Consider the following 60,948-nt stretch of genomic DNA (forward strand, 5'->3'; position numbering starts at 1 on the left):
CACAGATCCTACATCAACACCTAACCCTTGTTTGTCTTTTTAAAGAGCTCTCTCTCTCTCTCTCTCTCTCTCTCTCTCTCTCTCTGTCCGTCTTTCTCCTTAGTGGAAATGGCATAGAAAGAATTTGTTGACTTTCTGATAGGTGCTACTTTGCGGTTTTTTCTCCTCTGAATGTGGGAACCCTTACCTTATCTCATCATGCTGTGTGGATAGGGGCTGCCGCTGCTGAAGCTTCAGTGGTGAGAAGTATGCACTGTCAGGGCTTTTGCAGCGAGCTCACAGATCTCTGCTTTAGTGCTGAAAAACACCAGCCACCCCTCTCTCTCTCTCTCTCTCTCTCTCTCTCTCTCTCTCTCTCTCTCTTTCTTTCTTTGTTTTATTTCTCTAAAATATTCAATGCTCCACTCAAACATGTATTCTAGGACAGTGGAATCAAGAGTCTAGACGCTCTCCAAAGCCAAGCTCTTCCTATTAAACTACACAGAGACACTTCTCTTTTTTGGGCTTCTTTTATGACCTCTGTAAGTCCAACATGCTTTATGCCATATTGTAGTAGCATCACAAAAAACATTGCCTTTTTATAGGAAATCTGGTATGCCTGTACTGCAAGAATGATTTCAGACCAAGCAGTAAAACAGACGGCTGTTCAATAGACCACAGCTGCTAAGAGAAAGAAAAATGATTTATACAGTCAAGGCCAGGAGAGCATATTGTTGCTATTGTATCTATGTTTTTTATCATTTTCTTCAAATGATTTGAAAAGCTGCCCTTTACATAGCGTGCAAATGTCAGGTGTCAAAGTTACTAGTATTAAATTTTTATCCTGATAGCAACTTTATTCAACACAATCATATATATAGGCAGTTCAAACTGTCAAATCACCAAAAAAAAGCCTTCTTTAAAGGATTATTGTCTCATTTCGCAAATGGTCATAATTAAAATATTCAACCTGTCCTTAACCCTAAGGCTTATGTCTGGATCAGACTACGTGACGTTCACTATGGCAGATTGGCACTATGAATTCATGCCGTGTCTTTGGTCGTGAGACTGGCAACATTACACTTTTGACACGGACCATTATTCGTTCTCATCATCACGTGAGTTCAGAGTTTCTCATGGAGGTGGGTCTTGAGACTGTCAATCATGGTTACAGAAGTGTTGTGTGTACTGCTGGCGGGTTTGTGCTCCAAAAACAAGAAGAAAACACAACTGTGGACCCGTTCCTGTGTTTTCTAGGAGGAGAGAAAAGACTGTCTGTCCTGCAAAGAGAACTTGAGGTAATATGTTAACATGTCAAGAGCATTGCCTCAGTTTTGTTTTTCCACATGCAGTAGGATATGTCAGACTAGACAAAAAGATCCAAACAAAATTCTAACATGCTAGATTTTTTGGCATGGTGTCGTGGGACGTCCAGACGCCACATCGCTGATCTTTGTTTATGTCTTTGACTGTTACTCGCCCCCGACACTCATATTTGGTTCTGACACTGGAAATTTGTCAGATACGACAAAATCGGGCTGAACTCAGGTAGTCTAATCCCAGTATTACAGGTTATAACTGCCCCTTTATATGTAAACAATCTCTACTCTGATTGGCTGCTTCTTTAAAAAAGCAGCCTTTAACATCTTACCTATTAAAATCTTTTAATACACAATTTAACAAAATGATTTTATAAAATGCAATAAAAAACAAGAATTTGTAATTTCACTGTGTTTACTGGCAGTGTACGCCCAGGTACTCCCTCTGTGTGGATATATTTATCACAGAAGCATGACGGTTTCGTTTGCACTGCTGTCTGAGGGCTCAAAGATCATCCATATTCCACAGTGGTTTCCATCTTTGTCTTACACAGAGAGAGATTTCTCAGACTCCTGTGAAACCTAACCTTTTGTATGGTAGATGGTGATCTGAGAAATGCTCCATTTGAACTCTTTAATAATCCTCTCACTGTTAATCTTTTATGGAAAGAAATATATAGTTAAACACATTTGAATCAAGATGTAAGTAATGGATTTTTTAAATGGATTTTTCCTTGGAGCCTCAGAAAATCTTGCACAGTAAAAAGTAATAATGTCATGCATTGTTTAACAGCACTTCCTGTGGAAATGTATTGTTGTTGACTAACAAGGAAATTCTGTTTAACTGAAACTTGGACCAGATCTCCAGCACCATAACTAACCACACACAGGACAGGAACTTCAGGTTAGGTGTCAGTCAGGCTAATGCTGCTGCTACGATGAAAGAGAAATTAGCAGTTATGCGATCGCTTGAACATTGTGATGAAAGAGAAGAAAATCAAAGTGAGATAAAGTGTGCTCACATAATGCTTTTTCAAAAGGGGATTATTCATTTTGAGCCGTTTAGACAGCTGGCCTCGCAATGACATGTTTGTCTCTAAAAACTTCCCATAGAAAAGAATCAGCAAGAAGGAGATCTCATTAATATAGCTACAGTTTGCTTCAGAAAGGGATTAGAGGGAAAGTAAATGGAGGCAATCCAACCCTTTCACATCAAAGACTAAAAACCTTAATTTTGGAGCTGTAAATAACTATTAGCATATTTTACCTGTTCCAGAAGCATGTCTCATTTTTTGACTAATGTTAGTTCACCTAATGAAGTTTAGAAGATTCATCTGGGCCATCAAGGAACAATATTTGAGCAATAAACGTCCCCTCTGGAGTGAATTAATATTTGAGCCTGTTTACACCTAGAAGTAACATATGTTTCATATCCAGATTGTATCTGGATATACTTTGGCCACATTCCATTCCAGAGGAGATCTGATCTTACTTTGCCGTGTAAAAAAAACAGTAACACACACAATGGTTTTCTTTCTCATGGGCTATTACCAGTGTATTATATACTGTCAAATATGGACAGAAACCCTCTACAACATGCAATGAAATATCTGCTTTGGCACAGGAGAAGCCTTGGTTGGCAGTTGCTGTAAATTCTGCAGTGGTCAGCACTACTACTGTCCAGAGAACGCTTTGGATGTTAGAGAGAATTCAGGACTAGCAGGGGATATTTGTAGCTGGTTTCACATCATTAGAATACCTGTCATTTTTTTGCGTATAATGGCAGATATTCAGCTTAATTTGTGGGAAAGTGCATCCACTGATCTACAAAAAAAATAAAATAAAAAAGGACTCCCCTCACCCCGTGTTTGGTCATACAGGTGGAAAAGAGATTTGAACTCTGTGGTTTCTTGTGGCATTTCAACTTGCGTAATTCTATGTGAATGCAGAAGGCACATTCCCTTTGCTCTTGAATTAAACGTCATTAAGATTTATCTCTAACCACCTCTGAATGTGGTTTGGGAGATCTGATCATACTGTATCCTGCATAGACTCAGTCCTGGCTTTACATCTGGTCAAGTGAAATCCAAATATATAATATCATATGACCAAAAATGTTTTACAGCCATATCCTAACAGAAAAAAATGTACTCCATGACATATTCAATATATACTTAAACAACTGTGCAGTTTAGTAGTATTAAAAGCCCCCTTGACAGTGGCATCAGCCTAACCAATGCAAGGTAAACAATGCAGCGATGAATCTAGTGAGTATCTTGGGGGAGCTTTGTCTGGGTTTGGGCAACCAACCATACAGTGGATGGGAAATGAGAGGTGGCTGGCAATGAAAGTAGATAATACACACTGTGCCCTTGTGATATTTTACTGGGGACCGTGTTCTACACTGCTCCAGTTCACCAAATGCTGGGCAGAAAGTATTGTCACCAGCTGAAAGAAACGTATTAGCCATGGGCAGTGAGAGCCAGGACGCTGCTTCTACAGGAAGGGGCAGAGGCAAGGACAGCAGGGTATGAAAAACAATGGTGAGTACAAATGTATGAACATGAGTGGACAGTGACTTTAATACAAGGTGCAAACAGGCATGCTGACCTGCTGTATATGTCATATGACTATATTTTTGATATAGCTTTACCCCCTAACACTTCTCCCCATGTGGATCTTCATGATTTGCTTTCTCTCCTGTTTGTCTGTGTCGATCAATATTATTTTTCTGCAGGGTAAAAATAATTGTTGGAGTGTTAGAGTGTGCTTTCACGCCATTAGCTCTGCCTCCTCTTCCTGCTGCTGGCCGCTCTCTTTTCCTCACACTGGGGATTGATGGATGGGGAGCTTTTCTCGCAGTTGATTCTGTCATCTCAGAAGCATGAGGCGCTGGAGGTTTTTCTGTTGGGCTTTTTATAAGCCAGCTGTGGGGGGCTTGCAGGGGCCTCCCCACACTTTGACCAATTCGGTATAAATCAAGTATTATACATTACTGTTTTTTCAATACGGAACTTGAACTTGAGATTTGGCCAACATTACTCAGCGCTCTCAGTACGGCTCATAAGAAAAGGAACAGCATGAATGAGATATCATTAATATTTCTGTACTTTCTTCTGGAAACAAGGTTAGGTAGGAAAACAACACTCATCTGCAACTGAACTATGAGGAAGAATCTCAACCGTAAGATTAATCAAAACTCAAGACTTAACGTGAGCCTAAACGTGATCCTTAAGAGGCTATTAAACAGTTTGAATCTTCATCTCATATGAGTTGCCCACTATAGAAAGTAAATATAAATATAATAAAACACCCCTTTAATAAATATTGTTTGTTATTTTTTGATGACAAAATGGATTTATTGCTTCTTTAAGGTTCCAACACTCTGGAAGACATTACGGAAAGGGGTTTATGTCATAAAACAAGAGCCAGCCGTGAATCACATTAAGGCTACGATGCAGAATTTTCAAGTTTTACCAAGCTTCAGTGCAGAGATCAACAGGCCTTTTAAAATTGCTAATACACATACGCACATAGATGATTCCTGAGATGATTCATGTTTAAATGACGGGTGGGTTGGGGGTGCTGCAGACTCATGGAAGAATCTTCTCCTGGATTAGACCAGGAAGGCTTCCAGACAAGATCAATACATAGTGAGACGTTATGGGCAGGAGCGAGATTTCATTATGTTGCATCTACACATTCGCAGCTATGGATGTGTGCATTAATGGCTTCACAGCAAAGGCTTTATGTGTGATAGTTACATAAGACGTTTAACTGATTGTAATGTGTAGAGGAAAAAATAACTGGGGAAATAGTTTGTCTCTGAAACCTTCAAAGCAGATTAAAACCTCAAATGCTGACAGAAAAAGAGAGGCAGAAGGACAGAGAGAAAAACAGAAAAAAAAAATAAAAATAAACCCTGACAATAACAGCAGGAGCTCCACAAAAGGGACATTCCTCCCCAACCATATGTCTGTTTGTGGCTGTAGTCCCATGTATGATCTTCCATTGAAGGATCTTCCTCTCTCTTCTCAATGGGCCTTTTGTACAGAGACCTCCAGTTACAGTTTGAGGAAGAGCCTGCCCCCAAAACCTGTGTTACGCTCACTCAAATCCCTCAGGTTCCAAAAGCTCCAAAATTTGGTATACAATATATAAAGGAGGAGGAGTGTCTACAGAGGCTCGCAGGTCTGATTTCAAAACCTCTAACACCTGTGAAGTCAGGCATAATGACCTGGTGCTGTTGCCTGTGTCCTCAGATGTCATACCTTAATGAAAGCAGCCTCCAATACATGCCCCATCAGAGTCCTGGAGAAATGGGCAATCAAAGGTAAATATGGATATATATAAAAGAAGTTCCTCTTCCCACTTAGACTTGAGAAGGAGAAGAGCTGCCATGCCTCCAACGCTGCAGAGTAGAAACAAGTCCAGCCTCTTATATCCAGTGATGCCAGGGAAAGAGAAAACATATCCCTGCCCAGACCCATGTATCCTGCAGTGTGCTGGAGATCACAGCCGTGTAGACTGTAACACAATAGGCACTGCACAGCCTGCAAGCGCAAGCCTGCCACTCTGGCTCGGATATCTATCAGGCCTTGTCCACCTTCCTGCAAGGGGAGGGGTGGCGCCCTCAACCAGTCCTGTCCATTCCTGCAAAAGGCCACCAGCATTAGTAAGTTCATTAATTAGTCCTTTGGTGGACTGAGCACAGTCAACCTGACACAGACGTTCTTCACTGAGCCCAGTCCTTGACTTAATTCAGTCCCTAAACATCTTCAAACCTGTCCACCCCCACTGTAGACCACTCCCAAGTGGTGGCAGTGGTAAGTTCCTACAATTAAAACGACACCATTGATCTTCAGGTTTACTCCGGTTTAACTTTGAGGGCAAGGCCTGTTCATAAACGTTTAAAGAAACTTTTAAAGATGGAACGTCTTGCTCTCTACATATTACTACAGTAATACCATCAGCAATGAGCAGACAGTTTGTAAAGAAACCGCTCTAACATGCAACCCCAGAAGCTTAGTTGTCAGCAAAACAGGAAAGGCTAAACAGCAAAGGAATATAGCTGCCCTGAAAATGGGCACTCTTGCCTAAATGTCTAATGGTCTGTGCACAAGATATGTAGTGAGAGAGAGAGAGAGAGAGAGAGAGAGAGACAGAGAGAGAGAGAAAGAACATGAAAGGTTGACAGAGAGAGAGAGATAAATGAAGGTGAATGAGCTAAAAATGGAGGAAAGAAAGGGAACAGTGAGAGAGAGAGACAGACAGAAATGGAGAGATTTGTTTCTTTTGGCAGAGTGAGCAGAAATGATTTAATCTTGGAGAGATGCAACGTTCTCTGTCAATGTGGAAAACATTCCACAGTCTCGCTCGCCCCTTGTGGGTTAATTGGCGGTGGAGGCAAAGCATTTTCTTTTCTTTTTCCAGGGAGCAGTCATCTCTCATCATCAAGGTGAAGGAGGAAAGTAATGAGCAGTGTTTAGTCTGCTCTCCTCTCTGCCTCCCAGAGCCATGACGACACACAGCAGGAAGTCAGTCCTTCATAGAAGTCCTGAGGGTGAAGAAGGTCATCATTAATAACCATGTGTTTATTTAATGTTTATTAGTTTAGCCAAAGTCCTCCCTGTTCACTTCACAAACAGGGAAATCTCCAGCTCTGTTTGGGACAGACTTTTCAACAGAAGTGTGCAGCGATCCAGTGCTGTCAGGACCAAAAATTTAAAAAAGTTATTAAATAATAATAGTAGTTTAAATGTGTTTTGAGTCAATACATTTTCTATGTTTTAACTAAGTACAAGGGAAAAGGAACTGTTGTCTGTGAAATATATGCATCATATTTGGTAAAAAGCCATTAGTTTTGAAATGTTAATATGTTCGTCCTTGTGTGTGTGTGTGTGTGTGTGTGTGTGTGTGTGTGTGTGTGTGTGTGTGCCTTGATCTTGCTTTCTTTGACCACCAGGAGCCCACTCCATCACCCTTGTCCTGGGGGCACCTCCGTTGCAATGGAAATGATCATGTAAACAGTGGATCAGGAGCATGTGCCAGGAGAGGGTTTGCTGGTGGGGGAGGAGAGGGCAGAATGCTGGGAGGTAGGGTAGATGTGTGTGTGTGTGTGTGTGGGTTGGAGTCTGTGTGTGTGTGTGTGTCTTGTGGGTGGGGGGTAACCATTCCTTCTCTGGCCTCAGTTTATTTCAATCCAAGGTCAGAGGCATTTACAACCCAAAGAGTGTGGTCGGGACTTGTTACAATGAGACCACTTTGCTTCAGGTCATTCAGGCCCAGGAAAATTTTGTTCTCAAAGTATTTCTTAAGTTTGCAACATTCACACCTACCTCTTCATTAATAGCGTTTGGCAGACGCTCTTATGCAGGGAGACTTGGAGAAGTAGGCAAATGTAGGTTTAGGAATGTTGCCCAAGGACTCCGAATCTGAGCTGGGAATGGATCCCTGGTCTGCCATGTGTGACTATTTAACTTTCTCCATCTTTCCCATAACCATTTTATACATAACTGATCTTTTAGTGTGATTTGGTTCTTAGATTCGTTTGCTGGTTTGTTCCAAAACATGTTTCAGAGTTGTTTTTCCAGGGCACTCATATTCTTATCACACCTTTCCCTTCAGTTTCTCTCCAGTATCCCCCCAACCCCGAAACATCACCTTCCCCCCATGCCACAAAATCCACTGCAGCTGGAAGCGAACAGATCGGGTTTCTGTCTGAATCTGTGGAGGGCCAAGAGCTGCTGTTTTTCATTACATGTGCCTCGGGAAATGTGGTCACTCACCAGCAGAAGGAGCACTTAGGTCACCAGGTAGCTCCCTCTCTGCAAATACCTAATCCACACAAGTTTCACAAGACAGATAAACCATAGGTTAAGAATTCATAGGCACACATACATCTAAAATGGATTGCTGGAAAATTGGCCACATGCCTCAGAAACATAAACATCTCCAAAAAATAGTAACTTTACAGGAGAATGAAAAAACCTTCTTATCTTTCAATGGAAGTCAATGTAAATGTAATTGTATTCCTAGTCATTTGGAGCATTTCTATTGATCATTGCACCTTAATTTCTGCTGGGGTTAAGTCATGTAGTAAAACTGAAAAAGTAGATACATGTTTTTTCTTTGGACAATGATGATTTGGAAAATAGTGCCATGAAACCACCCTTCATTTATTTCATCTGTTTCATTTTTTTAGAAAAAGCCTTCAAGTACAAGCTTTTCTATTATAGAGTCTGAAGAACAGCAGAAACACTTCTCGTTTAAACAATCTGCTGAGAAATGTTCCCACACTGTTCAAAGTTTAAGTTGGATACTCTGCTTCTCAGAATCGAAGTAATCACCCACACATTCAGATGTTGAAGACTGGTCTGTCGTGGCCAGACCATTGTTTTGCAATTTCTTTGTTTGATTTGCAATTATGTGTCTCCTCACAGTGGAAAGGATGGTGGTCTACCAAGCTTTGCCTTTTTTTAAAATCTTTTTTTTATAAAATAAATTCCTTTCACTCCGGGTTTGGAAACTTTTCTTTTGATGGTCTGCTTCTTCAGCTCTATGATCTGACAGCTCCAAAAAAAATGAATAAATGGAAATTAATGGCCAATTTGGTTTGAAACTACACCATGAAAGGAGGTTTGATGTAAGTTTGTGGAAGTATATATATATATAAATATATATATATATATATATATATATATATATATATATATATATATATATATATATATATGTGTGTGTGTGTGTGTGTGTGTGTGTGTGTGTGTCAAAATCTACATGGACTTCTTTATAATGATATGATTTCACTAATTGGCAAACAGCTGGCCATAGTTACCCTTTCTCTATATGCTTCATAACTTTAATGACTTTTAAGTTTTTTTCAAAACCTAATTAATACCACAAATAAACACATTTTAATGCATTTATAAACCCTAATTGTTATCTTATTCTTAAGTGGCGCCCAAACATTAATATTTCAGCCCTATGCTGTATGATCAGATGCCCATAGCATGGTCTTTTAGCTACATTAACTGGTGGGTAAATTAATCTTCTGAATCTCTGGAGGCTTGGTGCATTGTTTAAAATTGCTTTGTTGTTATTATATAAGCTTCACATTATAGAACAATGAGGTGGTTTTTTAAAATTATGACCACAGGTTAAAGTGGTCACAGGCTACGTGATATGTCCTGGATGACTGATATGTCTGCTGATGCTGGGCTCATAATGATATGAGGAACCAGGTCATTACTCTTCCAATCAAGTAAATTACTGCAATTAGTCAGGTCACTCCTTGAAGCACAATGGATGCCACAACATCCAGAGAACCAGAGTGGGGTTTTCTCACACCTTATCTGGACTGCACCCAACAAAGGGCATTTTTTACCTTTGTGTGAGGCAACCCTAGAGCTATACCTGAGGATTCTCTTCCCTCACTTCATCTCCCCACCCCACCCCACCCCCACCGTGGGTGCTGAAATCAGATCCGTAGAATCTCAACAAATTCGAGTCCATCAGCGCTTAGGAGCAGTGGAGGAAATGACCCCATCAAAACTTCCTGTTGTTGACAGACAAATGAGCTTACCCTCCATCAGTAGTCCAGGCCAATGTGGAGCTCCTCTGTGACAATGATTCTGGGAAAGGTCTGGCTCTTACTGATGTGGAGATCTTTTGATTGTCAACAGTGATGTACAGGAGACCTCTGTCTGTGAGGGTTAATTGATTTGTCCACACAAATTTTGCCATTCTACTGTCGGCAGGTTAACTTTCACAATGCTGACAAAAGCCAAACTGAGAAATAGTGAAGAAGACTGCAGGATCTAGTAAAAAATATGTAGAAAACATTATTTCTGAAAACTATTAATTAGTATGTTTTCTATGAGCTTATATAAGAATCAAATTGCTTTGTAGTACTTTAATAAAAATGTTTCTGCTCCAGAGACAGGGCTCCTTACATGAGGCCGGCCATGTTTAAAATGTTTTTTTATAGGCTCTGTGATACATCCAGGACACTAGGTGGCAGATTTTATATAACATAACAATAATAAGTCATGAGAATATTGCTCCTTTGAAGAGTAACTGTACCCTGCTGCTTTAATGCAACCTGAGTTCAAATGTGAAAAGTTCCCTAAATGAGAAAGGCACTTTGGGAGGAACTGACCACAGTAAAAATATTATTTTGAAAAATTGGATAAATGTGTTCAGATTATAAGCAGAGCATGTATATTCTATTATTACAGTGTAATGCATATCAGCTGTTAAGAAATAGTTTTATACAAATCAAAATTTTGGCAAATGCACAAACAGTTGTTTTGGAAAAAGTGGTGAGTTACAGCGCATTCTACCTAAGAACTAGGCCTTTATTTTCCTTTAGCTCACAATTATGATTATATCTTGTATTTCAAAGGTTTTAGGACATGTTGCATTGTTTCTACAATGGTACCATGTGAGAAGAGTCGTACACTTAGGACAGAACAGGTTTTGGGCGTTTTGGCCTGAATAATTGAGCTATAAGTAGTGTACTTGTACAGCCTTGACTTCACTGGTATAGCTCAAGGCCACATATTGTCTTGGTATCTGTTTTCGCTGTAATGTTGATATATATATGGCAAGTACAATGGTTAAAACTACGCAGGCAATTTCCAGTAATTTCAGCCATGCTACAGTAACTAGATATGTGTTTAATTGTTTAATAGCTAGCAGCGCTAAAAAAGTTGAAGCCTCCAGATTGCTTGATGTATCAGCAAAACCTTTACGCTTAAAAACAAATGTCAAACAATCTTGTTGATTTCATTTGTGGTGTAAAATGGCATAATATTAATTAGTACTATGTGGCTGAGTGTAGCTGGCAGCCGTTTTATAAACTGATTGTGCCAAATTAACTTACACACAATGTTACTGTTTATTTAGCATTTTTAAACTTAAGATAATTATTTATAAATATATATGGCTTAAATATGCTGGAGGGCTTTATATCTATTTTGCCAATTATAAGGCATTTGGCATGGTGACATTACAGTCATATGCAGCTGCTCTAGGTTATCCCATTTCCTTTCAGTACAATAGTAACAAAAATGAAGAGCTCTCTTTGGTTGTGCTAGCTCAGAGAAATTTTAGGCATTTATTTATTGAATAGAACTGAGTGAGTTTTTGAAATCTTGCATTAGCCTCATAGCTTAGGTGCTTAAGTAAAGAAGGAAATAATTGGGCAGTTAAAAGGAACGTCCATGATTCTGGAGAACAACAGTTCACTTTGCTTTGTTTACATTCAGAAGCTCAGCTTTAAGGTGAAACCATGTGTTTGAGAGGGGAAAAAAACATGGCTGTTGTCTGATATGACTGAAGTTTAATTCAAAATATGACCACAAAAACTCATTTGTAACGTGAGTTTAGTTTTGTAGCACTGTCTGCCAGTGTTTACTTACATGCAGTTAGTTAGTTTCCTCTACAGCAAAAATAAGTCAATAATACCCACCTATGAAGCAGGAATAGAGAAATATTCTCATCTCAGATTATGCTTTTCAACGTTTGGAGGTCTCTTCGTTTTCTAAAAACCTGAGCAGAGAGCAAGAAAGCCTGGCATACCATACTGAGACACTATTTTTTCACCCATTTACAGACACTGAGGCTTCGTAAACACATTAGGCTTGTTTCAAACATGCCGACAGCCTGGAGAGCAGCAAATGGTGAATAAACATTCTCAGAATTTTATTTAAAAAAGGAGTTTTTTTAATCAAATCAGGAATGTCTTAACTTAGCTGGTGAGCTATATCAAACGTAAGCAGAAAATTGTGCAAAGCACAGGTACAACAAATAAATTATTCAGCCTACCCTAAACATTGGTAACCATGTGAAATGGTTTCTCTTTTGGTTTAATTATTTTGCCACCTTTCTGGAAAAGTTGTCAGATCACGCAACAGTGTCTATTAAAAATAGTGTGTGGGCAGAGCTTGGATAGGTAAAATAGACCACGCCAACACATCAGTGCAACACAGTCAGTGGCTTGAGCTATTTTGGTGTCTGTGGGGACAGCTCATTCATGCACGTATCTCCATAATTTAATGCTGTCAAATAATTGTCCATAAGAGTTCAGACAACTCCATGCTGGTTCACACATACATATTGAGGCCTGTAAGTAAAGCCCTGTGTGGAATGCTGGGGGGTGTTTTAGGGAGGTGAGAGGAGGGGAGGGGTGATTAGTAGGGGCAGCTGAGATCTGTCCCCCAGCTGTAATGACAGATTACCCAGCAGGTGTGCCACTCATCCTTCACACAGCAACACAGCCAGCCCCCTGGCCCAATACTGCCTCTACTAAAGCCTTTGCCTCCACCCCTTACCCCCCCTTCAGCACCCACACACCTCAGTTATGAGGGCCAGCATGCTCAGAGGCCTGAAATGTTGGACTGTACAAGCCAAAATGTCTGGGTGAGTTATGGCGTGCACAGCTGGATCAGCACCTACTACTGCAAAATGCCTTTTCTGTAAAGCAGCATAAATATACCACAGCAAAGGGAATAATAAAAGGATATTTAAAATTGAATCAGTATGAGATAACAAAAGAATGTGAAAGGAAATCTTTAAAAAGAGATTGGTTGTTTTTGCCTGGTCATCTAAAAGCGCGCACACACAGATTTTCATACAGACTCTTATAGAGATATGACAAAAAGATTAGTTAGAGCTAATTTACAAAGATCACATTTACAAAGACAGAGCTGTTTTATAAAAATCACATTTAAAGACACAGGACCAAAGTCAGCCTGTTTAACTGTAAGAAATAGAGTTGTGTTCACTGCACTGTTTGATTGCACTGTTGTGTAATGACAAGAAAAACATGTTTCATTTAATTTTGTTTTGTTTTGTGCCATTTCCTTTGCTCCATTTATCACTAGATGTTCACAAAAGGCAAACGTTTTAAACACAGTGACAGTACACTGTACTGTTTGCACAAATCCTGACTTGTTGTTTATGTATTAATGCACATGTACAGTGGTTGGATATAATGTCCTCCAGATGGATGTGCAGGATAATGGAGCACACAGACAGCAGATGACAGCAGTTGCTGTGGTGGTTGTTAATGGAAGGGTCTGCTGTAGAGCCAGACTTCACCAGACTGGACAGTCTTTCTCTCTCTCTCTCTCTCTCTCTCTCTCTCTCTCTCTCTCTCTCTCTGTCTCTCTCTCTCTCTGTGCAGTGAGGCTTTATCTAAATGAGCAAGCTGTGCTTGTTGCAGACAGCTTTGGCCATTTGTAGGGCCTGCATGAATGAGAATAAGTTGCCTGCTGGTTTTACACAAACACCTTGACTAATTACTTTGGGCAATCACAAAAGGCAGGTCAGCCGGGAGGACTTCAGACTTTTCTGAATTTTTTTTTTACTCCTTTAGTAGTAGAGAGAGAGAGAGAGAGAGAGAGAGAGAGAGAGAGAGAGAGAGAGAGAGAGAGAGAGAGAGAGAGAGAGAGAGAGAGAGAGAGAGGAGAGAGAGTAAAAAAGACAAACTTTATGCTCTACTTTATGTCTACACATACCTTTTTTTGTGTGTACCTGTGTTTGTTTTCATATATATCCTGGACAGAAGAGTCCATACATTGTGGGGGGAAATGGCCAATAAACAAATCGACAAAACGTCAAGACCAGCAGTGTTCTTGACTTTTTAAAGCACTTTTTTTGAAAGTTTTGTTTGATTATTTGAAATGCAGCAATATTTCCTCAGTCCAGGTTTTCCCAGTTACAATATTAAAGTAATCACATAAAACCATTGACACAATTCAAACATTAGTCCAATTAAAATTGTTACACACGCAATTTGTTTGACCATTCTATGATGCTGGAAGAAGTTTTGTTATGAGAGTGACAGTATGGGATACAGATGACCCCTTGTCCTAACAAGTTATAAAAACAAGCCTGTGTATGTGTGTGTCTGGAGTCAACCCACCTCTCAACCATATACCCATTACAGGCCCTTCAGTCTGTCACACTTTCGTTTGATGGCTCTTTACAGCAGGGCAGGTCCGGCTGCAGGGGGGAACTGAGCCTTTGATTGCCTTTATGCAGAACACATGTGGGAGAAGACCTGCAGTCGCCCTGCTGAGAGCACCTCTTTCTCTCTCTCCCCCAGAATCACCCCTCTGTCTTGCTCAGAGCCTCACTTTCACTCCCAAAGCTTCCTCTCGGTCTCCCTCAGAGCCCCTCTCTCTCCCAAAGCTTCTCCTCTGTTTCCCTCAGAACCTCACTCTGTCTCTCTCCCAAAGCTTCTCCTCTGTCTCCTTCAGAGACTCACTCTCCCAAAGCTTCTCCTCTGTCTCCGTCAGAGCCCCCCTCTCTCTCTCCCAAAGCTTCCTCTATCTCCCTCAGAACCTCACTCTCTCTCTCCCAAATCTTCTCCTCTGTCTCCCTCAGAGTCCCTCTCTCTCCCCCAAAGCTTCTTCTGTCTCCATCATAGCCTCAATCTCGCTCTCCCAAAGCTTCTCCTCTGTCTCACTCAGAACCTCACTTTCTCTCTCTGAAAGCTACCATCTCAAAGACTTACTTTCTACTAAAACTACATCTCTCTCTCTCTCTCTCTCTCTCTCTCTCTCTCTCTTTCTCTCTCTCTCTCTCTCTCTCTCTCTCTCTCTCTCTCTCTCTCTCTCTTTTCAACACTAATGCCTCCAACACACCTTCTCCACCAGCACCATCTTATTCTTTCTCACACACATATTTCTCCAGCCCCTTCTTCCCCCATTTAAAATGTCCTTCGGAAACACCTACATTCCTCAGAATATTTGTTTTTGTTAAATGGTGTGCCGTGGCCCTAAAGCCTATACTTTATTTTCCTGCGCTGGACGTATGTTCTCAGTTTTGAGATGTTGATTGAGTGAGTAAGGACCACAAATGACCTTCTTTAGAAACACCCTGCTGTGTGGCAGGAGCATGTGAATAGCTGAGAGGGAATGCATACAATGGAACTGCACCGATCAGTATCTTCATCATGGCCCTAATTGGTTTCAGAGCAGAGCTCTTTAGTACACACTTCTCTCAGAGTTAGGTGAGGGAATCCTGCATATAGTCCATTGGAAGAAACCAGACATGAGAGACATGGAGTTTATACCCTGGTGAAATGGAATCACCACATCTAAAGTATGTTGACCCAGGTTTTTTATAGTGTAGCTAATAAACAAATCACATATATGCCACAAAATCCCAATTCTGGCACGGTGGCACAGCAGGTAGTGTCACAGTCACACAGCTCTAGGGACCTGGAGGTTGTGGGTTCAGTTCCTGCTCCGGGTGACTGTCTGTGAGGAGTTGGTGTGTTCTCCCTGTGTAAAATAAAGCATTTTTTTTTTAGAAATAAATACTTTAATCAATGATTTCATGATCACAGTATACTATTTTGGAATGGGTCTTCAGTGCACATTTAGTCCCTGTTTAAGTAATGCCTACAATCCCCCTTAATCTTTTACCTGATTGAACTCTTTATACACATTAAAGAGGAGTTTGTGATTGTTTTCTTCATGCCAGATTCTTTAGAAATCAATCAGGAAAAATAATCCACCATCATCCCCTTTGCCAGTGAGTATTTATTATTCATCACTGAATATCACTTTCATCCACTCATCTATACTGTATGTTTGCTTCTCTTTAGCCCACTGGAACCTTGTGTTCTTCTGTTTATTTGTGAGGATTTAGGATATTTAAGAATTAGTTTTTTTTACATATATACAGTCTATTACATTTTATTCAGCTGACTTCTCTGAGTAATGTGTCAAACGTTTCTTTGCTTTGTTGTGTATTTTATATTCACAAGGTATTTCTTTGATGACACTTTGATGTCTTCCTTGGTGTAGCTTTGGTTTTCCTTTTATAACTACCCATTTTATTCATACTTGCACCGACTTGTTAAGTTCTGTAAGCTCTTTTTTTTCACCTCAGACTAATTTGCATCTTTAGACTTGCTGTTTTTGTTTCAGAAATACAGATGACAAAGTCAATTTTTTTCCTCAACATCGATTGATTCCACATTTTTAAAATCTGTTGTTTCTGAAAAAAAATTGTGTTCAGCTATTTGAGATAAATTATGAGTCATGTCAGTGATTTGTTTGTTTCAAAAAAGCTGGATGAACATCCTCTCAGTGTAGTGATTGCAGATTGTTTTGCCAGGGGTAGTGTATAGGTTTCTAACTGAAATTGCCTGGTACAAACAGACAGTTCAACAAACTATTACAACTGAACTTTGGAGGGGCAGAAAACAACCATTACCATTGAAAAGAAGAGAATCTTCAAGTAAGGTTTGATTTTATATTCAGTTGCTAAAGCTTCGGTGTCCATTTCTGATCAGCTTTTGTCAAAAAGACTGAAATACAAACATATACATTTTGTATTGGAAACAAATGAAGAGTGGTCTCTGCTTTTACAGAGTGCTGTAGTCTGTTTATAAGCTACGTCTATAGTGTACTATTCAAATAATGTGAGATCCACGATTTCACTCATTTTAAACAACTTTTAGACCCATTCATCATCAAAAGTTTTCTTTTTAAACTGAGGCTCTTTGGCGAAGAATTTTCGGTGGTTTTCACTTGTTGTTTTTATTAGCATCTGTTTACAAGCCATGTCCTCATGCTGTTATCTGTACGCAGGTCAGTTTCAAGTGTATCACGTACCCACTGACGGTCTCTCTGTTTTGCTAGTCATAATGAGCTTGACACGCTGCCTAAATTCTCTCTCCTCTAGCGCCCTCTGTTGTTGTCAGAGCTGTCCACTGCTCCAGCTCTCCAGCTGCCCTGTATTTATCCAATAACAAAGCCCTGTTTGAGGGCCCAGATCGAGTTGCAGCTAATGCTTTAGCAAGGGCCTGCTGCTGAAAGATGTTGCTATTTGAAGCGGCTTGGGTTTCAAGGTGGCTAACAAAGCAGAGCACAGCCTGGGCAAAGGAAATGAGATGGAGGGAGAGATGGAGAAAGAAAGAAATAAAGATAGAAAAGAAGAAAGGGAGGGTGGAGAAAAAAAGAGAGAATGGCGAGAAAAGGAAGGGGACGGATGGGGAAGAGGGAGAGAGGTTGGGGAGGGAAGGAAATAAAAGGAGAAGCGAGAGATGAAATGATTGCCAATGGGAGGGAGTGTGGGAAGGACAGGGAAAGGTGAACAGAAAGCAGTGCGAATTGACCGCAGAGACCAGGACAAGCCTCTGTAGATGGGAAAGTGGCCATAGCAGCATGTTGCTTGGGTTAGCACAGGTTTTATTTGGCCGTATGGGGATAGGGGATGGGCACTGGGCTGGCAGGCTGCTGAATAAGCATACAAACCCTGACAGTGTGGTAACTAGAAAAATGTGACCATTATTTATAATAGACATGGAATTTTCCTTTCACTCTCTCACTCATTCTTTTGCCTGCACAGAAGCATACACACACATAAGTGTGTACACAGGAACATGTTTGTTTTTATACTAAGATATAGGGGCATCAACACAGTGCTGTCCAAATCTCTGAGACCATACAACATTTAGAGGCAGAAGAAATGCAGAAAAAAATATATTACACAGGATATTTTTCAGTTTTCTGTGTGACAACCCTTTTTCTTTAACACAGCCTCTAATTTCTAGCAGCACGTACCAAACTTATATGCAAGTCATACCTCAAACCCAGTCACAAGTTTTGCTTCTTCAGATTTAAATATTAAATAAAGTCAGGGCTATTTTCTTAACCCTGATTTTTCTTTGTTTTTCTTACAAAGTCAGAACATTTTGTCCTGAAATGCGCAAAAACAATTACACGCCCACTCAGACTCTCTCTCTCTCTCTCACACACACATTTGGTTCTTCAGGGGCCCCTGGTGGTGTTTGGTTACAGCTCTCCATTTTCTGGAAGGAATGACCGCACTGGTTGCCTAGGGGATCAAACCAGGAAGGACAGCCGCCGGAGCTGGACTCAAAATAGCCCTGAGCAATATCCCAGCAAATCAATACTCTGCTGCTCTCTCACAGATGGAATAAAGCGATCCGAGATGTAAAGTTTTGGTGCTCCTGTATGAAACTCTACTGCACTTGATGGGTGTAAGGGCATCAGCAGGGTTGCTTTGGGGCCTGAGGAATTCCCGTCAGCCACTCTGTAGACCCTCAGAGAAGCTGAGGGTTGTTGTCATAAGGAAGAGGAAGTATTAGTGTGATTTGGGGTCAGGGGTCAGCTGTTCAGCTGTTATTGCGGTGTCTGGTTTTGGGTATGTAAACCCTTCAGCTTAAGGTAAATCATGTGGGGTCCAGTGATTGGGGGGCAAAATGCTTCAAGCAGTGACCATTTCAAATGTTCATATTGAAACTGAACACTCGACATCTTTATACGGCTTTAAGTCACATTCCTTCCCGCTGTGCATTTTTTAATTTTATAGCCAGGATCTTATTTCTAATATGACTTTAAGTCTTGTGCCAGAGTGGTGGAAAGAAAAGCACTTCTCAAGAGACAATTAGCAATTTGGTAAATGATCTGTCTTGTAGTTAAACATCCATTTATTCATTCATAGTCTGTAACCGCTTATTCAGTTCAGGGTCGTGGAGCCTACCCAGAATCACTGGGCGAACACAGGGGAACACATCCTGGAGGGGGCGCCTGTCCTTCGCAGGGCGATACACGCAAATATTCACTCACACCTGTGGACACTTTTGTGTAGCCAATCCACCTACCAACGTGTGTTTTTGGACCATGGGAGGAAACCTATTCAGACATGGGGAGAACACACCAAACTCCTCACAGACAGTCACCCGGAACCGACAACCCCAAGACCCTGGAGCTGTGTGACAGCGACACATTGACAACATGCCGCACCATAGTTAAACATGCATATCCTATATACTTTGCTCATATTAAACACTGAATAATGTATAGGTCATTTCATTACCATAACCATAAGCTGGGTTAATAAGTAGTGAGGCCGGTATTGTTAGTTTGATTCAGGTTACTGCAGCAGACAGTGAGGTCGCTGTTATCTTCCAGGAGTATCCTCAAAGCATGGACTGTTTCAGTGAGTGAAATGCAGAATGGTTTTTACTTTGCTCAACAAGCTAGCTTCCGGTGCAGAGCAGCACTAGCCCTACATTAATACACTTCAGGACCAGATTCCCCAATACTGGTTTTAAGTTTATTTTGATAAATGTTGTAAGCCTCTTCTCCAGGAAAAGGCTTAATGATTTATTTGCAGAGTACAATTTAGTTTGCAATTTCCCCTAAAAAGCATTTCTTCAGTCTTTTTGTTTGCTTGTCTGACTGGGAATAATTGACCAATGTTTATTGGCTCTGAAATGTTTATTAAACTTCAGCGATTCCCCTCTCATCAGTTTTCTCTGTTTTCTGTCATCTTTCTGACAGCTCCTCATTTATTTTCCATATTTTGGAATGGATATAAGAAATGTTAAAGAGAGGCAGGGTGTACAGGCCAGAAACCTTTCTCCAGGACACTGCTGGTGTGGAAATCTGACATATTCAATCTGCAGGCTTTTTATACTACGATGGCTCAAAATGATTCACCTTTCCTTATGCAAATAGAACAAAGAGCAAGGAAACACTATTAGACCATTTTAGTAACACTGTGAACTGGAAGTGAAAGTTAAAGTTACTGTACAGTGTACCTCTGTATCTGTGCCTAATGGTAAACAGTGTCCACATTCCTGTGTGTGTACAGTAATAAAGCAATGCAGCAGTGACAGAGTGTGAGACACTGAGAACCAGCGCAGCCTCTCTGCATGGTGCCAACTCCATTTACGCTGTGCCACGCTGTTCTCATCTTACCCTTGTGGCCCTGGCACATCAGCAATTTCTACACACCTCCCCCCTCCCCCTCTCCTTTTCCCCATTCCAGTGTCCTTCAGAAGGGCATCTGTGTGGTAGTTCCCTTTACCTCCCCCTCTCAGTCATCTAAACTTCTAAAGGGCAATCCTCACAAACGTACAGTTCATTACTCTCAACAAGCGTAGCCCCCCACTTCAAAATAGCCATTGCTAAGACCCCCCTCCCTATGGACCATACACACACGCTGCACATCTATCTGTCAGCATGTTCTCCAGCAAAGTCTCCAAATGCTAGTGATACCTTTTTCATTTCGTAACTTCATCTTTATCGATCTAAACCTGCTCCAAGAATCTGACCAATGTTTAACCCTTTAATCTCCTTTGGCGGTCCAAGGACTGAGGCTGGTGATGAAGTAACTACACTCCTAAAAATAAAAGAGTTCAGTTAAAAAGAGTCCTAAAAATAATAGAGATGTGTTTTTAATGACAAGGATATTATTAAAGGGAATATAACATGGAAGTCTGACATCCCCTCAATTTTAGTACATAACATTAAGTAAACATGAATGTCTTTAATGTATTTATGTATTGTTTAAGTTCATAAATATGAAATTTACTTGATTCAATGATTCATCACCTCTTGATGTCCTAAATTCCTTTCCTAAATGCTCACACACACATACGTATTATATATATATATATATATATATATATATATATAGTACTGTGCAGAAGTCTTAGGCCTTCCCTTAATGCCTTCTCAGTAAGTGTGGTGCTTGTATAAAGTTATATATAATAACAGTAAATACAAAAAAATAATAATATAAACAAAAAAGTAATAAAAGATAATGTTTTTTCTATAAAGTAGTAGGTGTGAGTGAGTTTGAAGAACAATGTTTTGATCACATTCTTCTTGATTGCATCATGATTTATTAACTGCTAAAACTAGGTATTGGATGATAACCTCAAATTATACGGACTCCACGAGGAGAGATTTGGATAAAGTTAAACCAACACATTCACACACAGAGTATCACACTCACTGGAGTAATGTTATTTGGTTTTATTCTAATAACTAGCTTTTTGTTGTTTGTTTGTATTTTAGCAAACAAACACTTACTATTCTGATAAATAAATCTCAATCTCTGGTGCGTAAAACTTTTGGACAGTACTGTGTGTGTGTATATATATATATAAATTCTGAAAAAATAAATATTTCTGCTCAAGCTGAATTTTGAATTTGGAAACAATAGAGGTCAATCAATCAGAGCCAAGCTCATTTACATATCATCACTCTAAGTAAAAACCTTAAACACTTTACCTCTGGACAGGACTCAGTGAAAAGGTTTACATTCACATACTTTTAGACTGCTTTTAACCCAAAGAGCAGCTGACATTTTCAAATTACGTCAACGTGAAACTTTAACATTCAAGGTTTTGTTCCGACAGTGAATTTAAATCAGTCTGAAGTACAGAAGCATAAAACTTCTGCTAAACTCTGGAAGACTGAAAGTAGTAATTCAGCACTTAAAACCACATGAAATAAAACACAAAATGAAGAATACTGTTGGCTGTTACTAGAGTGAGAAACTGATATCTGTAAATGCTAAGGAGCAACCTCACAGTATAACTGGTTTATATCAAAACTCTAACAAATGGCGTATCACAACAAATGGAATTTCTTTTCCAGACACGGTGATGTCCTTCAGGGCTTCAGAACAGGATGAAAGCTCATCGATCCTCTGCACAGTCTACAGGTTCATCTCAACCACAGCAAAGTCCAAGGGTGAGCTTTATACTTTTCTGCTGAGTTCACAACAGAATGAGGTCACCTGGACGCAGAGCATCAAAGACCTGACCTTACAGGACATAATGAGACACAGCAATATCCTGAAGCTTTGGTGGCTCTGAGGGGTCAAAGAAAACAGTGAGGAAAAGGAAAAGGGGAAAAAAATCCATGTTTAGTTACTACACAAGCTTTTCCTCAAAGTCAATTCCATAGAGGTGCTGAAAGAGGGAGAAAAAAGCTCTGCATTTAGTTATTCTGTGGTCATCAGAATTTATAATATGATTCATTCGCTGACTAACAGAAAAACAAAATACTGAGCCTTGCAAATCCTGGAGCCGAGAGGGCAGGATAGCCTATTGTTCTGCACGGTGAGTGAGCTTTACTAGACCTTAACTCTGCTCCACTACTGTCACTGCTACTACTGAGCATTCACTGAGCTGTAAATACAGCGATACAGTGTGCACAATGCACAATTAAATAATGAGAGGTCTGCAGTAGATAACAGCATAATCAGCACATCCTAAGACCCACATCCTCCACAGTGCAGCTCACAGTCCTCATTCCTCCAATGCCAGCCCTGTCCAGTGCGGCTCATGCCAGGCAGAGCAGGTGCTGTGTCCTGTCCGGATCTGTCCAGTTAGAGGAGGATCACTGAGCCATTCCAAGCCCCATCAGGCAGGACAGCTGCAGGAGGCCCGGACCCTCGCGTGGTCACACAGCTGTCACCCTGTCCTGGGTAAAGAAAGCCTTTACTAACCAGCATTACAATCAGTCCAGTATGTTCTGGACTGCTTTACCACAAGCCGGATTATTTACAGTTTCAATATAGGTTTAGAAAAAATAATTTGAATATAATTTTCCTGATTATAGGGTGGTATGTGTGCGCATAATATAAAATATACAAAATATACCATATACTGGACAGGTCCATACAGAAACGAAGCTGCAAAAGTCCAGCAGTAAAGTTGTACACTGTTGTACTTTCTTTCTTACTTTTTTTTTTTAAGTTGTACTTTCTGAATGAGGCATAGAAGATGACAGCCAATAAGAACCAGGGTAATTTACATATATTACTCTTAATAAGGTTGGAAAACAGGAATGGGGCTAAAATATAACTCTGAAGGACAATGATCACACTTTTGTGGTGTTAAGTAGGTGAAAGACTAGAGTTACAGCAACGGAGGAGTCATAGCCACTAGCTGGGACCTAGTGCTGAGCAAACTTGGGAAGGACTTTTTTTGTGTGTGTGTTTTTAAAAATCTTACATTATAAATTGCAAACCAAAGCTGGGAGGACTTCCAGGATTTCCAGAGATCTATCTCAGCAGTCATTCCTCTCTTGGGCCTGCTAATACCTCATGCTAAATATGAACATTATGCAGTTCATTGCTTTGCATTTATCCCCCCACCAGGACTTTGAGTGCAGTAGGGAGAGCCCTACCCTGGAGCAGAGGAGGGAGGAAACCTCACACAGTGGAATTCTCAAGCCTCACTTCCCTGCCCTGAGGGACCACATCATTAGCCCAGGTAATCCTCTACAGCCTTAGTGCACAGCCCTAGCTAACCTACCCCAAACATTCAAACAACAAACAATCCTCTACCCCTCTATTTACTAGACATACCATCTGCCACACAATTAGCCCGTGTTGAGTAAACACCACTTAACCCAGTCTAAAGTTGATGAGCTAATTGGGTTTAATTATAGTGCTGTTCTTATGGGGTGAGAGCTGGAGGGCAGGCATTTTTCTTAATTAAGAGCGTGAATGCCACTGCCAGTGTTGCCTGCGATATTTAAAGCCACAATGTGTAATGTGTTGCGTGCTACTTTCAGGGCTGCAAATTCTACAGTTAGAAGTGAGTCTGATGTTCAAAGTCATGGCAACTATTTGCTATTGGGAATGGTAGGACTTCAAATCCAGACCTTAAATTCACATTCCAGTCCTGTATTTTATAATCAATAAAGGTAAACTGAATAGTTCATCTAAGTGATTTTTAATCTTATAGAGGTAATTAGACATTCCAGGGTCAGAAAATGAAGTTAAGGTCCAGATTTGAAGACATAGTAAACCCACCAGATTGCTCTAATTATTCACCAAATGATGGTTGCAGAGTGGCCTGTGATGTGGACAAATGAATAATTACAAATTACAAAATATTATGTTTTGCAATCCTTTTATATGAACCGCACAGGATGCTAAACTCAGATTTCTGTTAGGTGTTTACATCAACGTTATTTTGGCTTCCACAAGGGAAGTGATAAATCATATTGATTATAGACACAGTGCACTGGATGTTTGATTTGTAACAGAATGTAAAGCCATGTTGGATTGTTTTAAATGTACAGCTCTGTGGCTCTGTTTTCCTTGACCCACTTCCACTGTGGGTGTGTTATTGATGTCAGTCTTGTTATTCCAGAATGATCCGAGCGTGGCCTTGAAATCCAAACCAGGTCCAGATTGCCTGTGTTGTGCTCTAGCACTGATAAGATCCAGAGGTAGGAGCTGGGGTTGAGGACCCACCAGGGTTCAACTTACAGCGGCAGCTGGACTGCTGGGGTGAGGGAGGGGGGTGGGACAGCAGGTCTAAATGGAACTGTCTGTAAAAAAGGCTTACTGTCCGAGCTCCAGAAATCCATCCATGACCATGAGAGTAAGATGCCACTCGGTGACGTGCAGAGGGAGCCCAAGACAATATGGAAAGCATCTAGACTGTGGCATGTGATTGAATGAAATGGGGATTTGCTTGTCAAGCATGAATAGACCTTTGCCTGTTTCACTGATCTCTCTCTCTCTTTCTCTCTCTCTCTCCTTCAGCTGGAGGGGGTGGAAAATGAAGGTTTGAATGCTGAGCTTTGGAGCATCCGGCCAAGGCCTGGAGCCTAATACTCCTGGCTTTCCTCGAGATTTCCTGAACCTGCTGGCTCACTCAATGAAGGGTAAAGAATCGCGAGAGAAAAAACACATTTTGGCTTAGACCCAGATTGTTTATTTTGATTTGTTATGCTTTGCTGTGGTATTTCTTTCTCAAGAGGTTTGTGGTCACTGCATACTCAAAAGCGAGTTTGTTTTAGTGTAGGCATTTTATTTACTTTAGTTCTAACTGATCATAACATTCCTAAAATCTCCCACAGAGAGCTTGAGGTTTGCCCCCAAACCCCCACCCCCCAGATGAAACCTTATGATCTCAGGGTCTTTCAGAAAGCAAGAATTCTCAATTATCCAGATAACTCAATTGTCCAGATAAGCCTCACAGGCCAATAGCAGAAGATTCAAAGGTTATTCTTCTATAGCAGCATTGGCATTTGGCTTGAGTTATTCAGCTTACATCCTGCTTAGGGGAACAACCCCCTCATCTCCAAATCTCTTTACCTTGACTGAGATATGTCACTTCACAGTGCCTGAGGTGGGGCTTTGAGGTGTGGTTGCTTTTTGGCTGGAGAGGCCTTTGGGTCTGGGTAAGGAGTTGCACTGAAAGCAGTGCAGCATTCATTTGACTTTGGGGTATGGAAGTACTAATTGTGTATGTCATTTGGTAAAGATGCTGAATAAAACAGGCTTAAAATATGAAAGCAGGTTTATTTTGAGCTTCGCAAAACATGGTTTTAGACTGTGACATTTGATTAAGGTTATAACATTGTTTGCTCCTCCAGGGGTCTGGTTTTTGTGCAAAGCACGAAATGGATGGAGTTCAAGTTTGGTTGAGTCGGAATATGTTGGGAGGGACATTTCCTGCAATAAATCCCTAAAATCATTTCAAATCAACCACAGCAGAGCCGAGCTGCCGCCTAATTAATAACAAACCATGTCAAAAACAGTACTCCATGCCCCATCCATCATACCAAAGGCAATCACGAGCTCAGGCCAGGATTAGACTGCAGCTTTCAAGACCATTTTGAAGATATGAAAAAAAAATTATTTTAAACATTTGCACAATCAACCAGTGTATACACTCCAGCCTGTCCCACACTTGTATTATAGGGACTCCACTGGAAGGTCTTATAGAGATGTTAAGAAGTTGAAAAACATACACCTTGCTCTGATTTTCTCGCTTTCACTCAGGGCAGCTATTGTCTGTGGCCGATGCATCATCCTTAGGGTGGCATGTCCACACAGCTGGACTGAATTAGATATCGCAGAGGCAAATGTTTTCCACGTGTTTCCCAGTCTCTGGCGTACGGCTTCATCTCAGCCCATGCGTGGAAATCGTGGCTAACGCTCCAGAAACCAGACGTGGCTTTCAGAAACAAGCCTGTCAGCGCGTGGACTTGTGTGTCCTGCTCACCAAAATAGGAACTGCTCTCCTGCATGCCATATTTTACAGCAGTTTGGAATTTATCAAAAGCTTTCAGCTGAGAAGCTGTTTTATATGTAAGTACGGCCATATCAACGACATCTAACCACTCGCCCCACAAGGAACTGCCGATGGAGTTAGAAACTCGCTGCTCGGCTTTGTTTGGTTTTCCTGAGACCATCATGTCAGCGGTACAAAACCAGAGGCTCACAAATAGCATTCCAGCTAAATGATGGACCCATATCTTGTATATATATCATTGAGGTAGAGTGCACTTATGTGTGTGCTCTTGAGTGGTTTCACGTGTGTGTGTCTTTAGTATCTCCTAAAACCAAAAGGCCATAACATAAGCCTCTTTCCTGGTGCCTACACAATTTGTGCATTGATTGAGTGTAGAACCTCTTCAGAGCTCTAATTTGATCAGATCCCTCTCTCTCTCTCTTTCTCACTCTCACTCGTTCTCTCTCCCAAACACACTCTCCCACATCTTTACACACCCACCCACCCACACACACACACACACACACACACACACACACACACACACACACACACACACACACACGCACACACACAGAGACACTTACCCTTGAAGAGGATGGATGAAGCCTTTACAGGGTCCTCTCCATCATCTGACAAGAGCAGTTGGGAGGTTGGGTTACATGTCCGCTTTATTTCCTAAATCGGATCCTTCAGATGCTGTTTTTCCTCCTCTCAGAGGAGAACTGCGGTGGCTGGTTGTTCAGCTTTAGAGATTAGGTCGATAGCTTTCAAATGGGAACACTTTGTATCAAGGGCTCTTTATTAATGCATTGCATTGTGCACTTGAATGGCCGCCAAAGATCTTGCAGCTTGACGTTGCAAATCAAGATGCAGCAAAACATATGCAGAGTGTGGGGGCAGTTACTTAAAAACAGTAAAGCCATTGCAAAATGTTTTATTTTTACACAATTTTTATTCCATATTTATTCATAGTCTGTCCCAACCATTAGCTACCTATGCTTCACACTTAGAGGAGAATGCTAACAGCCCAGATCTGTTATATAAGATAACAGACATCTGAAAGAGTGTGACCTGGCTAGCATGACACTCATTGATGGAGTGAGATGGAGGACCATTCTACAGACCCAGAGAGGAGGGCAAGGCCAACTGTGCCCTCTTGGATGCCCAAGCCATCACTAGTGAATGGCCCACACTTTGACCAATGCACTACTCCATAACTCCACAAATGATTAATTACTTCTCTGAAATTGTAATGGGATTTCCATTGAAAAAACACCCAATAACTGTAATGTTATTTTAAAGTCTGTTTTCTGTAATTCCCTCTGATCTAAATCAGACACAATCAGTTATATTTTAATTAAATGGACTATATAACACAAATTACCCCTTGAGATAAAGAACCATGCAGCAGACATTTTTACTTTTTAGAGCTCTGCTTGCTTGTCCAGTCTTAACAGGGGAGGCAAATAGTTTTACACTGTAAGCATGTATTTAAATGTACAAATATAGCCTGATAAAGAAAATGTAAAAATGAAAATGAGAAAAATGAGTAATCCATTTCAATCACACTTAATCTACTCATATACTCATAATACTGGTGTATAGTATCAATACACTGCTAAGTGTTTTCCACCCCTGCATATTTGAGAGGGTGAGATGACCTGTGGTTGTGTGTGTTACTGGCCCTGCTTTGCAGCAGCAGCCGAGGTGGATACACTGTCTAACTCTCAGTTTCAATGAAAGATGGACGCTTAGAATGTACATCTTTCAAATGTGTTGAGAGATTGCACAAGTATGAGTTGATTTATACTAACATGCTCATAGATCATCTGGAGGAGGGCAGTTGTTATTCTATTCAGTGAGCAACCACTTGACGTCTTTTAATGTAAATATAAAGAGTTTTAATTTAAAGTCAAAGAGTTTTCAAGCCACAGGTTAATGATTAAAAAGGCTCACTGGAATGACACTAAAGTGTTATATGAGTAGGACAGCAAACTTTTTTTTTCATGTTTCAGAGTCAATAAAATGGGATACCTGACAACTGGTGGGTTGTAGGTGTTTGTGAGCAGCTCTGTAACTCAGCGTCGTCTATTTTTGCACGGCTGCTTCTGCTGCACGTGTTCTCTGGGGATCTTTATAGAGCATGATGAACGAGGTGCTGCCTGCTGTCTGAGAGCTGACTCGTCCCACTGCCAATATAGTAACTCAGTAGCCCAGTGCTGACATTCAGGGGTCACATTGCAGGGGCTGTGATCGCAGAGCAGGTGTTGTCTTGTTTTTTTTTTTTCTCTCATTTTGCGTCATATATACCCCTCCCTGCCTCACCTCTAATCCACATCACCCTCTCTCTCTCTCTCTCTCTCTCTCTCTCTCTCTCTCCCTCTCTCTCTCTCTCTCTCTCTCTCTCTCTCTCTCTCTCTCTCTTGTCCCTTACACTATTGGAAGCTCTCAGAGTGCCTTACACACCCAAGAGAAATTTTTTGGCTGCGGGTTCTAGCTCAATCTAGTTATTGCTCACCTCATACAGTACAAATCTAAAATGGTCCTTAGATATGTTGCAGTTATGTCCATAATTTTAGGGGCAGTTATTTTAGGGTTCATAATCAATGGGCTAACTTAAAGACCACCAACAGAATTTAATCTAGACTGCATGGCTGAAGGTTTATCTGATATTTTTACTGAAATAAAGGGTATTTACCGGTAGTTTGTCCATTTTTGTTGCAGCAAGAGCTTCCTTGTTACTGCAAAGGCCTTATCCAAGACATTGGAACATTCCTGTGAGGATATGATGACATTCAGCCATGAGAGAACCTGTGAGGTCAGCTTCTGATGGGAATGATTCGGATCATGAACACCACTCGGTGGTATTGAATGGTGCTGTGTCACTCCAGAGAACAGCCCAGTGCTGGAAGGGCTTTATACCACACTAGGCAATGCATTGAGCATGATGACCCTAGAGATCTGCTTTCAATTCATGCTAAACTGTGCATGAACAGTTGAACACCACAGTGTAAACAATGCACTTTAAAATACCTCATTGACTAATTACAAGTGGTGTGTACAATCCCGTTGGATATAGTGTACCTTTCCTGTCATAAACACACCCTCCCTCATCTGCCCACATGATACTTTCTCCCCATGTGTCACTTGTACTACTAGAAGTTCAATGACTGACTTACCCCTGTGTGTCCTCCTGAGAAAGGATCTCCTGGCTGCTGGCCTGAGTTCAATCTTGTTATCACTCATCTCAGATATCTCCCCACATCTCCACCTGTGCAAGGAGAAAGCTGGGCGATTCCACAACTGGGTGAACAGGTCAAGGTTAAAGCAGGTTTCTGAGAGAAGAGATCATCTACAATTGTAGTGTCAGTAAGTAACAGTCAATTAATTCCGATAACAGTCCAAAAATACCTTATATCACTATCATTTTAATATTTCTGTATCGTTTTAACAAATGAGGTGCTCTTTGCAATATTAGAATGGCTTGGAATATAATTAAGAACATTTTGGGCTTCTCCAGTTAAGGTTATATATATATATAGGACAGTAATACCTCTAGTTTATATTATTAACAATTTATTCAGGATCTACTTTGCATTTTATAGCTCAGTACTGTTTCATCAAGTTAACAAGTAAAAATAAATAATTATGCAACCTTTACAAAGACCAAAGGTGGGAACTCCAAACTGAATGTGAGGAAAAGGGAAGTCAGACAGTTTATCTGGTCCACTTCATGACACACAACAGAAGGGAGTGGTCCATCAACCTCAGGCAGCTGGACATGAACTCAGACTTGGCAGTGAATTCTTCTTTTCTAAAGGTACAGGGACATCTAGTGGTTTCCCACTAGCTTTCCCCTATTATTTCTGTCCACATTCACTCATATGAAAATGGTTTACATTATATGTCCAACGGTGTCCAACATGTATCTGTTTGTAATGTGAACATTACACATTAATATGATGAGAAATGTGAACACAAATGCATTTGCGCTGCTCCATTTCTACCATTCAGTGCATTATTTTGGTGCAGAAGCTGTTGTTAAATAACACGGGGTCAGATGTGTCCACAGTTCAGTATGTTTTTGGGAAAATTTGTAAACAAAAAATTTGAAATTTATTTTAATTTATTTATTTTAGATTTAGAAATATATTTTATTCATATGCATTAATGTCTGTATGAAAGGAATTATTAGACCTTCACATTTTAGTCACTCTAGCATTTCAGTAAATGTCATACATGAAGAGAATGGGGTTCCCAAAGGAGAAATCTAGGTTCTGGTCAAGTTTTCTGGTCACATTTGTGCTCTATTAATTCATACATTGTCTGTAACTGCTTGTCCAATTTAGGGTCACAGTGGGTCCAGAGCCTACCCAGAGGGCGCAAGACAGGAACACACACTGGAGGGGGCACCAGTCCTTCACAGGGCGACACACACTCACACCTACAGACACTTCTGAGTCACCAATCCATCTACCAACGTGTGTTTTTGGACCAGAGGAGTGGTGTTCAAACCCACGACCCCAGGTCCCTGGATCTATGTGACAGCAACACTACCTGTGCCGCCGTGCCGCCCACAAATAATTCAAATAAAAAAATTAAAATGATTGTAAAATTATATTGAGGCATCATTTGTTTAATAAATGTTAAAGAACAGATTGGAAAGGTTTGGTTGGTAAAACACTTAACACATTTAAACACACAGGGTCAGTTTGCAGATAAATAAACAGATGAAGGACAGATCTATTTGCTCCATAATTAAGGACTGATCATTGTGTACTATGGAACGCCTGAATCATAAATATGTCTTGCTTCTAAATGTACAGCAATGCCATGGTAATAAAGGTATATTGTGTAGAAGGATGCTTGACCCTTGACATTGCATTGGATGTATAAATAGAAGCCATGCTCTATAATTGTGTAACATCAGAAAGCCTCATTGCTCCTGACTGCATTAATGTAATAGCACATAACCTGCCCTCCTGGCTCTGTGGTTGAAGAATGTCCAGTAATTAAATTGATGTTATATCCTGGTATCCATCCCTGTAGTGTGCCACCTTCCATATAACTTGGCATTCAGATTACTGAAGTTCTGGTGTTTCATAATCATTAGCCATAGGGGGCTAAACCTGCTGGTACTATACATACAATGGTACAATACAATTGTACCAACAATACAATGGTGCAAACAATTCTGTGACACTGGTCAAATTACATGTATGATCCTCTACGTGAAAATGAGTTATGGCTGTTTCACTCAAAAAGACATGTTGACTAATGGTTACATGTTAAAAATATTTTTAAAAGATTTTGTTGGCAATTTTTCAACTTGAAAAAAGCAGAATGATAAGGCAGCACTGGGTTACAACATTATAGTATTTTCCCTAACTTTAATATTTTGTATTATTGTTTCTACGCATCTGTAACACAACAGAAATAAATATTACTCAGAAACATTCATTTATGTGCGTCTCAAATGATATACTATAGGAATGTTTATTAGACTCAACAGGTACATGAAACTGACTGGATATTTGTATCATATCACAATTCTGTTATTTTATACTGTTTATATTTAGTATATAATGTCACTATGTTAAAAAATATCCTCCTTTCCTTTTTTTTTGGGTGGCGGGGATAATTTCATGTTGCGGGGATCCATGATTTATATTACAACACTGCCCCCTATTGGTTAGTAAGATATAGGATCGATACCTTTATATGTAATTTATTGTGTATTATATTTAAACTCGTGTTAAATTACACATATAATGCACATGAGATATTGAATTCAAATCTGGATTTTGTTAAGAGCTGTAGGTTTAATTAAACCCACGGCTACACGGGAAAAATGTATTATGCCTTAGTTCAATAGTACACTGTGTATGCATTTGTACGCATGCGCGAGTGTAAAATAGTAAATCACTGCAATTTTACAAAACTTGTAAAATTTTTGTAAAAATGGAGGGGGGCGACAGAGAGAGATAGAGAGAGAGAGAGAGAGAGAGAGAGAGAGAGAGAGAGAGAGGGGGGACAGAGAGAGACATTTATGTGTAGGGATTTTCGTTCGATTTTAGGTTAAGAGGTGTTACAGTTATTATACAGTTAATGTTAGGGTTAGGATAAGGGTTATGCTCAACAAATACCTAATGTCCCCTGAAACCGTGGATAGTCTCTCTCTCTCTCTCTCTCTCTCTCTCTCTGTGTGTGTGTGTGTGTGTGTGTGTGCGTGCTGCTGATGAGGGAGGTATCACCTGTTGTCTACACGGAACACACGACATAAAACTGGCACAGAGACGTTCAGAGAGGTGGGATTTCCCGCGGAAGGTCTCTCTTGGTCTTTATCTTTTTGGGCGGTTCCGCTCAGTTTAGTGGAGCGACAAGGGAAGCGTCTTCGGTTAGCCGTCCTCGTTTAGTTTTGCTTTAGTTTACTTCAGAAACTTCTCGCTGGGTGTAGCCTCCCTCTCGGTTACTCACCGCTCCTCTTCTCTGTGGACATGAGCGCTGAAGCGTTGTCTCGCGTTGTTTCTTCTCGCAGTCTGCCACAGCGCGTCTGAGAGCGTCTCCGGCGGGACCCGGCCCCAGGACGCGGCTCAAACATGAAGTTCAACGGCTACCTGAGACTCCAGATCCGGGAGGCGGCGGATTTAAAGCCCACCACCTACTCCAAACGCCACATGTTCAACAAGAAGGTGCAACTGTTGGACCCCTACATAGTGGTGAAAGTGGACGACTTTAAAGTGGGACAGACGGACACCAAGCAGAAGACCGACAGACCCGTATTCAACGAAGAGTTCTGCCCCTACGTGTCTGATGCCATGGAGCTCGAGATCACCGTCTTCCACGACACTCCGATCGGTTACGACGACTTCGTGGCCAACTGCAGGATCCAGCTAGAGGACCTCCTCACGTCTTCCAGCACGAGACAGTCTTTTGAAGGATGGGTGAGGATTCATTTTCATTTTCGGGGCCAGGGTCATCTATTGTTCTTTTGTTCTCAGCCCTATTCCTCGGATACCTCCTGAACAGCATATTTTGGATCTCTCTAACCCCAAATCGCCTGATCTATCTCATCAGTTCATTAACAAGCGCTTTCTGAGCTCGAGTGGGTTTCTTCAAGCAGGAAAACATAGTTTTGAAAGACAGGAGGCAGCTCAGTCAGAATTGGATTCATAATCACCATTGTTAATTGCAAGTGTGGCATGGAACAAGGAAGACACGTTCACAGACTAATTTCAATATTTTAACTAAAGAAAATAAGTACAAATAAAACAATTAGAGGTGGCACGATGGCACAGTAAATAGTGTTGCAGTCACACAGCTCCAGGGAGCTGGGGGTTCTGTGTTCGAGTCCTCCTCCCGCGGTCCAAAAACCACACGTTGATAGGTGGATTGGTGATTCAAAATGTCCTTAGGTGTGAGTGTGTGAGTGAATGTGTGTCGCCCTGTGAAGGACTGGAGACTCTCCGGGGTGTGTTCTCACTTTGCATGCAGTGATTCCTGGTAGGCTCCGGACTTGAAGTGGACAAGCAGTTATAAACAATGAAGGAATGAATATAATTATACAATATTAACACTGAAAGGCAGCATGCGTGAGCCTGGTCTAGATTTAACATTAGCAGGGTTGAACAGAACCTTCTTTGGAGGTCCAAGACCATGCAGACTTAGGAAAGAATTATTATTACAATATTACACATATTTTGAATATAAAAATTAAATCCAACCACAAAAATACAATATTATGAAGTTTAATAGCCATAATAAATAAGAGAGATGGAGCTATAAGGCAGTTATTATACTTTGTAATGTTTGTTAACCCCCTACATCTACCCCCACTCCACCATGTCTTAGTCATTAAACCTGAGTTTGAAATGGGCTTTGGTGGCTGAGGTGATCCCAGTTTACTTCAATTTTTTTGTTTCTCCATAGTTTACACTCTTACTGTTTTGAACATGACATGTCACAATCAGAAAACACAGGTAGGCACACTGCTTGTTCTCAATGGTAAATACAGTATGAGCTCCCAACACCACCTTTCTAATACAATCAAAATTGATATGTTTCTTTACAATAATCAATAATAATTTCACATCAGATAACGCTGAAAGAATTTTCTTCTCAAAGTGACCGTAATTAAAAATTCGAACATTCTCTCACTCTTTTGTCATTTTATTGTAACTGATATTGTAAAATACATAAAAGCTATCACAAAGGCTATCATCAAAATCATGCTCTTGAAATCGTCTAAACCAAAACTCTCACATACTTTTTGATACAATATTATCCCCATCACCGCGGCCCTGAAATGGAGAAGCCATATTATCCCCATGAACAGAACAAATCAATGCACTCTTGCTGTTTTTTCCTTAATGGAATTCATAACGAATGCAGTGACAAATCAATTCTGCTCACTTGCCATTCTCAAATGTCTTAATTTTTTTTGTTAAATCAAATGAAAATGGTCATTTTAAATACTTCACCTCAGTTACCCAAACAATGACAAAAAAGGCGGGAAAATGTTTGAATTTTGAATTACAGTTATACATTACACATAAAGAAAGGCTTTAAAACCTAATAGTTTTTAATATTGTCTGTTTTTTTTTTTTTGGTTTTTTTACAATTTTTACAAGGACTACTTGGTCCTTGAGTTATCTGTTATCTTTTGGATTATACAAGTGTCTAAATAAGACAATGGTCTCCAAAAATTCAAACTCTGCTAGAAATCTGAGACTAAAATAATGTTTTAATATTTCAACTAAAACAACACTGATATAATATACAATTACATGTACAGTGGAACTCTCACAATACAAAATCACAGTATAACGTATTTCCGTATAGTATATGATTACTGCATCACTGCACGTGGACAAGTAGCAAAATGAGTGAACAGTGTGAAACCTTAAACGTTTATTTGTGCACTGTTGAGCTGTTGTTTCTTATAGACCTCTGTGTCAGCTTCCTTTTTGAGGGTCCTCATACGTTTCTGCATTAGCTAGGCTTTGCACAAAACCACACACTGCAACCCACTTTGTGTCATGGAAACTTCTCTGTGTGCTGTGAGGTATCATTCTCACTTTGGCTGATTTACCTGTGTATTCAAATGTTTTATAAAGTCACAGCATAAGCTCTATTGTGCCCTCTTAACATCATCAGTGTTTATAAATCAATCAATCAATCAATCAATCAATCATATAATTCCAAACATTTTACATTTTAAATTAATTTTAAGAAGTTTTTTTAGGATTTTTAATCCATTTGTTAATATCTTTTTTTAAATGATTTTCAGAAAAAATTGAGATACATGACTTTTTGTTTTTGATGCTCTCCATGTGGCCCTGGCTAATTCATCAGCAGTTAACACAGGAAACAGTCATTTAAATTGATTGACTTTTTTAGATGGTGCGCCATCCAAAAATAAACGTTCTGAGATGGCTAAAGGGACTGGTGGGTGTACAAAGCAGACCAAGATATGCTCCTTGTTCAAGAAAGCACTTGTTCACTTTAGCTCATATGGTCTCTCTCTCTCTCTCTCTCTCTCTCTCTCTCTCTCTCTCTCTGTATGTTACTTATTGTTACCTATACAGAGATATTGAGAAATTGAACACTCATTGTCTATTTTATCATCTCCACTTGTCATATACAGTAGATTCATTCTGTATTTCTACAAACTGCACATTTATGGCCTCCTTTCATCATCAACTTCAGTGAGCAGGTATGATTCTGGAGGTGGATCATCAACTGGATTTTGATGGTGGATCATTAAGAGCAGGGTAAAGGGGCATAACAAAATATTACAGTCTGTATATATATATATATATAAATAATATTGTAGATTATATTTTATGGGTACCATAGCAAGTGCTCACCCGATCTGTGCACATAATACTCAGTGGATATTATTTAATTCAACACGTGTTTAAAGATGTTTGGTTTATTCTACACTCATTTACAATGAGAAGGTCAGTGTGGTATGGCTTTCTCATTTCTTTACTGTCTGAGGTCACAGACTGTTATCATCGCAGGAGGCATGCCACTCAACTGATCTGACTGGATTCCTGTTCTTACACCCTATCTCCGCCTCAACTCACAAAACCACATGGTTTTCAATCCAGAGCACCATAGAAACCATAACCAGTGAATCAGCAGAATGGAAGCAACACTGAAGTTAAATAAAATTTCAAGAATTAATTCTTGAGTATTATGAAAACTAAAAGAAGCAAACCTGAATTTTTTTTCTCCAAAAACACGCCTTCTTGTTTTATTTGTAAAGGTAGTTATATTTAAATAGTGGTATTTTGTGTATATTTGTGCCTTACCCTTCTCTGTGTGAGGCAGCAGTGGCCGGGGGTTACCCATAATCTGTGGGTGGCACGGTGGCACAGCAGGTAGTGACCAGGGACCTGGAGGTTGTGGGTTTGAGACCTGTTCCAGGTGACTGTTTGTGAGGAGTTTGGTGTGTTCTCCCTGTGTCCACGTGGGTTTCCTCCGGGTGGATTGGCGACTCAAAATGTCCATAGATGTGAGTGTGTGGGTGAATGTATGAGTGTTTGTCACCCTGTGAAGGACTGGCGTCCCCTCCAGGTTGGGTTGCTGTCTTGCGCCCAATGATTCCGGGTAGGCTCTGGACCCACAGTGATCCTGAACTGGATAAGCGGTTACAGATAATGAATGAATGAAAGTTCTCTCTCTGATCTTCAAACAATTCCCTCAAAATTAAAGCAAGTAAATACATATACAAAACAATACAAGACCTTGAGAGTGCTCCATGGAAGTGATTACACTTCTGCGTTTAGGTTCAGTTATCAGAGAATGACGCTTTATAACAGTGTTATAAATAGAACACATTTGTCACTTCAGTTTAAGGCCTCTTGTGTCAATACAGCATCATTTTCTTTATAAATAGCTGATCTGATGTCATCTTGTGAATATAGACATGAGCTCGTCATGAATACTGAAGCATTACTTTTTAAAATCAGTCAGATGCAAAGGGTGTAGTGTTCATGTTCAAATGTATTACACTGTTGTTTTGCTGTTTTCCTGAATGAAAGTAGATATCTTAAAAAAAACACACACATTCTTCATACCAGTATGCTTAATGTGCTCAGTGTGCTTAATGTCTTGGTGGGACCAGAGCCTACCTGGAATCATTGGGCGCAAGGCAGGAATACACCCTGGAGGGGGGCGCCAGTCCTTCACAGGGCAACACACACACTCACACATTCACGCCTACGGACACTTTTTAAGTCGCCAATCCACCTACTAATGTGTGTTTTTAAACATGCAGTTGTCTGGATCTGCTACAGTTTCTATATGATTCTGTGAATTTTACTATGTTTATTCTTGTGTTTTGGCAGCCATGTGCTCTTTTTGCCCCTGTCTGTCTTCTATAACCATGCCCTGCACCTGTGAGCTGTCAGAGTCATGTGACTGGGCTCACAGGTGTTTCCTATCGTGTCCTGTTATTAAAGTTCAGTGTTTACAGTCTTAGTTTGTCATGTATATTCAGGTCTTTAGGTCCTTCTTTCGATTCTCTAGATTTCTCCTTGTAGCTTATGTATTTTCTATGTTTATTAAACTTTACCACCTCAGCAAATGCTTCCAGCCTCTCATCTCCGGCAGTTCAATTGTGGCAGCCATATTTAAGATTATTCCTGTCAGAGGATGGGTTGACAGTATGATATTTGTTTAACTGACACTGCAGTTATAAGTGAACAGTTTTTGGTGGGGTTTCTTTGGTTCGACTACCAAATCAGTTTCCTCAAAACAGAGAAATTACACATTTTTATGTGTCACGAAAAGAAATTGGTTGCATTCTTCCACTCTCACCTTCTTCCATCTGAATTATTTGAGCTATGCTGGTCTTCCACATTTAGTGTAAATTCAAAAAATAATAAACAGCAACATTGTGACCACATCTGCTTGTGGATAAATGATTACTGTTGATTTACAGCAATTGGCCATACATATTAAAATGTTAACGTCATATGGTAAATATACGTTTTTCAGGTGTATATTGTGGTGTGCTGTTGAAGCAGAACTTAATAGTTGGTATTTTTATGGTAACTTCTTCACAATTGCCATAGAAATGATGTAAATATTACACCCAAAATGTCTGACAGTGTGGAGGCATCCTTTTTGGTTTCACTTAATTTCTCTTCTTAGGATTTACACTGCACACTCTGATGATCATATGTAATGGCCTCATTCCACTTTGCATGCTTTGTTTTGGAATGTGCCCTGTCAAAGGTAGAGTCATACGAGCTGCTGTGGAATTTGTATCTGATGTAGTCTAGGAGGGGATAATGTCAGTCACTGGGCAACTGAACCGGCTCATCCAGTTTTCACCTTATCCCCATCTTACTAGGTATTCTCCAATACTCTTATACAAATTAAAATGCTAAAACAATGCTAAAAACAAATATGACATTTTAAGCACACTTAACGCTAAATTGGGCCATGGTCAGTGCAGTGCTGGAAATGTTATTTTTTCCCTTTCCTCCCTTGAGCGTCTCTTTTAGACTACACTAGAATATGTTATAAATAAGTGACCACATCCTACCAGTGGGGAACTCCTCAGGCCCTCGAGGCCTTTAGAAAAAAGCCTAATGAATGCCATGAAAAAATGTTTATTATTTTAAAAACATCATTATTACTTATATAATATTATATATAAGTATAAAATATAAATATTACTTAAATAAATAATGATAATATAATTATCATGCATGTACTTAAACTTCACAAGTGTTGCAATACTACTCTTTGTTGATAGTTTTATTTAATTTTGTTACATATAACAACTTTATTTTGTTATATTTTTAATTTTACCATGTCATCTAGGGTGGTAAGAACCTTAGGATCTGTAGCTAGTTTAAAAGCAGTTGCTAACAATAATAATGGCATTACTATGGAATCTCGAATGTGTTGGACCAAGTTCTTGTGAAAACAAAAATGCCACTTCCAGGGCTTCCTTGAATTCCTAAGTGTTACTGTCTGTAAACATGAGCCCTAGGCTAATCAGCACATTTCAGTCAGATGCCAGAGATCTTTACATGAGCAGTCTCTTTAAATGACAAGCTTTTGTTACAAGCAATTTGAAAACATCTTTATACTGGTTTTTAAAAAGTATTAAATACAATATAAGAATTTAAATTATGGTCATATGTGCAAATTCAGTGACTGTAATTCTCATGCATTTGTAAGGAAAAACAGAAGAGCAACTGAGTTCAGTGTTGCACAAGCTATAACAGGCCTGAATGCCTTACTACTACTCTGACATTGTCTAGTGGTTCTATGAAGATTGTGAGGGGCACACTGTTTGCAAGTTCTAAAGCACACAATGTTCTGATAAATTGTGGAATATGTGACAAAATGAAGGCAAAGAATTTCCAATTGTCTTTCCAGTCACCAGATTTGAACTGAGATAAATGTAAACACAAATGTACTATAAAACTACTGGGACAATTAGGTTAAAAATATTGTTTCTATTCTCATTTTCCCCTGGATTACACCCTAGGAAATTAAAAGGCACATTTTCACACTTTTGTTGTATATTTAATGGTAAATGTGAGTTACAAAACAACAGATTGACCCAATGCATTTGGCATCCAGTACATCCAGCACTTCAAACATCATAGCTACAGTAGCAGTGCCTCACTTTAGGGACATATAATGATTTAAGGTGCATCTTTTTGCTTGGACCTTTGGGTACAATTTATCTGTGAAATGTATCTAGCTTTTACGTGCAAATGCTGTGTGTAGAAATGTGAGGTGCCACAACAGGACTCACAGGAAATGAAGCTTTGGCCTCATGACCTCTTTTTGGATTGCTTCTTTTGCTTTTGTTCAGTAGCTGTTGAACCAGCTTCTGATGTTTGTAGACTCAGATCGTATGCATTTCAATTTGTAAGCTGACTTCTAAGTACTTTTATGGATAGTTAAATAATAAGGGATAATAATATTATGCAGCAAGTAAAGCAAAGAACAGACATGATTAGCCAAATCCAAATGAGAGCCAAAGAGGATTCTTTACCTTTTCCTATGGAGTTTAGACTAAAAAGTAATTTCTCAAACAGAGAACTAGAAAAAACACTCAACATGAAAATGTCTGGTAATGTGATTTATTGTGTTGCCTTTGTGTCCTCAGGTTAATCTGGAGCCTGAGGGCCGTGTCAACATTTACATTTCTCTGACTGGTTCCTTCACTGATGGTAAGTTACTGTGGGTTTGTCTTTTTTGCCTTTTTACTTCATCAAAGCTCTATTTCATAATTGCCATAATGAATTTTCCTTTCCTTATCTGTTCATGAAAAACCTGGGATGTTCTCTCTCCAACACTGTGTCATTGATCTCAGATGAATCCCTTGCAAATGGATGGAAGGCCCATAAGCAGTTAACCAGGAAAAGACAGAGGGCTTTAAAGAGGAAGGTGCACCAAGTCAACGGACACAAGTTCATGGCCACCTTTTTAAAACAGCCTACATTTTGCTGCCACTGCAAGAACTTCATTTGGTAATGATATCACAGAGGCTGAAACACACATTGTATCTATTTCTTTGTGAGTCATCATTCACAAGGCTACACAATTTTATGACAGCTGACATAAACATATAAACAACTATAAAGAATGTCATTTGTGTAATTTCAGTAAGTATCTGTTTTCATAACATTTTATGGGGTGATATTGTTATGACAATAGATGCTTGTTGCAATAAGGCTTTATAGATGTTTATGGTGATTTATATTGGTTGTCATAAAAGGCTTATGTAGGTGTCATGAAGTCTTAAGAACAGTGAAGTGTAATCATACTGGATAATAATGTGAGGGAGCTATAGTCACTGCTGTAGTCTTGCTATGGCATTCATCCACAGTGTATGATCTTCCATTTGGGACCTGAATTTGAATCCCAGTGATATTCCTATGGTCCTCTGTGGCCAGGCCAGTTGGACAGGAGTATGCTTGATCACGCACGGTGGCGCACCAGGTAGTGTCGCAGTCACACAGCTCCAGGGACCTGGAGGTTGTGGGTTCGATTCTCGCTCCGGGTGACTGTCTGTGAGGAGTTGGTGTGTTCTCCCCCGTGTCCATGTGGGTTTCCTCCTGGTGCTCCGGTTTCCTCACACAGTTCAAAAACACACGTTGGTAGGTGTGTTTCCGTAGGTATGAATATCCGTAGGTGTGAATGTGTGTGTGTGTGTGTGTTGCCCTGTGAAGGACTGGCGCCCCCTCCAGGGTGTATTCCCGCCTTGTGCCCAATGATTCCAGGTAGGCTCTGGACCCACCGCGACCCTGAATTGGATAAGCGGTTACAGATAATGAATGAATGAATGAATGTTCATATTTGTTTGATTGCCATATTTTATCAATCCATAAAAAGGGAGATCATTGTTAGTCAATCACAGACAGGTCTTTGTTGCCAGGATCAGATTAAAAATAATAAATGTATAACTACATGTAAAATATAAGAATGGCTGTACATTTAAAAAATGTGACTATAATGAACAACCAAATGTTAATAGGAAGGGGGCATCAGTTAAAAAGTATACAGGTTAATGTTAAAGCTTTGATCACTGAACATTTTGGTTCAAGTCTGATCAGGAAGTATATGAAACTAATCCCATTACATTTGCCTTTCTGTAAACCATGACTATATGGGGGTTGTACTAAGCTTTAAATCACGTTAGTGCTAAGCTGTAAGTTACACTAATACTTACTTATTTTGCCTTTTAGCCCATAGCTCCCAAAGCATCTTTTCCACTATCCTGTTTGTGTCGATATAAACACAACAACGTAAATGAAAGGAGAACTGGATATTAGTAATATTGTGTGATGGTAGGAAAATTGAAAACACATTAAAAAAAAAATTTAAAAATCACATTATAAACCTACCTGAAGGTAAGCTGCATATATGTAGCTCTCATCAGAGTTATCTCTTACCCAGCTGTATGGTGTATGTATATACATTTTTATAAGACTATTACAAACGGATTAACTTGTTTAGTTTTGGTTAATTTGCATTTGTTTATAAACTGGTTACAAAAATTCTGAGGCTTGAGATATTTTGCGTTCTCATTTCCTCTTACAGCTCCTACATATTATTAGATATTATTGATGTTATAATTTATTGGTTTATCATATTATCTTTGATTGATTGTATTTATTTAAGCATTTCAAGTTTCTAAAACAAAGATCATTCTTCACCCATTAAAAGAGAGGCATGCTATGCTATGATGACAGTATTGCTCCACTATTTCCTGATTGTTTATTGTTTTCCTAATAATTAGCTTTGCCCCAGGGCAAAGGGTGTACCCGTTCTTATTTTATAGTGGTGGTTTTCTGTATTGAAACTCACTGTATGTTTAGAACTGATGAATGCATTTGTCTTATGTCTCCTCAGGGGATTAATTGGAAAGCAGGGTTACCAATGTCAAGGTAAATATTTGTTTATTTGTTTGTTTATTTTTTAATTTATAGTGTTTTGCTTTCTGTTTAGTTTGTGGAGATTCCTGAATTATTCTGAAAGCAATTAGATATTAAAATATTTCTTAATTTATAATACTGTATAGTTTAATGCTACATAGATACTTTTTCACTAGTGTATTGGATTATTTCAGTGTGCACCTGTGTGGTCCATAAGAGATGCCACCATCTGGTTGTGAGTGAATGTCCACGGATGAAGAACCCAGAAAGTGAGGTATGCTTAATTTTATTTTTTTTTTTTGCTAGTAGTTTGCTAATGTGTTTTATTGTGGGAACTGATTGTTTAATTTGGTCTTAGTTTCTTAGTATTTCACATTTTAAATATTGACGAGCATACTGGATAACATTATAGCTGTTATCTGACAGGGTTTAATCTGACAGGGTAACAGAGAGCTGGTGTATTTTATTGGTTTTAATCTGACAGTGAAAATATGCCAGTATAATCCCCCCTTTTCCAGCAGGGCCCAAGCCAAGGCTTCAGCATCAACATACCTCACAAGTTCAAAGTGCACAATTATAAAGTGCCCACTTACTGTAATCACTGTGGATCACTGCTCTATGGGCTGGTGAAACAGGGACTCCACTGCAAAGGTAACAACAACCGATATATCACACGTATCTACATTATTATTAGTGATTACATCCATCAGATTTATAGGATATTGGTGGAAAAATGAATACAACATGAAATATCATAACATTGCAGTGTAACATGTACTGCAAAGTTGGTATAATGAAATGAAAATTAGTCTAATAACTGTGATTGTTAGAATTCAAATGGGATTGGTATATGTATGTTTTATTTTGGTGCATTTTTAAAATGTCCATACTACAGATTTCTCACAATTCAAAGGACATCATTGTGTTCAAATAATGTAGAAAGATAAAAAAAAACATGTAAAAATACTGTGTGTTATCTGTCTCTATTTAGTTATTTACTATAAATACTCTGAAGCGCTGGCAGTGTTTGTAATATATGTATGTGATTTGTTTAGGTTGTAAGATGAATATACATATTCGCTGTGAGGAAAACGTAGCCCCCAACTGTGGGGTCAACAGTGCAGAGCTGGCAAGCAAGTTAGCGGAGATTGGTCTACAGGCTGGCCGACTGTCCAAAAGGTGCTCTCAGGTACAGACAGCTGAGTGTAAGATTATCAAACATTTTATGTGCCTACAGTTTAGCCGCCCCGGTCATCTGAGGTTTTGTTGACTTTCTAAGTGAAAGCAGTAATAAATAGTAATAAATCAAGTCATGAAACGAGAGATATTCATACTTTAATATATGACTGTGGAGACAGAACATCACAGGTAGCAAAGCCACTCAGCTACTAATATGTAATGTGTGGAAATGTGTGTTCCTTGTTGCATAGACAAGTCTCTCCAGTATAAAATCCCAAAGTGCCAGTATTAAGAGTGAAGGGATCCCTGAGTTGACTGAAGAGGACTGTGTGAAGGTGGGATTAGAGGACTTCACATTCTTACAGGTGCTGGGAAAAGGCAGCTTTGGCAAGGTATGTCTCATTAATATTACAGACATTATTATTCTGACATCATACTTCATACTTACACATGTAATCCTGTCAATGTTTTTCATAAAGTTGGGCAGACCCTTACTTTATACTAAAGCAAACAAGATAGTGATTTAATAACATACTATTAAAGGAATACTTCAGTGTTTTCTAAACAGCTGCATCTGTAACATGTACCCGAATAGCACAGACAATAGTTTTGTGTTTTCTGTCCCAATGAAATAACAGAAAACCTGTTGACTGCTTGACCTGTCAATGGGCAAATGCTGAAGCAGTTTCTCTTTGAATGATAAAAAATGTATGACTTTGAAGGTTTACTGTTCAGTTCTGATGTGCATCAAAATCCTAGTCCATGATTAAAAGATTGTATACAAATTATTCAGATGATAGTTAATAAATAAAGAATGGAATTGTCATCTAAACAAAACCACAATTTTTAAAGTAGATCCTTTTTTTTTTTTTAAATAGATCCTTTTTCCTTCGGCCCCACTCATTCCTGTAGTTATCTTGATGATGATCTTTACACTTATATAGCGCCTTTCTAGACACCCAAGGACGCTTTACAATCCACACTGCTCAGAACGCTCAATCCACACACACTGGTGAGAAGCGGCAGCCAAACGCGCACAGCGTACTCTCAACCAGGAACGACCGTCCACCTGGAGGACTGCATCGGGCACTAGGGTTTAACCCAGGATAGAGCGTCAATCCATATCTGGGCTCACACATACAGACATTCATTCACACACCAGGACAGTTATTAGAGAAGCCAATTCACCTACCCCCATGTTTTTGGACTGTGGGAGGAAACCGGAGCCCCCGGAGGAAACCCACGCAGACACAGGGAGAACATGGAAACTCCACCCAGATGGGACTTGAACCCAAGATCCCAGCGCTGGGAGGCGAACGTGCTAACCAGTAAGCCACCGTGCCGCATCTTCATTGTTGTTAGTGATGTGGCCCACCACAGTTGTATCATCTGCAAAATTGGTAATGTGGTTGGTGCTGTAGGTAGGCACAGTCATGGGTCAGCAGGGTGAAAACTTACATACTGAACTCACACCCTTGTGTAGTCCCTGTGCTCAGCATGATGATCCTGGAGGTGTTGCCAACCCAAACGTTGTGTGGCCTGCCTGCAAGAAAGTCCAGCACCCATTTACAGTATTTCAGTTATTCTTTATGGAACTATGCCCACACATCACAACTGATTAAACATTATTTATTTGGTTTTAGATATTGTTGCTGTACTAAGAAAAACATGTACAGTGAAACCTTGGCTTACGAGTTTAATTCAGATATATACGCCCATAATTTAAAACCCATTTTGTATTTTCAGGTGATGCTGGCCCGTATGAACAGTGACGAAAAAGTGTTTGCTGTTAAGATACTGAAGAAAGATGTCATACTGCAGGACGACGATGTGGAGTCCACCATGATAGAGAAGAGAGTGTTATCACTTGCCCACCATCACCCATACCTCACCCACCTCTACTACTGTTTCCAGACAACTGTGAGTTTTCCTGAAGTTAAAGAAGACTTCCACAGATTTTTATCAAATATCTAAGTGCCCAGAGGATAATTTACTTGCTAAGAAGTTGCTTGTTGAAAACTCAGGTGACTTATCAGGCATTCTCCTAAAATTCCTTTAAGAGCATTAGACAAATAAGAGACATGATGTAGTTGTGTATCAGCTAAAATGATTATGGTTATTCACAGAAAGCTGAAGAGGTTCTTTGTCTTGAACGAGAGATATTTGAGATCCTGTTTTTAGCTCGATTGAATATAAATATAAGGGTTATTAACTCAGCAGCAACTCAGCATTTTCCCAGTGGAAGGCTTTACTGAAATCTCTAACGAAACCAAGAGACAATATGTGCAATTACTGGGATTTGTCTGAGAAAAAAAGGATTTTTTTTCCTTTAGGTTTCTTTGAGAGAGAAAAAGAGAATTGTTCTTTGATACTGATACTTTAGGTAGTGAAATAAAATGTAAACAAAGACATTTTGAGTGAATTTATACAAAATATTAAATTCTCAAGAAACTTATGTTTTTTTAAGTTCACAGTGGGTCACAGCCAAAGTGACTGGTGCCAGAAAACTGAAAAGTTTAATACCTCTGAACACTTTCCCTCTGAAATGTGTTACTTGAAATGGGAATGGAGGTGAATACACTGCCTGTTGCTTCAGTGCTATACATTAATACTGGAATAAATTTTTACATCAAACATATGTGGACTGATACCTGCAGGGCATTACATTGGACAAAAAATTACACAAAGGAGGCTTAATTTCTTAACACTTTTTACCTACTGAGATGTAAAATTTACTATTATAAACGTTTTTATAAACTCAGAAGACGCATACAGGTTCACTCATCATTTCTCATAGTAAATGACACATTAAGTAATCTGAAACAGCACAGATAAGTCGCCATTACCCACCTATGCGCAAATATAGAGCAACATTTTATTCTCTTTACATGCTTTTCGAAGTTCAGAGTTCTCCCCGTAGTGTAGATGCCTGAAAATCATTATTTTTTTCTTTTTATTAAAATTGTCACCATTAAGTTTGAATCAGTACGTTCCTCTACAGTGATGTTTTTCACATCAATCTGAACGACTTTTCAAATCTGCAGAAAGTTTGAATGCTTTGGAATTCCCCAAACTAAGGAAAATGTCAGAAGGAAAACTAAAAACTTCTGATGCCCTTTTCCACACTTTTCTGACAAAAGGATAGTTTGTTCCAACAAGACAATTTTGTCCTCCACTAGTTCCTGATACCTGTTTGCAGCTAAGTTCCTTATCGGCAGTCCTCAGTCTTTGTGTTTGCATTATTTTCCCATACGTAAAACCTCGAATGGCATGCGTTCTGTTGTACATTGAGTGAAAACGAAACCATCAGTAGAATACAGTGTTCAAACAGCAGATGGCAGCACATTACGTGTAATCATAGCAGGCTTACGAAACTTGCCTCTTGTGATTACCAGCAGGTTACCCGCTCAGCAGGCCTGTTCTAACCTGCTTACTCCAGGGAAGAGCTGTGAAACATACATAACCGATCTGATATTTACATATCACTTATGTGCTGTCAAATTGTGCAGTGCATCTTAAAGACTTTAGAATTGTAGATCCATGGCACCCTGAGAAAAACAAATACTGTGTGTGTTTCTAGAGGTTTCCATAAGATTTATAGTATTTCACAGTGTTAAATTTCCTCATGTGCACATACCAGGAACATAATAACACTGTCACTGTAAATGTATTAATAAAACATAAATTTCTGTCGTTGGTTTGTAAGACGAAAGATAAGGCAATCATGGCCCCTTTGATTCCTCAAGGCCTAGAAACTGAGCAAATGTGTGGGGGTTCTTTTCTAAATTTTTGCAAGTATCACCAAACTGTTATTTAGGTCATACTACCTTGGGTTACCTGTGTTTATTTACATATCATTCTGATATCTAATATTCTTGTCATGCTAATACAGTTTCTTGAGCCTGAGGACATGTAAGCAGTGGAAAATGATGACATATGGACATATGGTTTATTAGAAATTGCTGTCTTGCTCTTTCAGTTTTATATTGTGAGTTATACTGTAATTAAACACACACACACACACACACACACAAAAGAATATAAATGACCCTAATAAATCAATTAAACCTACAAATGGTGTCAGCATACTGGTTTATGAATGATTTGATTTAAATAATCTTGTGTTCCTGTCTTGATTTATCTCTTCTAGGATCGTTTGTTCTTTGTCATGGAATTTGTGAACGGCGGTGATCTTATGTTTCACATCCAAAAGTCTCGGCGTTTTGAGGAAACTCGAGCCCAGTTCTACGCTGCTGAGGTCACTTCTGCTCTAATTTTCCTCCACTCCAAAGGCATCATATACAGGTAGCGTCAACCACGTGTGGATAGTTCATGCAAACTATTAAACTATTCAACAAATCTTTTGATTCAAAAGATCTGTCTATAGCCTACCAGGGTCTAACATTAGGCTTGCCTGATTATAATGACTACACACTTCTATAATAACACTCAGTGATGTTCTGGTCATGGTCAGTTTTATTGTGGCTGAATCTCATTTTTTGAATTACAAAACATTGTAAATGTAAAGAGGCTGAAAAGATGTATTTTTACCACTGGTGAATTGGTAGTTCTAGTTACATAAAGCTGTCTTATATTAGCACCAGAGGCAGCTTGAAGAACTGTAAATACCAACCTGGAGCATTGACACTATAAGATCTTAGGTCTAACACTATATTTTGGGCTCATGGGGTCCTACAATTTTTACCATAGCCTAAAAGTTAGACCACATAAGACTTAACACACTTAGGCCAAATAGCGTGCTGGTCATCTCAGTAAGAACTGAGGGTGAAGGCACTGATCCAATTGTGTGAGCCTAAGGATAACACACCCACATGCTTGTGATACACAAAAATAGCAGTGACCTCGGTCCTGCACGCTCTACAGAAACTGTACCACCATAGAGTTGGAGCACTGGTTATCTGCACGGCAGTCAGAAAATATTTTCCATCAGCAGAGGTGTATGGTGTGTGGTAAAGATGTTTTTGCATCTTGGGTTGTATCATAGATAGCCAGCTCGTACCTTATCGGCTGAGGTTCTATTCTACTAGTTCACACAGGCGTTAGAAGAGGTGATAATTGGCATGCTTGCCATACACAAGTCTCCAGGCAACAGCAGTGGGAAACTATTATCTGACAGACCATCAAAGCCACGGGTTAAACCACCCTGAAAGTGAATTAGAAGTGGCATGTTGAACACAGTTGCTATTATGGAAATTTTATGGAAAAGTGTTAGCTGTGAAAGCCACTGATGCCAATAACATCTTATTTGAAGAGTGGCAGTCTCGAAATGAATGGCAGCTGTGCACCCACAGGATACTGGAGGAGCTATAGGGGAGCTATAAAGCTCATGGCAGGCATAGGGTTAAATACATTTTCTGTTTTTCACCCCTCATGTTGAAGAATGATTAACTTGTACTGAATGGTGGTTCTGGCTGGAAAAGCCTGTCTCTGACTTTTTCACAGTACTTTATTTTACAGTTACTTATTTATTGGCACCAACTTCTCTGCTGGGCCATTTCTGCAATAATCTTAACTTGTTGGTACTTGTATTTCTCTATCAGTCAACCAAATGCCAAGCCCATTTTCCCCCCTCACAAATTGTACGTCACAAGTTTATTCACTGCATCTAGTGTTTTGTCTGGATACGTTTTGTTTGCACTTGCCTTTGCCTAATGTTTCAGATGATACAGCTACTGCCCAACCCCCCAGAAAGTTCCTTCCCGTAGTTGAGCAAACTAAACTTCCTGGCTCTGTCGCCTCTGTCACATGACCTGCCTTAGCCTGCACAAACATTTAAGTTCATTCAAGCAAGCCAAGACAAACCGAATCTAAGCAGTTACCATGCCATTGTTTCTGAATGTATTTGAGAGCCCCTTCTATTTATGATCGTTCCAGGAGGGATTTTTCTGGAATGTCTCAGAAACCTACTTTAGCACCCAGTCATTTATGGCTGGACAGCCTATGTTATGGGCAATTTTACTGGCTCAGGCCTAATAATTGCTGTGGCACCCTGTGAAGTCTCTCTGTGAATGTGCTTTGCTTTGTTTTCATGCAGGCAGGGTGTAAAAGTGTGTATTTGTGAATGTGTGAATGTTGGATCATTTGTTGTTTGTTGCTGACGTCACAGTAGAGCTTGCTTCCAGTGCTTTGTAGTGTGGAACCACGCTTATGTAAGCTGTTTACCCAAACTATTGGCCAGGGCCAGAGAAGAGGAGGAGAGAAGTGTGAACAAGCATGTCCCTACATTTAACTACTGTTGTTAATTTTGACCCACTTTCACTTGCCTTCCACACTGCCTTGCATGTTCACATAATGTAATAATTGGACATTGCATAAACAGTGACAATCTAATAGTCTGAAACTGCAGCTATTGTTCAAGACCATCTGCGTCATCTTGCTGACCCATAATCTTTGATTAGTAGCAGAGGCAATTTAATACAGTGCTAATCTGCTTCTAATCTAATCTGTGGAGAGTTGTCCTCCCAGTCTTCTGGTCTGCTCTATTTACAGTCCCATAATGGCTTTATTATCCTTTCACCAGCCCCCTCAGGTTTGAGGCTGGAGCAGGGTGTATTTAAAGGAGCACTTAAGTCTGCTAATGTGGCTAGCATACAGGGAGCTCTCGGAAGGCCCTGGGAATCATCTTATTTGGATAATGTTAATGGTTTGAGGTTTGTAACAAGAAAACACATCCGGAGCACTTCATTAAACCTGCTGCTGGACAGTGAAGAAAAAGACACATCCTCAGCTAAATCCCACTCCCAAAAACAGCCCCATCTTACACATGCTACATGTTTACATGACAGCCCCAGTGGTAGAGAACAAATACCAACACCCACAGTGTTGCTTTATTTTTCTTTAAACCTTACATCCCTCAGATCCTCTGAATTAGGAGTTGAAAAATAGACTACATGTAAGCTAACAAGCTAACATAGCAACATGTTACACTGTGGTAATTTAGTAACATTAGCAATAGTAGACTGTATTTTAAGAAGCTAGTTTATAAACTTCCTTTCATGCTGTGTCATCTTAGTGTACTGGAACACTGTCTTGCTTGTAGCATGTAGTACTATTAGTATTTTGACTATTAAACATCTCTGTAAGTCAGAAGATTTAGTGACACACTTAAATATATAAAAATCATGCTGGGTGAGTTTGGAACATTTTTGTTGTGATTAGAGCACTCAAAGCATTTATCCCATCTTTTCATATAGACATTCTGCTTAGACTAAGAGTACCAAATATAGACAAGACTACAGGATTATGCACAATGTCAAAGGTCTGCTTCTCAAGTTCTCAACAGATATTCTAGTTCCAGGATCACATCTGGCCTCTGTGGAATTAGGATCATATTAACTGGACACTGCTGTGGCATTCTCGGTGATATATTTCTTTAAATAGAAATGGGTTATTGATCTGTCAGACTGTTCCACTGTGGGTAATGGCCTTGAGCACAAGGTAACTCTGCTGCAGTCTCAAAGGCCCAGCTGTTTGTGAACTGTTCAGGAGATACTATTGAATGGTTTTTTTTTTGAGGAAGTTGAAATTGTGAAATTGGTTTTACACCTGTCAGTTGGTTAGACAGTAACTAGAAAAATGCTGATTTTCATGCAACTTTACCAGTTTACTGTCTAGTTTGCGGTTAATGCTCAGGGTACTGAATATGCCACGCAGTGTGTGGCAAAGCCAACTCTTCCACTGTACGCGTGAGAGAGTGCATGTATTTGCTGGCACTGAAGTCTTGTGGCTTTTCTCTCTTTTTCCATCTGTGTAGCTGCCTCCCCTCCCTGCTTTTAGAGTATTCCAGTCACAGGCGAGTCTGGGATATCATCAAAGTAATGAGGTACTTGGTGTGTGTTTAGCATCTGCTTAAATTAGGCTTCCAGCTCTGGTTTTCTGTGACATCATGTGGATGCTGCTGCTCATGTGTATCACTCTGTGTCAGAATTACCCTTGAGCCTTCATCCCTTTGGTGGAATTTCATCAATCACTTTGCTACAGGATCAATATTGCTCCTCCTCGTGACTTGACTCTCTATTCAGTTGGAGTAAAAATAAAACACAGTATATATTTTCTCTGTATACTGTAGAACAGTGGTTCCCAAAGTTGTGGACACAGAGCTATTGCAGAGGGGGGTCCAGCAAGGCAAATGAATGAGGCATATTTGAGCACTGCTATCACTGTGTGTATACTGAGGGCTCATGTATAGTCTACAAAAGCAGGCCATTGCAGAAAACATTTGGGTACCTCAGCAGTAGATTAAGAGGAAATGAGTCATATTACTTAACAATTTCATCATGGCTCAGTTCTGCTGTCCTTTTACACTGTATTTTAAAGTAAATAAAAGAGAAATTGGTGTCTGTGCAAAATGGTACCAGAAATCATGTGCTTTACTGAAGTATAAAATATAAATTGTTCAGTGTAAAACACTTACATTCCATTTGCTGCACATCACATTATTTCTTTGAGCAAGTATCATTACTGAAGTTTTATTCTAGTTATACCTTGTCTATAGGGTGCCATTTAATTCTCTCAGTTACAAAATTTATTTAGCTTTTAATCATTTAAATGTCAAAAATTGAATAATGCTGTATCCATTCTAACACTGGAGAGTTCTGGAGAATGACAGTTAGGCTTAAAAGTAAGCCAACACCTAGAGTCTGAGTACTGCCTGAGCACTGAGTACATCAGTAATTAATTGAATTTTTCAAAAGTGGGAAAAATATTGCAGAATTTTCTATTCTGCTTTATACTTCTAAATCTATGGAAATCATGTAACGTATGGGTAAACCATTTGTGCTGACACAAGTGATATTGGTTGGTGTTATATGAGTTCTTGTTATAATCATTCTGCATCAAATATTTGACTACATCAAATATGGTCAGTGAGTGTAAATCAACCAGCATGACTTCATAATTAGTTTCAGTCACAATTTGTTTTTGAATGTTGTGTAATCAACTACTATTGTAGTAATTTTCAGTTAGCAGAACGTCTAAAATGACTACTATCCTTTGTGTATATGATGATACAGGGACCTGAAGCTGGACAACGTGCTTTTGGATAAAGATGGTCATTGCAAATTGGCAGACTTTGGCATGTGCAAGGAAGGAATCCTTAATGGAGTGAGAACTGGCACTTTCTGTGGGACACCAGACTACATTGCACCGGAGGTAGTCACATTCCTAATGATTTGGACAACACATGCCAGATTTGGAATGTATACATGAATAATGTGAATTGCTATTGCATTATATCCCCCTTCTGTTTCCATCTCTCAGATCATCCAGGAGGAACAATACAGTGTGTCTGTGGACTGGTGGGCTATGGGGGTGCTTCTGTATGAGATGCTGTCTGGGCACGCTCCATTCGAGGCAGAGACAGAAGACGAGCTTTTTGAGTGTATCCTCAGAGAAGAAGTGATCTATTCAGCCTGGCTCAGCAATGAGGCTGAAGACATTCTTAAAGGGGTGAGCTGAACTCCTTGTCTTCATACCATTTACATATCCTGCAAATAAACTGATTATCTTCAATTTCAGTGTTTTACACTTTATCTTTGGTTTAGTAAATGCATATAGCTAATGTGAATGTTTGTGATATACAGCAATAACATTAGTAATGGACCACATTATATATTTAAAGACTAATAAGTTATACAATATTAAATATCAGGAAAAAAGGAAACATATTTAAGAGAAACTACTAAGCCTCCAGCATTTAGTATAATATCATGTCTATCAGGACTACATTTGTCCACTCCTTTTGTGCAGCTTAAAAAGGAGAAAAGGAAGTGTAGCTGTTATGCAAGTCTTTACTAAGAATGGGAAATAGACCAAAAAAAAAAAAAAAAACTCCAGATCTGCACTTTTAAATAAGTTTTAGAGTATGATAAAACTAAATAATGTAGGGCTTGTAACCGGAAAGTTGCCCGTTTATCCCCAAAGCCGGCAGGTCATGACTGAAGTGCTGCTCCCTGGGCACTAGCCACTGCTCCAGGCTTGTGTGCTCACTGCCCCCTTGTGTTCACTCCTGTGTAAATGTGTGTTTCACTGCACGGATTAGGTTAGAACAAATTCCTGTATACAAGCTCAGTGGCCAATAAAGTGAATCAAATTTTAATTCATTATTGATTTGTGAAAAAGGCACCAATAAAAGGTAGAAAAAGAAGAAAGATGTATAAAAGCCAATATATTATATGGTTTTACTGTCAATCATTTTTAAATATAATATTCTCTTAAATGTGTGATATGTCTGCAATATCTGTTAACCTGGTGTTATATATTGGTTGGTAGGCGGATAAACTAATGCTACATAGATATAAACAAGATAGCATGGTGTTGCGTTTGAAAGTGGGTGTACAAAAGAAGGATTAGAATTTGAGTCGGCTGCCTCAAAAACAACATGTCTAAACTTGGGTGTTTTTCATCTGAGGAACTACCAGTACAACTAGGTCAAATGTAGCATGAATCATATAATCTACGTCTGAAAGCCTTGCTTAGAGGAAGAACCTTGATGTCATTCCCAGCATCTGCTTCTTCAGTGTAAACACCAAAAAGCAAAACTCTATACCTTCTCCTTTTTTACATTTACACTGTGTAGTTGTATGACATTATACCTGTACTCATTCATCTCGTGTGTCTTGCAATGGGGCATATAAACCAAGTAGTGCATGTGACTGTAACAAAAGCTATGATATAATTAATAGCTATTTCTTGTGGTTCTAAAAAGCAAAATATACCTGCATTTGCAATCTGTGCTTAGTATAAAAATAACAAGCCCTTGCTATATTTCCATAACAGGCCTGCCTGTGTAATGGAATTCATGTAGCTGTCTTTGGTATGGACATCGTTTAGCAGTCACCACTAAAGTGTTTTGTCTATTACTGCGGCTTTTGGCTCTACCTCGAATCATTGGACACAAGTCAGGAACACGCTCTGGACAGGTTCACAGGGCATCACAACATCACACACTCCTATGGACACTATTTGAATAGCCAGTCTACCAACAGAAATGTGGAGCACCCAGAATAAACCCACACAGACATCGGGAAAACAAACCAAACGTCTCACAGTGACCCAAGGCAAGGTTTGAACCCACAAACCCAGAGCTGGGTTAGAGCAACACCATGTGTTGCACCACCATGCCGTCCCAGTTTTTAAGACCCTATCTGTGTTAGAATGTGTTTCCATCCATTCACCTAGAAATTAAATGTCATTTGACAAGGGGAATTCCAAATGTTGTGTATGGCTATTAGTAAAAACCATTCTGAATTCAGTGGTTTTGTGATGTCACAAATCCATCACACATCCTTTTATATCCATCTATTCAGCCAACAGAAGTGTAGTCTGCTGTGCAGTCAGTTAAAAGGAATCTTTCTGCTCAGACTGTCGTTGAATGAGGCACAATGTAGAGCAGTAGAGCGAATGTCATTTAAATTTATCAGTTTAAAAATATTGAAGAGCTTGGTAAATACTTTTATATTAACCTTTTGTACTTCTGAAAACTAAATTATGGCTTTGTAAAATCATACATATCAAAGTGTAGTTACAAGAAATTGTAAGAACGGGGGCTGGCAAAGATTAGTTTAAATGAAAAAGTGCTGTAGCCTTTGCCCCCTGCATAACCAGGTTAAAGAGTGGTAAACAGTATTATAAGGCCTTGTGTGGGCAATGTAAACAACTTGCTGCAGATTGTAGGGCATTAACCAGCTGCTACAGCATGCTGGGGGCTCTTATATAAGCAGTCTGTCCTAAGCATGAGGGTGCAAACAGCGTAGCCAGATTCTAGCTTAGATATTAAAACCTAGAGAGCCCTAGCTGCTGCCTCAGCTTCTAGTGCACTGAGTCAAAAAGCCTATACTATATTCTCCCGGACTGACCTTATTACGTAAGCCAGCAAAGACCCCTCAGGCAGGCCTCAGGCTGCTGATTGGACAGGCCAGGGGAGGGGAAATAATCCATGTGGCTTTGGACTTGACTCTGCAGCTCAGGCCTTGTTTTGACAGATCCGTGCTGTGTCATGCTATTTGAGCCAATTAGGGAAGGGCACAATGTAGGAAAGTACAGGCAAGGACAGTTATTGGATTTCCTGCTAGCACGCCATTGGAGCTATGCATTGATTGATGTGATAGTTTGCTAGTTTGTAGCATTGTGAGATATTCTGAAGGACGTTTGCAAATTTCATTTGTTTGTGAAGGAATATACATTTAGTGATTCAGTGCATTTTAACTCCAGTAAGTGTCTCTGTGGATTAACCCCTGCACCATGTGACTGTATTCAGATCTGGCAGTGGAGAAGAGGTTTATGTTTCACTTTGCAGTTCACTGAAGGATATATGCTCAATTTGTGCTCTGCATATATCCGTGTGCAGATAATATTGTCAGAAAAAGCTAGGTTGATTCCAGCTTCACAGTATCTTGACTTTAGTTCCTTGTGTATTAAAGCATAAAAAGCCTCTAAGACAAGGTGAAGCCACCTTTAGATGTCACATGTGCCAGTGCAACATGATACTTAGGGTGTGACCCAAGAAACTGGCACACAGGACAGAGAATAAAGCTCCCTGCAAAATATACCTTGCAGAGGGAACACCTAAAATACTCTAACTACCTGTTAGAGCAGATAAATACCACGATAGCTAGGAACTCAATCACTCCGGCCACTCAGTAAACAGTCATTTTCCCTATCAGTACAATGCGTTAGATTCCATTTCATCCTAAACCACATGTGAAAGAGTTGCCATTGTCCTCTTCTCTACCATTTAGAGCTGTGAATGAGATGAGCCTCCCTGCCTTTTTTGTTCTGTGTCTAGGGGCATTTAAAGACATGGTTCCTAATCTTCTAGCTAGCACAATGCTTAGGTGTTTGACCCACGTTTGACCCCTGTTACTGATCTTCCCCCTCGTAAAAAGTCAATTGACCCCTGCTGCTGTCTACAAACAGGTCTGTAAAGTGGCAGGAAATGCCTCAGAAATGAAGGAAGCTACCGACTTTACTGAGTTCTTCATATTTTTCCTCATAGATGTTATTCACATTAATCATTTATATTAGGTGTGCAAACAGGTTTTAAAGCATATTTTGTGTAATGTTTAACTCTATTTTTGTCTCTTTAAAGATGGTGATTTCAATGTTAGTGCTCATAAACCTAGATCATTAATACTTTAATTTTTTTTTGTTTGTTTTTTAAATAATCGACAGTTAAATAGTTTACAGCATATATAAAATCATAAAAAAGCAGGCAAATTATTTAATTTTGAATTTCAAATAGGGCGGCATGGTGGTGCAGCAGGTAGTGTCTCAGTCACACAGCTCCAGAGACCTGGAGGTTGTGGGTTTGATTCGCGCTCCGGGTGACTGTCTGTGAGGAGTTGGTGTCTTTCTCCCCGTGTCCGCGTGGGTTTCCTCCTGGTGCTCCGGTTTCCTCAAACTGTCCAAAAACACACGTTGGTAGGTGGATTGGCGACTCAAAAGTGTCCGTAGGTGTGAGTGTGTGAGTGAATGTGTGTGTGTGTGTGTGTGTGTGTGTGTGTGTGTTGCCCTGTAAAGGACTGGCACCCCCTCCAGGGTGTATTCCTGCATTGCGCCCAATGATTCCAGGTAGGCTCTGGACCCACCGCGACCCTGAACTGGATAAGCGGTTACAGATAATGAATGAATGAATTTGAAATATATTTTATAAAAAAGCAATTTAAAATCTTGTAACACCTGTTTTAGATAAACATACGCTTACATATCACAGATCTCCAAAGAAAAACATGCATCTCCTTTTTTGTTGCTTTTAGTTTCCTTACATCATTTGAATACATCATTTGTCTGAAATGTCATGATGAACGGACCAATAGAAACGCTCAAAAATACATGGAATATAATCTTTTTAAACTTTTGTTCAAATTTAAGCTTTTTTCTTTCTCTTGTAGCGTTACTTTTTTCAAGATATATGCTTTTCCTTGGACAGACACAATATACAGTGTTACACAAGTTTATTTGACTTTTCACCAGTAGAAAGCAGCCTTTTGGCACTTCCAAACATGAATTGACCTCAATAGCATGAGGACTCATGCCCATTGTTTTTCCCTCCAGTTCCTGACCAAAGACCCTACAATTCGTCTGGGCTGTATAGAGAGGACAGGAGGGGAGAAAGCAGTCACTTCTCATCCATTCTTCAAAGAAATAGACTGGGAGAAACTAGAGAAACGAGAACTGGAACCCCCCTTCAAACCACGAATAGTAAGCCAACTTAGCTTACAATTAAGTGGTTCCTGTTACTTCATTAAGCTCTAATTGTGTTATTGATCTCCAGATATTGCACACTGATATACTGATATACTGCTGACTGGACTGAAATGTCTCAGTGTTTTGTGTTTAATACCTTAACTTTTCCTGCTTTACAGAAATCTTCAGAGGATGTGAACAATTTTGACCCTGACTTTACCCAAGAGGAGCCCACCCTCACCCCCATTGAAGAAGCCCTTATCCCTCTCAACCAAGCAGACTTTAAATACTTCTCATATGTGGCTCCCGAGTGCAGATAACAATGATAAATAATATTGCTTATTATTTATCCCTGACTTCTTAGGACCAAACATGAACAAATGTACACATGCTACTTGCCTTAAAGCCTTACTGAACTCTGACAGTAAGGGTTCATGAATCTTGCTTAAATACAGATGTGCTCACTGCTTGCTCACAGCTGGCTTGTGATATAGAGAAGTATTTCCAAAACTTGAGGAGACCAGTATTTCCCAATCTCACTTCTGGAATACTCCATTCAGCACTGTGGTTCTCAGTTCTAGTCTTTGGGACATATGCCATCTCTGCTTTAACACATCTGATACTACTTTGTGCATCCCTCCCATTTAGTTACTAATGGGAGTTTAAATCTCTTTAAACTGTTCAATTTGATTTATTTCACTTAGGACTGATGGAATCCTAGTTATTCCAGACTAAAGGGCCTGTATGTTAAATGTTCTTCAGGTTTAGAAAATTTGTGGTTTATATACTGAAAATAAGTTTGTTTGTTTTTTTGCATGGAAATTTTACTCTATTTATGCCACAGAATACAACAGGGATACACATACATTCAAATACATGAAGATTATTAAAGTGTACATATATATAGGAGAAACAACAGCATGTTTTTTTATGTTTAAAATAAAATTATTTTCCATATGACCTTTAACTGCATAATTACACAGTAACTCCTGTCAATTTGACATAAACTACTTTGAAACTAAGTTGAAATGTTAGTAGTATACACTCTCAGAAAAAAAGATATGGTAGAGATAAATTATTGGTCTCTAAAGGTACAAACAATGTAAATGTACCTTTTAAGGTACAGCAGTGCTCTTAAAGTACAATACACAGCAAATTCACCAGTGTTAAATCAACACCATTAGTGTAAAAATGTTAACTTGTCAACACTCACAGTGTTAATTTAACACTAATAGTGTTGATTTAACACAGGTGAATTTGCTGTGTACATTCTCTAGAAGGAGAGGTGAATATCTGTAAGATTTCATTATAGGACTGTGTGATATATATAAAAACATAATATGAGTCTTGGAGATCAGATGTGACATATGAAATCAACACAATTTTAAAATCTACAATTAATATAGAATAAGGTACAATTGTTCCCTAATTAAAGGTACTGAAAAGTTCCCTTGAGGGTACGACCACAGTGACAATTTTTCTGACAGTGTAGACTCCATACAAAGTGATATGGTTTAAATAGTGAGTTATCTCTTCAGGGTTTCGGTCTAGTTCTTTATAAGCCAGGAATGGCCGACATGGAATAGGATTGCATATGATTGAGAATGACCAGTTTAGTGTCAAGACAGAGCACGTCTGATTCAGCACACATAGGGCTTAATAATGCTAAACTGTGCAGTGTTTTCCAAGACTGTTGCTGGGAAACACAGACTAAGAACAAAGCAAGAACTGTGACGCTGTTCCCTAGAGTTCGTGCATAAGGAGTGTAAATTGCCGGCAGTGAATATTGCACATGTGGCTATTTTTCATGCCTATGTGTCCATAAAACCACCAATACATATTTATTTACATATTGGTGTGTACTGGGAGAGATGAGATTAAGGTAGCTTTGATCTATCTGCTATGCTTTAGATTAAAACACATAAGCAACCCTTGTCCATTTGTCGATAAATGTATTACAGAAGCTGATGCCCTGTGTTTTCTTGTGTTTATATTTAACTGTGTTTACTGACGAATGGATCATAGAGTGTGCCGTGTTTCAGCTCTTTCATTTGGATGTTCTGTCACAAAAGGCATGGCATGAAAAGAGCTTACTTCAAACTGACTGGCAACATTACACAGTATGTACTAATTTGTCAAGCTTTAAAGCATCGGCATGAGAAGCACATATCATTTCCTCTGGTTCTCTGAATTATTGAACACACATGCTTAACCCGACACAGATGATAGCATGAATTTTTCAGGACAGTGATTAAAAAGCATCTCATTTACACCTCAAAACAACAACAGAACCATATTCATTTTCTGCACTTAAGTTAGGAGGCATGCAAGCCTGTCATAAATCTTTAAACTCAATTGTCAATCACGACATTGCATTACAAACTGATCGGAAGTGGAATTGGAAAGGGTTCGGTGGTCATTCTATTATTATTCTTGTATTTATTATAAAAACGAATGTGAATTTTGTCTAAATAAATATTTCTTACTGTGTCCAGCTAATATCTGAGTATTATTTAAAGGCCTATATCATAATGCGTTTTATTTGGAGAGCTCATCAAGGCTGAAGGAGAATGATAACAGACCCCTGCATTAGCAGGCAGTGATTAGTGGAGCAGGAAGGCCATCCTTTCCACCCAGGAAAACATCCATTTAGATTTCTTGGACTTTCTGTCACAGATGGATTGGTATCACTGTGGATGACACTTGTGACTTCATGCTCATGCTTAGACATTAGCAAATGTTTATTGTCATTGACATTTAATTAAGTAATCAATTAAGTAAGTTAATTAAAACAGGCTTTTTGTGTGTTGAAATGGCATAAGATTAAGGTTCTGTAAGGTACCATTATGTCTTGTTGTTTTGAGAGTTTTGTATTTTTCTGTGTTTGCACCCAGTAGTTTCATCTTGTCTGTTTCAGACAAGAATAGAGATAGAGAATAGATACATGTTCAACAATAGATTCTCAATAAAGCATCACATCAGCAGCTACATGCCATGTAGTCCAACACAA

At 39.4% G+C, this 60,948-nt stretch overlaps 1 protein-coding gene across 2 annotated transcripts; it reads left to right on the forward strand.

The window, feature by feature from the left end:
• Window positions 1-32,438: 32,438 nt before the first annotated feature.
• prkchb (protein kinase C, eta, b) lies at window positions 32,439-60,421 on the forward strand. 2 transcript variants are annotated; one of them, XM_066676352.1, is made up of 14 exons: window positions 32,439-33,077; window positions 40,283-40,346; window positions 40,490-40,646; window positions 42,532-42,566; window positions 42,749-42,828; window positions 43,073-43,205; window positions 43,610-43,743; window positions 43,985-44,125; window positions 45,480-45,653; window positions 47,884-48,038; window positions 52,766-52,904; window positions 53,013-53,201; window positions 57,807-57,953; window positions 58,118-60,421. In XM_066676352.1, the coding sequence occupies exons 1-14, from the start codon at window positions 32,733-32,735 to the stop codon at window positions 58,256-58,258; spliced, it is 2,034 nt and encodes a 677-aa protein (XP_066532449.1). In that variant the 5' UTR covers window positions 32,439-32,732; the 3' UTR covers window positions 58,259-60,421. The 2 variants fall into 2 exon arrangements, with proteins under 2 accessions (XP_066532449.1, XP_066532450.1); XM_066676353.1 differs by having other exon boundaries at window positions 43,076-43,205.
• Window positions 60,422-60,948: the final 527 nt, after the last annotated feature.

Source organism: Hoplias malabaricus, chromosome 7, assembly GCF_029633855.1.
Source record: "Hoplias malabaricus isolate fHopMal1 chromosome 7, fHopMal1.hap1, whole genome shotgun sequence".
In the NCBI taxonomy this organism is placed as follows: Eukaryota; Metazoa; Chordata; class Actinopteri; order Characiformes; family Erythrinidae; genus Hoplias; species Hoplias malabaricus.

Excerpts from the sequence above, each read along its gene's own strand:
- prkchb (XM_066676352.1), top strand. The coding sequence starts at position 32,733 with ATGAAGTTCAACGGCTACCTGAGACTCCAGATCCGGGAGGCGGCGGAT. Across the intron at positions 44,126-45,479 it reads GAAAAGGCAGCTTTGGCAAG|GTGATGCTGGCCCGTATGAA; the intron begins GTATGTCTCATT and ends TTGTATTTTCAG. Across the intron at positions 52,905-53,012 it reads CAGACTACATTGCACCGGAG|ATCATCCAGGAGGAACAATA; the intron begins GTAGTCACATTC and ends TCCATCTCTCAG.